Below are 72,089 nucleotides of genomic sequence, written 5' to 3'. Positions count from 1 at the left end.
GAGTGTGTAATTCTGTAGGTGAGTGTGTTATTATGTAGGTGAGTGTGTAATTCTGTGGGTGAGTGTGTAATTCTGTGGGCGAATGTGTAATTGTGTAAGTGAGTGTGTAATTATGTAGGTGAGTGTGTAATTATGTAGGTGAGTGTGTAAATTATGAAGATGAGTGTGTACTTATATAGGTATGCGCGTAATTATGTAGGTGAGTGTGAAATTCTGTAGATGAGTGTGTAATTCTTTAAGTGACTGTGTAATTATTTAGGTAAGTGTGTAATAATGTAGGTGAGTATTTAGTTATTTAGTTGAGTGTATAATTATGTAGGTGAGTGTTAAATTTCGTTGGTGAGTGTGTAATTATGTGTGGAAGTGTGTCATTATGTAGATTAGTGTGTAATAATGTAGGTGATTGTGTAATTCTGTAGGTGAGTGTGTAATTCTGTAGGTGAGTGTTTCATTCTGTGGTTGAGTGTGTTATTCTGTAAGTGAGTGTTTAATTATGTAGGTGAGTGTGTAATGATGTATGTTAGTGTTTAACTATGCAGGTGAGTGTGTAATTATGTAGGTGAATGTTTAACTGTGCAGGTGAGTGTGTAATGTTGGTCTGCGTGTAATTCTACTGATAATTGTGTAATTATGTATTGGAGTGTGTACTTATGTAGGTCAGTGTGTAATTATGTAGGTGAGTGTGTAATTATGCAGGTGAGTGTGTAATTATGTAGATAAGTGTGTAATTATGTAGGTGAGTGTGTAATTATTTAGGTGAGTGTGTAATTCTGTAGGAGAGTGTGTAATTATGTAGGTTGGTGTGTAATAATGTAGGTCAGTGTGCAATTATATAGGTGAGTGTTTAATTATTGAGGTAAATGTGTAATTCTGTAGGTGAGTGTGTAATTTTGTAGTTAAGTGTGTAACTATGTAGGTGAGTGTGTAATTTTGTAGGTGAGTGTGTAATTATGAAGGTGAGTGTGTAATTATATAGGTAAGTGTGTAATTTTGTAGATGAGTGTGTAATTATGAAGGTGAGTGTGTAATAATGTAGGTGAATGTGTAATTATGTAGGTGAGTGTGAAATTATGAAGGTGAGTGTTGAATTCTGTAGGTGAGTGTGTAATTATCTAAAGTTAGTGTGTAATAATAATGGTGAGTGTGTAATTATGTAGGGGAATGTGTTATTCTGTAGGTCATTGTGTAATTATATAGGTCAGTATGTAATTATGTAGGTCTGTGTGTAATTATATAGGTCGGTATGTATTTATGTAGACCAGTGTGTAATTATGTAGGTCAGTGTGTAATCATGTAGGTGAGTGTGTATTTCTGCAGGTTAATGTGTTATTATGTAGGTGAGTGTGTAATTATGTAGGTGAGTGTGGTATGATGTAGGTGAGTGTGGATTTATGTAGGTTAGTGTGTAATTCTGTAGGTGATTGTTAAATTCTATGGGTAATTATGTAGATGGAAGTTTAATTATGTAGGTGAGTTTGTAATTATGTTGGTGAGTGTTGAATTATGTAGGTGAGTGTTTCATTATTTAGGTGAGTGTGTAATTCTGGAGGTAAGTATGTAATAATGTTGGTGAGTATTTAGTTATTTAGTTGAGTGTGTATTATATAGGTGAGTGTGTAATTACATAGGTGAGTGTTAAATTCTGTTGGTGAGTGTGTAATGATGTAGGTTATTGTGTAATTATGTAGGTCAGTGTGTAATCATGTAGGTGAGTTAGCTATTATGTAGGTTAATGTGTTATTATGTAGGTGAATGTGTAATTATGTAGGTGAGTGTGGCATGATGTAGGTGAGTGTGTATTTATGTAGGTTATTGTGTAATTATGTAGGTCAGTTTTTAATTCTGGATGTGAGTGTGTAATTATGTAGGTGAGTATATTATTATGTAGGTCAGTGTGTAATTATGTAGGTGAGTGTGTAATTATGTAGGTCAGATTGTAATTATGCAGGTCAGTGTGTAATTATTGAGATAAGATTGTAATTATGCAGGTCAGTGTGTAATTATGTAGGTCAGTGTGTAATTCTGTATTTCAGTGTTTAATTCTGTAAATCAGTATGAATTATGTAGTGTGTAATTATGCAGGTGAGTTTGTAATTATGTAGGTCAGTGTGTAATTCTGTACTTCAGTGTTTAATTATGTAAATCAGTGTGTAATTATGTAGATTTGTGTGCAATTATATAGGTGAGCATATAATTCTGGAGGTGAGTGTGTAATTATGTAGCGGAATGTGTAATTATGTGAGTGTGTAATTCTGCCGGTGAGTGTGTAATTATGTAGCTGAGAGACTGTAATTCTGTCGGTGAGTGTGTAATTTTGTAGGGGAGTGTGTAATTATGTAGGTCTGTGTGTAATTCTTTAGGTCTATGTGTTATTATGTAGATGAGTGTGTAATTTTGTAGGTGAATGTGCCATTATGTAGGTGAGTGTGTAATAATGTAGGTGAGGCTTTAATTTTGTTAGTGAATGTTTAATTATGTAGGTGAGTGTGCTATTTTTTATATAGGTGTTTGTGTAATTATGTAGGTGAGTGCGTAATTCTGTAGGTGAGTGTTTAAATATGAAGATGAAAATGTAATTATGTAGGTGAGTGTGTAATTCTGTAGGTTAGTGTGTAATTATATAGACGGAAGTGTAATTATTTAGGTGAGTATGTAATTCTGTAGGTGAGAGAGAGAGATAGAGAGTTGAGAGAGAGTGTGTGTATGTGTGTGGGGGAGGTGTGTGTGGGGGGAGGGGTGTGTGTGTGTGAGTGTGTGTGTGAGTGTGTGTGGGGGGTGTGAGTGTGTGCATGTGTGTGGGTGTGTATGTGTGTGTGGGTGTGTGGGTGTGTGTGTGTGTGTGTGGTGTGTTTTGTGTGTTTGTAAGGGTGGTGTGTGGTGTGTTTTTTATGTGTGTGTGGTGTGTTTTGTGTGTGTGTGTGTGTTTGTGTGTGTATGGGTGCGTGCGTGCATGCGTGTGTGTGTGTGTGTATGTGTGTATGTGTGTGTGTTGTTGTTTCTGTAGATTGAGTAATTATATTTCTAATAATGTGCTTTTTTCTTTACATATGAGTGCGTTATTTGTGTCGATACATGAAATGTGACGTAGCTGAAAGCGTTTTTCTGTGCATATGTTTTTTTATGTGAGGGATTACTTTATATTGTCAGGAAATTTGGAAGGTGAGTGTATTATTCGTTCATGCATGATCCTGAAGTGTTTTGTTTTTGTTTGGTGTGTATATGTATATATGTCATAATGTAGATTAATTATTTATTTTCTGAAGTGTTATTCATCTATGTGGTGATTGTTTGATCCAGTACTGTTTGTAATTGTGTAGGTGTGTGATACAGTACTGTTTGTAATTGTGTAGGTGTGTGTGTTATAAGTACTGTGTGTGATTGTGTAAGTGTGTGATCCAGTACTGTGTGTAATTGTGTAGGTGTGTGATCCAGTACTGTTTGTAATTGTGTAGGTGTGTGATACAGTACTGTTTGTAATTGTGTAGGTGTGTGATCCAGTAATGTTTGTAATTGTGTAGGTGTGTCATCCGGTACTGTGTGTAATTGTGTAGGTGTGTCATCCAGTATTGTTTGTAATTGTGTATGTGTGTCATCAAGTACTGTTTGTAATTGTGTAGGTGTGTGATCCAGTATTGTTTGTAATTGTGTAGGTGTGTGATCCAGTACTGTTTGTTATGGTGTAGGTGTGTGATACTGTACTGTTTGTAATTGTGTAGGTTTGTGTGTGATACAGTACTGTTTGTAATTGTGTAGGTGTGATCCAGTATTGTTTGTAATTGTGTATGTGTGTGATCCAGTACTGTTTGTAATTGTGTAGGTGTGTGATACAGTACTGTTTGTAATTGTGTAGGTGTGTGTGTTATAAGTACTGTGTGTGATTGTGTATGTGTGTAGTAGTGTGTGTGTTGTGTGTAATCCAGTACTGTGTGTGATTGTGTAGGTGTGTGATCCAGTAGTGTTTGTAATTGTGCAGGTGTGTAATCCAGTACTGTGTGTGATTGTGTAGTTGTGTAATCCAGTACTGTTTGTAATTGTGTAGGTGTGTAATCCAGTACTGTTTGTAATTGTGTAGGTGTGTGATCCAGTATTGTTTGTAATTGTGTAGGTGTGTGATCCAGTACTGTTTGTTATTGTGTAGGTGTGTGATCCAGTACTGTTTGTTATTGTGTAGGTGTGTGATACTGTACTGTTTGTAATTGTGTAGGTTTGTGTGTGATACAGTACTGTTTGTAATTGTGTAGGTGTGTGATACGGTACTGTTTGTAATTGTGTATGTGTGTATTCCAGTACTATTTGTAATTGTGTATGTGTGTGATCCAGTATTGTGTGTAATTGTGTAGGTGTGATCCAGTACTGTTTGTAATTGTGTAGGTGTGTGATCCAGTATTATTTGTAATTGTGTAGGTATGTGATCCAGTACTGTTTGTTATTGTGTAGGTGTGTGATACTGTACTGTTTGTAATTGTGTAGGTTTGTGTGTGATACAGTACTGTTTGTAATTGTGTAGGTGTGATCCAGTACTGTTTGTAATTGTGTAGGTGTGATCCAGTATTGTTTGTAATTGTGTATGTGTGTGATCCAGTACTGTTTGTAATTATGTAGGTGTGTGATACAGTACTGTTTGTAATTGTGTAGGTGTGTGTGTTATAAGTACTGTGTGTGATTGTGTAGGTGTGTGATCCAGTAGTGTTTGTAATTGTGCAGGTGTGTAATCCAGTACTGTGTGTGATTGTGTAGGTGTGTAATCCAGTACTGTTTGTAATTGTGTAGGTGTGTAATCCAGTACTGTTTGTAATTGTGTAGGTGTGTGATCCAGTATTGTTTGTAATTGTGTAGGTGTGTGATCCAGTACTGTTTGTTATTGTGTAGGTGTGTGATACTGTACTGTTTGTAATTGTGTAGGTTTGTGTGTGATACAGTACTGTTTGTAATTGTGTAGGTGTGTGATACGGTACTGTTTGTAATTGTGTATGTGTGTATTCCAGTACTATTTGTAATTGTGTATGTGTGTGATCCAGTACTGTTTGTAATTGTGTAGGTGTGATCCAGTACTGTTTGTAATTGTGTAGGTGTGTGTGTTATAAGTACTGTGTGTGATTGTGTAAGTGTGTAATCCAGTACTGTTTGTAATTGTGTAGGTGTGATCCAGTACTGTTTGCAATTGTGTAGGTGTGTGATACAGTATTGTTTGTACTTGTGTAGGTGTGTGATACAGTACTGTTTGTAATTGTGTAGGTGTGTAATCCAGTACTGTTTGTAATTGTGTAGGTGTATAATCCAGTACTGTTTGTAATTATGTAGGTGTGTAATCCAGTACTGTTTGTAATTTTGTAGGTGTGTGATCCAATATTGTTTGTAATTGTGTAGGTGTGTGATACAGTACTGTTTGTAATTGTGTAAGTGTGTGATACAGTACTTTTTGTAATTGTGTAGGTGTGTGATCCAGTACTGTGTGTAATTGTGTAGGTGTGTGATCCAGTACTGTTTGTAATTGTGTAGGTGTGTGATACAGGACTGTTTGTAATTGTGTAGGTGTGTGATCCAGTAATGTTTGTAATTGTGTAGGTGTGTCATCCAGTACTGAGTGTAATTGTGTAGGTGTGTCATCCAGTATTGTTTGTAATTGTGTATGTGTGTGATCCAGTACTGTTTGTAATTGTGTAGGTGTGTGATACAGTACTGTTTGTAATTGTGTAGGTGTGTGTGTTATAAGTACTGTGTGTGATTGTGTAGGTGTGTGATCCAGTAGTGTTTGTAATTGTGCAGGTGTGTAATCCAGTACTGTGTGTGATTGTGTAGGTGTGTAATCCAGTACTGTTTGTAATTGTGTAGGTGTGTAATCCAGTACTGTTTGTAATTATGTAGGTGTGTAATCCAGTACTGTTTGTAATTTTGTATGTGTGTGATCCAGTATTGTTTGTAATTGTGTAGGTGTGTGATACAGTACTGTTTGTAATTGTGTAAGTGTGTGATACAGTACTGTTTGGAATTGTGTAGGTTTGTGTGTGATATAGTACTGTCTGTAATTGTGTAGGTGTGTGATACAGTACTGTTTGTAATTGTGTAGGTGTGTGATACAGTACTGTTTGTAATTGTGTAGGTGTGTGATACAGTACTGTTTGTAATTGTGTAAGTGTGTGATACAGTACTGTTTGGAATTGTGTAGGTTTGTGTGTGATATAGTACTGTCTGTAATTGTGTAGGTGTGTGATACAGTACTGTTTGTAATTGTGTAGGTGTGTGATACAGTACTTTTTGTAATTGTGTAAGTGTGTGATACAGTACTGTTTGTAATTGTGTAGGTGTGTGATACAGTACTTTTTGTAATTGTGTAAGTGTGTGATACAGTACTGTTTGGAATTGTGTAGGTTTGTGTGTGATATAGTACTGTCTGTAATTGTGTAGTTGTGTGATACAGTACTGTTTGTAATTGTGTAGGTGTGTGATACAGTACTGCTTTTAATTGTGTAGGTGTGTGATCCAGTACTGTGTGTAATTGTGTAGGTGTGTGATACAGTACTGTTTGTAATTGTGTAGGTGTGTGATACAGTACTTTTTGTGATTGTGTAGGTGTGTGATCCAGTATTTTTTGTCATTGTGTAGGTATGTGTGTGATACAGTACTGTTTGTAATTGTATAGGTGCGTGTGTGATACAGTACTTTTTGTAATTGTGTAGGTGTGTGTGTGATATAGTACTGTTTGTAATTGTCTAGGTGTGTGATACAGTACTATTTGTAATTGTGTAGGTGTGTGATACAGTACTGTTTGTGATTGTGTAGGTGTGTGATACAGTACTGTTTGTAATTGTGTAGGTGTGTGATACAGTACTGTTTGTGATTGTGTAGGTGTGTGATACAGTACTGTTTGTAATTGTGTAGGTGTGTGATACAGTACTGTTTGTGATTGTGTAGGTGTGTGATCCAGTACTGTTTGTAATTGTGTAGGTGTGTGATCCAGTACTGTTTGTAATTGTGTAGGTGTGTGATACAGTACTGTTTGTAATTGTGTAGGTGTGTGATACAGTACTGTTTGTAATTGTGTAGGTGTGTGATACAGTACTGTTTGTAATTGTGTAGGTGTGTGATCCAGTACAGTTTGTAATGGTGTAGGTGTGTGATACAGTACTGTTTGTGATTGTGTAAGTTTGTGATCCAGTACTGTTTGTGATTGTGTTGGTGTGTGATCCAGTACTGAGTGTGATTGGGTATGTGTGTGATCCAGTACTGTGTATGATTGTGTAGGTGTGTGATCCAGTACTGTTTGTAATTGTAGGTGTGATCCAGTACTGTTTGTAATTGTGTAGGTGTGTGATCCAGTACTGTTTGTAATTGTGTACGTGTGTAATCCAGTACTGTTTGTAATTGTGTAGGTGTGTTTGTGATCCAGTACTGTTTGTAATTGTGTAGGTGTCTTTGTGATCCAGTGATGTTTGTAATTGTGTAGGTGTGTGATCCAGTACTGAGTGTGATTGGGTATGTGTGTGATCCAGTACTGTTTGTAATTGTGTAGGTGTGTGTGTGATACAGTACTGTTTGTAATTGTGTAGGTGTGTGATACAGTACTGTTTGTAATTGTGTAGGTGTGTGTGTGATACAGTACTGTTTGTAATTGTGTAGGTGTGTGATACAGTACTGTTTGTGTAGGTGTGTGATCCAGTACTGTTTGTTATTGTGTAGGTGTGTGATACAGTACTGTTTTTAATTGTGTAGGTGTGTGATCCAGTACTGTTTGTAATTGTGTAGGTTTGTGATCCAGTACTGTTTGTAATTGTGTAGGTGTGTGATACAGTACTGTTTGTAATTGTGTAGGTTTGTGTGTGATACAGTACTGTTTGTAATTGTGTAGGTGTGTGTGTGATACAGTACTGTTTGTGATTGTGTAGGTGTGTGATACAGTACTGTTTGTAATTGTGTAGGTGTGTCATCCAGTATTGTTTGTAATTGTGTAGGCGTGATCCAGTACTGTTTGTAATTGTGTAGGTGTGTTTGTGATCCAGTGATGTGTTTAATTGTGTAGGTGTGTGATACAGTACTGTTTGTAATTGTGTAGGTGTGTGTGTGATACAGTACTGTTTGTAATTGTGTAGGTGTGTGATAGAGTACTGTTTGTAATTGTGTAGGTGTGTGATACAGTACTGTTTGTGATTGTGTAGGTGTGTGATCCAGTACTGTTTGTAATTGTGTAGGTGTGTGATCCAGTACTGTTTGTAATTGTGTAGGTGTGTGATACAGTACTGTTTGTAATTGTGTAGGTGTGTGATCCAGTACTGTTTGTAATTGTGTAGGTTTGTTTTCCAGTTTTGTTTGTAATTGTGTATGTGTGTGATCCAGTACTGTTTGTAATTGTGTAGGTGTGTGATCCAGTTCTGTTGTTAATTGTGTAGGTGTGTGATCCAGTACTGTTTGTAATTGTGTAGGCGTGTGATGCGGTATTGTTTGTAATTGTGTAGGTGTGTGATCTGTTTGTAATTGTGTAGGTGTGTGATCCAGTACTGTTGATGATTGTGTAGGTGTGTGATCCAGTACTGTTTGTAATTGTGTAGGTGTGTGATCTAGTACTGTTTGTAATTGTGTAGGTGTGTGATCCAGTGTAGGTGTGTGATCCAGTTCTGTTTGTAATTGTGTAGGTGTGTGATCCAGTACTGTTTGTAATTGTGTATGTGTGTAGGTGTGTGATACAGTACTGTTTGTAATTGTGTAGTGTGTGATCCAGTACTGTGTGTGTGTTTGTGTAGGTGTGTGTGATCCAGTACTGTTTGTAATTGTGTAGGTGTGTTTGTGATCCAGTGATGTGTTTAATTGTGTAGGTGTGTGATCCAGTACTGTTTGTAAATGAGCAGGTGTGTGATTCAGTACTGTTTGTAATTGTGTAAGTGTGTGATACAGTACTGAGTGTGATTGGGTATGTGTGTGATCCAGTACTGTGTGTGGTTGTGTCGGTGTGTGATCCAGTGCTGTTAGTAATTGTGTAGGTGTGTGTTCCAGTACTGTTTGTAATTGTGTAGGTGTGTGATCCAGTACTGTGTGTCCAGTTGTGTAGGTGTGTGATCCAGTGTAATTGTGTAGGTGTGTGATCCAGTACTGTGTGTGTGTGTGATCGAGTACTGATTGTACTTGTGTAGGTGTGAGATCCAGTACTGTTTGTAATTGTGTATGTGTGTGATCCAGTACTGTTTGTAATTGTGTAGGTGTGTGATCCAGTTCTGTTTGTAATTGTGTAGGTGTGTGATCCAGTACTGTTTGTAATTGTGTAGGTGTGTGATCCAGTACTGTTGATGATTGTGTAGGTGTGTGATCCAGTACTGTTTGTAATTGTGTAGGTGTGTGATCTAGTACTGTTTGTAATTGTGTAGGTGTGTGATCCAGTACTGTGTGTGTGTGATCCAGTACTGTGTGTGATTGGGTCGGTGTGTGTTCCAGTACTGTTTGTAATCGTATAGGTGTGTGATCCAGTACTCTTTGCAATTGTGTAGGTGTGTTCCAGTACTGTTTGTAATTGTGTAGGTGTGTTCCAGTACTGTTAGTAATTGTGTAGGTGTGTGTGTGTTCCAGTACTATTTGTAATCGTGTATGTGTGTGATCCAGTTCTATTTGTAATCGTGTAGGTGTGTGATCCAGTACTGTTTGTACTTGTGTAGGTATGTGTTGGTAATTCTGTAGATGTATGTATTATTCTGTACTGCAGATGTGTGCATTATTCTGTACTGTAGATGTATGTATTATTCTGTACTGTTGATGTGTGTATTATTCTGTACTGTGATGTGTGTATGTGTGTATTATTCTGTACTGTAGATTTGTGTATTATTCTGTACGGTAGATGTGTGTACTATTCGGTATGTAGATGTGTGTAGATGTGTGTATTATTCTGTACTGTAGATGTGTGTATTATTCTGTACTGTAGATGTATTATTCTGTACTGTAGATGTGTGTATTATTCTGTACTGTAGATGTATGTATTATTCTGTACTGTAGATGTATGTATTATTCTGTACCGTAGATGTATGTATTATTCTGTACTGTAGATGTATTATTCTGTATGTAGATGTATTATTCTGTACTGTAGATGTATGTATTATTCTGTACTGTAGATGTGTGTATTATTCTGTACTGTAGATGTGTGTATTATTCTGTACTGTAGATGTGTGTATTATTCTATACTGTAGATGTGTGTATTATTCTGTACTGTAGATGTATGTATTATTCTGTACTGTAGATGTATGTATTATTCTGTACTGTATGTATCATTCTGTACTGTAGTTGTATGTATTATTCTGTATGTAGATGTGTGTATTATTCTATACTGTAGATGTGTGTATTATTCTGTACTGTAGATGTATGCATTATTCTGTACTGTAGATGTATGTATTATTCTGTACTGTAGATGTATGCATTATTCTGTACTGTAGATGTGTGTATTATTCTGTACTGTAGATGTGTGTATTATTCTGTACTGTAGATGTATGCATTATTCTGTACTGTAGATGTGTGTATTATTCTGTACTGTAGATGTATGTATTATTCTGTACTGTAGATGTGTGTATTATTCTGTACTGTAGATGTGTGTATTATTCTGTACTGTAGATGTGTGTATTATTCTGTACTGTAGATGTGTGTATTATTCTGTACTGTAGATGTGTGTATTATTCTGTACTGTAGATGTGTGTATGATTCTGTACTGTAGATGTGTGTATTATGTGTGTATTATTCTGTACTGTAGATGTATTATTCTGTACTGTGTATTATTCTGTACTGTAGATGTATGTATTCTGATGTAATGTGTGTATTATTCTGTGTATGTATTCTGTACTGTAGATGTGTGTATTATTCTGTACTGTAGATGTATTATTCTGTACTGTAGATGTGTGTATGTGTATTCTGTACTGTAGATGTATGTATTATTCTTTACTGTAGATGTATGTATTATTCTGTACTGTAGATGTATGTATTATTCTGTACTGTAGATGTAGGTATTATTCTGTACTGTAGATGTATTATTCTGTACTGTAGATGTATTATTCTGTATGTAGATGCGGGTATTATTCTGTACTGTAGATGTGTGTATTATTCTGTACTGTAGATGTATTATTCTGTACTGTAGATGTATTATTCTGTACTGTAGATGTATTATTCTGTACTGTAGATGTACTATTCTGTATGTAGATGTATGTATTATTCTGTACTGTAGATGTATGTATTATTCTGTACTGTAGATGTATTATTCTGTACTGTAGATGTGTGTATTATTCTGTACTGTAGATGTGTGTATTATTCTGTACTGTAGATGTATTATTCTGTACTGTAGATGTATTATTCTGTACTGTAGATGTATGTATTATTCTGTACTGTCGATGTATTATTCTGTACTGTAGATGTGTGTATTATTCTGTACTGTAGATGTGTGTATTATTCTGTACTGTAGATGTAGATGTATTATTCTGTACTGTAGATGTATGTATTATTCTGTACTGTAGATGTGTGTATTATTCTGTACTGTAGATGTGTGTATTATTCTGTACTGTAGATGTATGTATTATTCTGTACTGTAGATGTATGTATTATTCTGTACTGTAGATGTGTGTATTATTCTGTACTGTAGATGTATGTATTTTTCTGTACTGTAGATGTACTATTCTGTATGTAGATGTATGTATTATTCTGTACTGTAGATGTATGTATTATTCTGTACTGTAGATGTATGTATTATTCTGTACTGTAGATGTATGTATTATTCTGTACTGTAGATGTATTATTCTGTACTGTAGATGTATGTATTATTCTGTACTGTAGATGTATGTATTATTCTGTACTGTAGATGTATTATTCTGTACTGTAGATGTATGTATTATTCTGTACTGTAGATGTGTGTATTATTCTGTACTGTAGATGTGTGTATTATTCTGTATGTAGTAGTATTATTCTGTATGTATGTATTATTATTGTACTGTAGATGTATGTATTATTATTCTGTAGATGTATTATGTATGTATTATTCTGTACTGTAGATGTAGGTATTATTCTGTACTGTAGATGTATTATTCTGTACTGTAGATGTGTGTATTATTCTGTACTGTAGATGTACTATTCTGTATGTAGATGCGGGTATTATTCTGTACTGTAGATTTGTGTATTATTCTGTACGGTAGATGTGTGTACTATTCGGTATGTAGATGTGTGTAGATGTGTGTATTATTCTGTACTGTAGATGTGTGTATTATTCTGTAATGTAGATGTGTGTATTATTCTTTACTGTAGATGTGTGTATTATTCTGTACTGTAGATGTGTGTATTATTCTGTACTGTAGATGTATTATTCTGTACTGTAGATGTATTATTCTGTATTGTAGATGTGTGTATTATTCTGTACTATAGATGTATTATTCTGTACCGTAGATGTATGTATTATTCTGTACTGTAGATGTATGTATTATTCTGTACTGTAGATTTATGTATTATTCTGTACGGTAGATGTATTATTCTGTACTGTAGATGTGTATTATTCTGTACTGTAGATGTGTGTATTATTCTGTACTGTAGATGTGTGTATTGTGTATTATTCTGTAGATGTGTTATTCTGTACTGTAGTGTGTGTATTATTCTGTATGTATGTATTATTCTGTACTGCAGATGTGTGCATTATTCTGTACTGTAGATGTATGTATTATTCTGTACTGTTGATGTGTGTATTATTCTGTACTATAGATATGTGTATTATTCTGTACTGTGTGTATTATTCTCTAATGTAGATGTTTGTATTATTATGTGTTATTTGCATAGTGAATTATTTTTCTATTAAGGTTAGTATCGTATTCTGAAGTAGAGTGTGCTATTCTGTAGATACGTTTGTGATTATGTGAGTATGTTAATTTGTTGTTCAATATGTTGTGATGTGAGTATGTTAATCTGTTATTCAATAGTTTTATGTGAGTATGTTAGTCTGTTGATCAATATGTTATTATGTGAGTATGTTAGTCTGTTGATCAATATGTTATTATGTGAGTATGTTAGTCTGTTGATCAATATGTTATTATGTTAGTCTGTTGATCAATATGTTATTATGTGAGTAGGTTAGTCTGTTGATCAATATGTTATTATGTGAGTATGTTAGTCTGTTGATCAATATGTTATTATGTGAGTATGTTAGTCTGTTGATCAATATGTTATTATGTGAGTATGTTAGTCTGTTGATCAATATGTTATTATGTGAGTATGTTAGTCTGTTGATCAATATGTTATTATGTGAGTATGTTAGTCTGTTGATCAATATGTTATTATGTGAGTATGTTAGTCTGTTGTTATTATGCAGGTGAATGTTCTATTTGTGCTTGGATTTGGAGTGTTCTGTTTACTATTCTGTAGATAACAGTACTATTGCGTAGATAAAGTTATCATATATAAAACTATGTGTAAAAGTTTATATGTCAAGGTGATAATATAAGTTGTGAGTGTATGTATTTTTGTAGAAATGAAAATAATTATATAAAATAAATACATGTATAACAAATAATGTGCAGTACTATTGTGTAAATGCAAATGTGTGTAAAACAGGTACGTGTTGGTGAAAGTGTAAAATGTGTAGTAAGTGTTCTCTGAGAAAGGTATATGCGTCTGATTTACATACCTGTGTGCTTTGTTTTTTTCACTCAATCATCTTTAGTTGCCCCCGTGATTTTTTTTTTTTTTTTTTTACATAATTCATTTAAATGAAATGTTGCAATGTAAAATCAAACGTTTCCTTCTCCAAACAACATAGCACTGACGTCATTAGGCGTACCGGAAGTCATCAAAAGTATTGAGATCTCGTCGTAGAGGAATGTTTATGTCCTTGAGCATGCGCTCTGACTCTACATTCCTGTAGCCTAATTGTAGATATAGTGGTTGACATACATCATCAATTGTATTGACCAACTCCAGTGGAGCATGTTTTCTCCAAGCTTCTGCCTGCGCAGTTGAATTAGAACTCCGTGTGCAAAGCTGTCCACAGTTTTTTGGAACATTTGCTGACGTCATAGAGTGTACATCTGTCTCTATTTTGGCTGTGTATGTCATATTTGTAAATTTGTATAAAATCTTAGCATAACGTTTCGGATCCTTAGCAACGTCCTCATAATATATACGCAAGATCCTTCCCGGAAATGACGTCAGAAAACGTTCCGCCGTGACAACATCCCTGTATACACGGTTGCAAAAGCCAGTCACGTGCTGTCGGAAGTGAGCTGTTGGGATGACGCCATAAGCATGTTGTGACAATGTAGTGGCTCGAGGATCGCGTATGAGATGAATGACACGCAAGTTCGACATCGAGGTCATCAAGGGTTCTAAGAGGTCCATCGGGATCCGGATTATCTTTAAGGCAGAATGACTGGAGTTCATGCAGACCATTTTGGTTACACTTATGCAGGAACGGCTCTCCTCGATTGTTTTTGATTTGCTTACACAATATCGCATGCCTTTTGCTTTTCTGCTTAAAGATAAGAACCCATTTAACCACATTTGTGTAGGAAGACTTTCCATGTCACAGGTGGCGAGACCACTAATAGTCAGTTTGGCGACATCCAGAAAATTTTCATACTTCCTACAAAAGTAAGAAAAAATATTGGTGATATTTTATCAAAATTTATTACTTCAAATTACATTTCAGAATAACCTCACAAAATATCACAACAAGTCAACTGTGTCAACAAAATCATAGTCCAAACTCAAATTTAAAAAAAAGGCTGGGGAAAATATTAACAAAGGAGAAATCTATACAGACTTTTTTAATAGGGGAGAATACTAAAACTTCATTCAAGTTTTCCTGTGTATTAAATTTAAATTAAAGTCAAATTTCCCGTTTTGTTGTGACCTATTTAGATATAGAAGACTGAGACTTGCCAAACTTTATACATGTTGAAATGTGCATTAAAGAGTTCCTTACAGAAGAACCGAAAATTGAAGAAAAAGGGTGTGTTCAGAATTATAGATTAATGTTGAAATCTTGTAGTGAACAGAACCTAGCCAGAATGCCCGTGATACTCACTTACCTTGACGTTCCGTTAAGAAAAGTAAACGTTTCCTGGCTCCTAACTGCCATCTGGATTGCGTGCAGGGGTTCAAACAGGTAATAAACATCCGGGTTAGTCTGAAGCACGCTTCCCAGGAATGAAGATCCACTGCGCATATACGTCAGCAGAATGACTGGTATTGGTTCTGTACGAATAAGAATAGATATAAATAAAACTTATGGCTTGCTGATAACATTTGGGTAATTCAGTCATGATGAAATGTAGTGCCTGTCTGTTATGTAAAACAATTTCTGTTTTTAACACCAAAGTAATTTAATTTGCGTTTAGGAATACGGCCTGTCATACGGTATCGTCTATCCTAAAATGCAGTCCTGTTACTCCTAGAATTAACTTCCGGCTGTTTATTTATCTATTTATTTATTTATTTATTTATTTATTTATTTTGTTGTTTCTTATTCATTTACAGTGACCACATGGATACGTCTGTATCAGACCACTCCCTCCAGTAAGCAAATATCATCATTTCTGCTGTGAAATTAGAATAAACACTATTTTCATCAATAACATATTCACGTTTTTTATCAAAAATTAGAAGCCAAGAATTTTATTTTTTACGGAAATATGAAACGGAACGTTATTTTATTGTTTATAATGTTCTTGTATCAAATTTTGGTTTTCCGTTTTAGGAAACTTTGGAAAATACAACCCCTCGAAAGTAAGATAATAAAATTATAAACAGCGTTACCAGAACACGATTTACCTCGGACTTGAGATACGTTGTTTCCATTGTGTGAAAACTGTTGTTCGTGGTAAGTTGATACGTCTTTCCGAAGATCCCTTACTTTCTGTGATAATGGTGGGCTACCTATAATAGAAGGTGACACTTAGACACATGCTTATTAATACTGTATTATCTTAGACGTTTGTGTCTTATTTGCTCTGTTATCTACAGTTGTATTTTATGAATTTGAATTTTCACGTGTGGACTATATTTTGTGGCGGAGTTGTTTTCCCGTTATTAAAGTACTTCTTGTTTGCATGTTTTCTCACAAATCACAGATTTGAAAAAAGGTTAATTCTGATTGTTCTTTCCTGGATTTTAAATTTCAACAGTAAATATTTCAGTGTGTTTCTTGAAAAATGAATTTTGCAAAATAAGCGATAATGATTATAACCACAGCTTAGCCATCCCATCTTGTTTGATCATCAGTAACATCCTTTAATGTTGCTATCAAATCAGAAACATATTTCTTTAATATTTTTTTTCTTCAAAATTTTCAGTTTGGAGCTCGTTTAATCATTAGATTAAACGATTTTAGCATTTCACATCACTTTTTCTTATAATCCCAATATCATTTTTAAGTTTTTATGAAAGAGGGGCAATTTAGGAGGAAAATGTGACCACCAAAATAACATAGAATGCCCTTTTATGAACGAAAAAATGAAAGTCAGTTACAATTAATATTTCCTATTCACAATGTTCTGACTCCTGTAGCCAAAATTAAAAAAACGAATGTAGCAACATCTTTTTCTTCTAAAAAAAATATCATTTCAAAAAAGTCACCAGAACGAAAACAATTGCCATCTTAACCTACATACATCTTAAACTGTAATTGATAAATCATATTCTTAAAGATGTTGTATTGTATTCAAATGCATTACTTTGTTGATTAAATCACTACAGACATTTATCCGTATAAAATTACGTACGTTCGCGTTCCATGATTTTGACCAGTAGAAACACTGAAATAGCAACAACACACAAGCACATGACCGGACTGCGGAATACCTTAGCAGCCATGTCAGTTATCTGACGTCACTTCCGTGAAAATATGTATTAGTTGTTTTTTTCTAATCTTTCTAACTTTAACTAAAGTGATCTTCTGTTCAACAAAACAGACGTAACAATCAGTGGTCTCCCGTATCTTTGTATCCTATTTAACAAATCTTTCTTTTTTCGATAACGTTCTCAGAAATATTTTGCAGAAACCATTTACACAGTAAACCTCACGTCTGCTTTCAAAATATGCTTAAATCCCAAACCACACGTTCATATTTCGTCAGGATTGTTTTCTTTCTGAAGTTTAGAATATCCGTGACTGTCTTGCTGTTTAAACAATTCTTTATAAAGTGATTATTTTCAAACAGTTCTGTCCACGGTATATTTCCAAACGTCCTGTGAGCGAATTATCATCATATCAATACGTCATAAATGTGGAAACATTAAAAATCACCGAGCGAAAATAATAATCCGAAGATTTTGTCAGCTAAAACACACGAGTGTATGTCGGTATATAAATTGGGTTTTTGTCCATTGATCAGAAGTGATATGATATTGAGGCACCATGTGATACGAATCAAACGAGATCCTGACGAAGATAATGGCGCGTCCACTTAAAATCGATGCTATATGGCTTATTTATGTCAAACGTGTCGCGTGATAAGCTTTATAATATATCCTGTTGGTAGGCTGTGTGCTATATATCCATATCGACTTAACACGGAGTCTACAGAAGAATTTTATAACCTAGAATGCACATCATATCTCATTTTATCATCTCCAATGTCATAATAGCATCGCACATTTCATTTCATCTTCAATTTTAATATTTCATATTTTCTACGGTAACTGGACAAAACGAACAGTCTATATAACACTGGTGCTGAAGGAGTAATATCGATAGGCAAATTTTACACAAGTAATATTGTTGTATGACACACCATTGTAATACAGTTTTACTATTGTTCACTTCCATTATCCTTGCCTTAACTTTTTAATAATTCTATTACGGAATAAATAATTATTTATGGGTATTTTAAATGAGAGTAGATATGCTATAGAAATATTAGAAAAGAAGTGTTTGTATCTATAAGCATGTTTGCTATATGCATGTGTTCTTGCAAGTGCGCTCTGTGCGATTTCAAAAGTTTAAATTCAAATATTAAAAAATAATATTATTGACCACATAAAAAAGTGTTTAAGCTGCAATCTGACTTCATTACGTAGGGGGGGGGGGGGGGGATTACAAAGATAGGACATTACATATAAGTTATGATAATATCAGTGAATCGTGACTCAGTTTTCTCCTGTGAGAAAAACAAACAAGTATCACATAAACAATACAAATTTAGTAGGAAAGATGGCTTATATACAATTTGTATGTCAAATGATAAAATTTATTGTATCATACAAGTTTTTCGTTCGTCTTGACAACATAACAGATATCAGGTTTCTATCGAACGATCAAAATAAACGTAAAAATACGATTAGAAAAGTGCACTAACGCTAACTCGACGATTCAATAAAAGTTAGAGAGGACGACAAGTACTTGTGTCTAATTGACATTTGAGCAACATGGAGGTAATCATCGTTCTCCCTCGATGTTGTAAATTATGATAAAATAACAGAAAATATTTTGAAAATAGGTTTGGAAAAAATAATTGGAAAACAACCATTTTTCAAAAACATGTATATACCGAATTTATCTATAATTAAGTTAGACATCACCGTTAAATGATCTTCCTCTAAAGTTTCTGTTACAGAATTTAACACTCCTAAGTCAGTACCACTGATGTGTACAATCTCATGTTACATTGGTACAAAAACATTGAAACGAAGAATAAAGTGTCTTTGTTCCGTGCAATATGTTGATCATTTAGAACAGTACTGTGATAAACATCAGCGAACTTGTATCTACTTTTCTGGTTCGTAATTAAGTTGTAATTTAACAGGTGATATAGATTTACGATATATTTAGTTCTAATTTGACGGAAAGATGGTGAGTTTGTCTTAAATATGGAGGCGTTTTTCGTTTTCCGCTACTGTAAAATAAGATATTTGCGAGATGCTAAAACAATATTCAGGGATATTTGATTTTATGAATAAATTTCGATAATAAATAAATAAATAAATCTATTTATACCATTTAACGATACCAGGCAATATCAATTCGTTGCTAGGTGTACATCCGATATCAACGAATATAAACTCCTAGAATATTGCTGATTTTTTGCCGAAGATTTACAATATTGATTAAAATTGCAGATATCGCATTAAGTACTGGCGTTATGGTCACTATAAACATCCCTAACAAGAAAATAGATTAAATACTTAATGCACATATGGGTTTCAATGTTCAGATAACAAAAGGAGAATATTATGGCGACAATCAAGAGCTCAAAAAGACAGTTTCAGAGGTAGCCTTTCTTTGAAGATAAATGTAAGGACAAAAAATGTTAATCAATAAAGCATTCATTCAAACGATAATTGGTCTCCACAGATTTCTGGGTAATAAAAACAGCGTTTTGTGGTAATAGGTATTTACAGCGGCAGTCATTTGTATGCACACAGTAATAAAGTGGTATTACCGAGGCGGCATATGTTCCCTCTCTACGTATCGCTCTCAACACATAAAATATTGTTATTTTCACTATACAACGTACTGAAACATTCCTAAGACTGAATCATGCGTTGATTCATAAAACAAAATAATGAGCCAAGTCTCAAAAAAAAAAAAAAAATGATAAAAAAACGTTTAAAGTATAATCGGATACGTACCGGAAGTGGGATCGAGTTAAGACGAACTTCAAAAATCATGAAATAAATAAATTATGTGACAAAAACAAATTTTGATTACTGTATTGTAGAGATTTGTAGCCCTTTGAACAAAATTATGATTGCTTGAATTTTTCTTACTAACAAATGGTATTTCATGAACACTTCCGATAGGTATCAACAAATTGACAATGCATCAAACTCAAGGCGTCATAATGTTTATCTTTTTTGTCTTAAAGAATTCTTGTGTCACTTCGCAGACGACAATGTTAAAATATCTTTCTTTTGTCCACGCAACTAAGCGTTATATACAATTCAAATTGATATCCAAATCATATGACAAAAATAGACAAACAATTGATACCTTGAGCAACTTCAGGGTCGCTATAACAGGAAAGAGAAGCCTCGAGGCTGTACACTGATAGGTTCAGATGAAAGATAGTGTGTACGAGGTGTAATTGATTTCTAGGACAACAATGTTATAGCAAGTAATTTATGAGTATAGAAATGGTATGATGTTATGAGAAGGATTCGATTTCTAGATAACCGTCTAACAGTACATGTTATTACATATGATTTCTCGATATAGGTGCGGTTTTCACCGGTGATTGATTTCATAGTTATCATCATAGTTTAAACCTTACAAGATATTGTCATCCCCCGAGGGCAGGTTTTTACCAAGCATTTTCTACATAATGTAACGGGACAATTTTAAATCTACCTATTTCTATGATTTGCGCTATTCATCATGATCTGTACAGACATGTTAGCGACGTCCTCCTTATTTATTTGATTGTATTTATCTATTTATTTTTATTGTATTTATCTATTTATCTATTTATTGCAGTGTGTTATTAGTTAAGGTAAAATCCAAAGTTAATGAATTCTCCTAATCTAGCGACTATAAACCTATTTTCAAATGATATCGTAAGTTATTTATGTTTGATGAAATTTTATTGTTACTAACATGGCTGTAAGCTAGATTCTCTATTTCAATTAGCGGTCGAGGAGATGTGATGTCATTCATATACGATGTTGTCATACTTCCAAACTTTACCCTCGCGGTAGTAAAGATATTTGCGATATTCTATTACTATTACTTAATTCTTTCCTAATTTCTAATGCATTGTATTAGCAAAGAAAATGAGATGAAAAGAACATTTAAAGTGTTTGTTTACGTTAAACGAGATGAACTCTTTTGTGAATCAATATCATATTAAAGATGTTTACATTTATACCATGATACAACAAACTACATCAATAGTGTAGACAGAAATAAATCATAAACTTTGTTTTATCGTATTTAAGAACTAAATGAAGACAATTAGATAAACTTGGATAACTGTGTTGATTTTTTGTGTCCGCTGTATCATTTTTCTTACTATTTTGTAAATTGCTTTTAAATTTTACGATATCATTTTGACTAATCGACAGAAAACTTTTTGACAAAATAAAGCATAATCCTTAAAAAATATATGATATATTCAAATAATATAAATAATACGCCAACATATCTATCTAATCAGATTTTATGAGTGGTGATATCTTATTTGTATTTACTTGTAATATATTAGATTCCTTGGTAAACAGATAAACGCTTGTACTTACTCTTTCAATCCAACTGACCTTGCAGCAGATCCCGAGTTCAACGGTAAAGGTCAAAGTTCAGTATGGACTGTTCTCGAAAATCTTGTGGCAGAAAGTAGATCGTCAAACTTCACTGGTGAAGGAAATTAACAGATTTATACAATCACGTGTTGAATTTGTTAACTTTCAATTCAATATATAAAGTAAATCATGGTATGAACTTTGTTCACATACAAACTATGACATACTGTACTTGATTTAAACATCAATCGTATTGACAATGTTGCATCTTTTTATTATTATGGAACAAAAGCTGTAATTTCATTTTCAAAGAATCATTTAGTATTTTGGCGAGAACGATAAATTGTAAAACCATTTATAGAAAGATATTTACTTATAAAAAATTTCATCGAATGATTGCATCTATTATATGGAAAATGCTGCTCATTATGTTGTAAAAATTCATAAAGTTCTCACTTTGTTAAAGTAAAGGGAAAACTAAGTAAAATTAAAAAGAAGATATTTGATATACATATATATATAATATCGTACATGATCTCTTGATTAAAAGAAATAAAAAAATAAACTTACCTGCTTTTCTCGCCAGCCAAGTACATGGATACCCAAATTTACTTGGCTGGCGAAAACCAGACGGTGTCCTGAATGTGATATTAGTTACTTGTACGTAAGGACGTCATAAAACCATTATTATACCCATCTTCCACGCAACTGTTCACTGATTGGTCACATACGTTTGAATTAAATGATGATATTTCCCCAGGGCGACATTCCTTTGATCTGTGCGAGATCACCTATAAGATAATGCTACTTCTTGCGGTAGGTGATAATAGTACTGTAAACTTTGATATATTTCTGTGATATTTCTGCTGAAGTAATTGAGACTAATCACTTTATAGATAAGAACTACATACAGCCATTACAATACACCGTTAATGGTCAAAGGTCATTTGTTTATCAGTCACGTGACCCTCTCTGTGGTCACAATACTTTAATGTCATCATATGTACCCTTATCATACAGATCAAAAGAAATTTAAATTGATACAGAAGAAAATATTTATTTGCAATTAAGTTTACTGAATCATGTTCCCGCAGGAGCTGAGTGTTTGCTAATGGTATATTATCGTATACAAACACAACAAAGAAATGACCGTACGTAAATAACATCTAGATTTAAACGTGTCGATGAAACGAAAGCATAGTGTAAATAAAAAAAGAAATATTTGCAGCAATGCCCCTGAATAGTACAGGGGAATAATACCAGATGTTCCGAAAGGATAAACTTCTTCTGCTTCATCGACGACAACCGCCATGAATCAGTCAATCCAAGTAATGTCACGTTCCGAAATGAGAACATGGTATACAACAACGCAACAACTATCAGACTCACAGACTAGCATCAAACACGTCCAGCTACTAGTATATATAGGAAATTGTACGTACACTTCACTTTGCAGTGGTATACACTAATCAACTTAGAATGATAATGATGACATGACATAGGCTATAAAAAAACATTAATCAAATGAAATCTGAAAAGTTGTTAAATTATACAGACAAATTTTCTAGATTGTACAAAAGACACACAAGTGAATATCAACTTTTGATACAAAACAATGATTTCAATTCATAGGGCTGTTTCTTCCCCAATGATAGGCCAATTTTTAAACCTAGGCGGCTGAGGAAGTGAAAAAAATGCCAAAATCTAAATGGGAAAGTTCATTAAACTCACATCTCAGTAAAGGGTGGGGTTTCGAGCAATGCTAATTTCCCATTGAGGTCGGCCTAAAGATTTCTCAACTTTCGAGACCACTCACCGATACATTGCTTTGTGCCATCAAAGTTGACTGCATTGGCTGTACATTTAATCTGAATTGATTAGATAAAAAATTAAATACAATATATTGAGGCATTTGTCAGAGAAGCATCGAGAATATTCCATAAATTGATTGAAAAAAAGGATAAATGATTTTTTTTTCAGAATATCTAATCCACAACGTGGTATCTGATAGTTATAAGGATTACGAAATGAAGACCAAGATGAAGGAAAGACGTTATTAAGATACTCTGGTACTTATTGATAATGCATCTTTTAAAAAGTAGAAAGTTTAAAGTTTTCTTCTAAATTTTAAAGTAACCAAACTAGTTTCATAGTAAAGTGCCTCACAAGAAGCAACAGATGGCCACTGTAACCTTGAAATTAGATCAAAGTCAACCATATTAACAAACCTAGCATATTACTTGTGAAATATCCGTAGTTTGGGCTTCTTGATAATTGAGAAGAAGTGTCTTGAAGTCTTAAACAAATTCAAATCCTTTTTCAACCGTAGCCGTGACCTTTAATGTGAGTCAAGGTCAACTATATTAACAAACTCTGTAGCCCTTCATACTAACATTGTCCAAGTATCAGTAGCCTAGGCCTTTTAGTTATTGGGAAGAAGTTTAAAATAAACTCAACCCATTTTTTTCAAAATGGCATACCATGTTAACGGTAAGTGTTACAAAAAAAAATAAAGACTTCATCAGAATGGAATACATTGTTGACTACAAAAAGATGTGTTTTTCAAAACCTTTGTAAAATAAAGCAATGGCCGACAGATACGAGTTATGTTCCCCGAACGAGACAAAATTTAAGTATTAAAAATAACCAAGGCCAATAAGAGAGTTATAATTCTTGTGCACTGCCCTCCTTCTCGTTGAGATATATCTTCCCATAAAGTTTCATGCGGATACCTCTTATAATTTTTGTGAAATCCTCCAAACAAAATTATGGCGGACGGACGAACGGATGGATAAAGCGGCGACTATATACTCCTCTCCCTTCGGGGAGCTTACAAAGTGAAGAATTGGTGACCTTTCACCCTATAGCGGGTTTTTTAACTTGACCTTCTAAGTATTAATTTGTCCATTGTGATATTAAACCCTGGACATTGTCTACCATAATATCATGTCAGAAATACTGTACAGTAAATACTTTTTGGGCTATGTCTGTTTTAAACATTTGACATATGACGTCATATCGGTCATATTGGATCTTTTTAAAAATAAGTTATCAGTGCACATCTAAAGAACATATCTTGAAAGACATTTCATACAATATAAACATATCACTTACCGATAAGGAAATTTAGACGCCACAAAATTTTGCAATAGCCATAGGTCATTTCACCAGTTGGTAAAAAGCCCCAATAAACCTATGATAGTGAATCTCCAAATGTTTTATGAAATCTTATGTTTGAAGTGATATTACACTCTCACCGGTAATGATTTGTTTTAGTGATAGTAACTTCCTTGCAATTTTATATATCTGATTATTATATGCTGTATTGTGTTTTATTGTGTATAAAGCATTTCACTTTTATGTCATACAAGAACAGTAATAGAATCATTGATTAATCTGAAATTAAGGGAAAAATATTCTATCATTACATTGGGTAAAAGAAGGGAATTTGAAAGTATAAGATGATTTTCATATCCGCAGTATTATGCTACTAAGTTGTAATTATATCGATCACTTTCAATGGAATTGAACATAGATAATAAATAGTTTCAATACTTTAATTTTCATGTCGCTCACTCTAAACGTACATATTTTACAAATGAACGTGGGCGAGGGATCTTGATGACTATGCCCTTGTTAGTATAGGAAGCAATCCCTATGTACTAGTAAAAGCAAGTGTAAACATTTTATTTCAGTTCACTTTACAATACATTGTACTTCAATCCAAAACAGATTTCCCCTTTGCTTGATTTCCTTTAAAAATACTCAGAAAATATTGTCAATCACTTTAAATTACTTCTTACACTTTGGGAAATTCAATTGATACAGTTTGAAGATTTTTAATCACATAATTACGCATGGACGCATTGGAAGTAATATTTTTGACCTTCAGGAAATTTCGCCTAATGTAAAAAGAGCTTGTTCTTTCTCAAAATCCCTCTCATTTTTATCTCCTGATCCCAAAATGTTCAAAACTCTGACTTCTGCTTTTGTTTATATGATATCTAACATGTTATTGTCAGCATGCTCATGTTAAGTTGCTTTAAAAGGAAAATGAGGAAATGATATTTGTAGCAATTTCCCCAAAAACCATACATTTTCCCTCATTTTTTGGCACAAAAAGGGCGCTATATTCTTGCGTATATACATTTTTGAACTTAATACCTATTTGTAAAGGTGCGACTACAGAGACTACCAATAGCACATACAAGCTGTTGTATTTGGATCTTAGGATATTTTGAAAACCCACCTTTCGCAAACTCCATATACCGGATAATTTTAGAAAAACGTCAAGTACACGATATATCCAGAACTATGCCACTATTTCAATGTATTAAAGTGTTGTTCAAAGGTTTAAGCTTACGGTATCCGAGGGGACTAACTTTTACCAACAGTGTTCACCATCTGCAATCTCGAAGTTTATACGGTACAAAATACACACAAGTGAATAACACCTTTTATACAAAACTCGAATAGATTAAAATGTGATACTACAGATAATTTTTATATCTGTAACACAATATAAAAAGACATGGTCGTATATATAGATTTATTAAAAAACAGTAAGAAATTTCAGAAATCAGTTGATTAGTTATTCGATGGGTTCCCGTCATCACGTTTCTGTTTACCAGTTGATTTTTGCAAAGTACATGTACAAACAGGTTCAATGTGAAAAGTTACACCTTCACAGTGTATAAGTGAACAGGCCTTATTTATTGATGGGGGAGGAATGGCATATTTGGCTAATATTCAGTTATCACCACATTTAAACATTTCTGGATCGGATATGAAATAGCGATCATTGTGAAGGAAGATATTTGATATAACGGAAAAACGTATATAGATATTGATGAAAATTATCTTGATTTCACCGTGCTTTTGTCGAAATATATGAAGTCTGTTGCATCATGACTTCGTTTCAGATATTTATGTACAATAATTTATGTGTTCGTTGTTTTAAAACGTTTAAAAGTTCTTTCTGAACTGACGATTGATATATATATATATCATATAATAGATACGTACGAGAGCAATCCGTGTTTCACTATCTCCAAGAATTTAACTTACGTCAATATATCTCCACTAATTTCTCCTCCGGTTCAAACGTTTTTGCCGTATCAAGCGTTTCCTGCCTTAGTAACACGCTTGTATCCTTTCCCTACATTATCGAAATGGGGTGGTCGTCCGATGATTTCCATCTTTTGGTGAATCAAGATGCTTTGTTAACATCTTTAACTGTTTTATTGCCATATTGTCGTTTATGTCTTGTAGTTCCACTGGTGGACTCGTAACTTCCTGTAGTTTACGATGAATGTCATAAGCCCAAATCCAAAATGACACAGCCGCAACTAGCATCAGAAAAAGTATTGAATACATTGGCTGACGGTTTAGAACCATTCTGCGTGAAATAACAAAAACACAGTATCATAACAATGAACAGGTATCAAATTCGTGGTAGTTGAAATTCTAGTTATTGTCATAGAAACCAGGTAAATCTTACGTAATCAAACACTTTAAATTATTTAAAATAAAAGCTTAAATACTGTATTTTGTGTTGAAGATGGAGAATTTACCATTCCTATAGAAACTGTATAACACCTGGTAGGAAGTCTGAAATGAAATATTATCACAATAGATTTATTCTACGGACACTTGACGCAATATACTAACTTGAATTAAAGATTAACATATTCGCTTTGATTTGAAGAAAACTATTGTAAATCTAACCAAGCCTGCTTGTTGATTCTCCGATTGGGTTCATGGAAATAAAGAAAAAACATGGAAAAATCTGAAAATCCAAAACACAATAATATTAAACGTAACTTTGATTTTTTATAACATGTCATTTTTTTCTTAAAATTATAAAAACGTCGACACTATTTGTGATTTCTGATGTTTTAGGTGTAGCTAAACAATGGAAAAAAATCAGATTTGAAATTTTAGAACGTTAAGTTTAACATGGACTAATATATACATCACAATGACTAAAAAAAACTTTCATCATATTTATTTGTAAAGTTAAAAGAACTTTGTTCTCATATTTTAATTCATAAATGAATAATAGACCCGAAGATATCTCAATTTAATCCATGTCATTTACCATTTACAGGGAATGTAGTATTATACAGCTATACTGTTCTGTTATCAAGTAACAGATGCCTAAAGTGCATGTATGGAAATTCAGATAATGAACATGGAAATTCAAAATCGAATGTCAAAATAAATGTATATCATATAATCCCGTATTATTCTTGTATTTGTCACAAGAGTAATACACCCTGGAGCGTTGTCCCTTGTCTCGCATGTCAAAAATCAATTTTGATGTCATGATATGGACATTGACGTTACATTATGAACTGAAAATAAAGCAATAAAATGGCTGTATTTTTATCACATTGTAACTTCAAAACCTGTAAAAGTTTAACTTTTCTGAGTTATGTGCGAAAACTATCTTCACTCTGTTTTCATTTTATATGAAATTCGATTTAACTCGTTTCGAAGTTTGAAGCTCGCCAAAAATCTACAATTCGTTTCAGAGAATTACATATAAAGTGAAAGCACTTTTAAGATCCTATATATGTGAAGGAAGAATAACATACAAAAAAAAATATTTTTCAATATTTGTCGGGCAAGTAATGTAAAGCTCGTTACCATTGACATGTTCTATTTTTTGTTATTTACCAAAAATGAAATAAAATTGCTTAAAATAGATATACAGGTAGTAAACACTTAACTATGGACTGAGAGAACAATGCAGTAATCATCGATAACCTTCTAAAACCACATTTCCACTGGGGAAATTGACATCGTAACCATTGTCAATCTATTGCAGTTTTCATAATTGACTATAAACTGATTGTTAGAGTCTTGACTAATTTATATTTGTATATTAAACCCATATGCAATGATTCCCATGCATTTGTCTTTTTCTTACAGAAATCACGAGATATTGTTAAACTATTTTGATTGTGATTAAACATTGTTTATTATTCTCGTTATTTCCTCCAAGATTGAAGATTACATAAATAGACTAAACACAATCAAAATTCAAACAATAGTCGTAAAAATGTACGTAGCAAAGAAACAGGCGAAAAGACATTAAGTAATTAATCATAACAGTGCAGTTCATAAGTTTTAAACAGTTGACACAGAAATAAAAAAATTTACTAGTCTGAAATATACCAAATCTTCTTTCGACATTTCATAGCTTTAAGTAACTCCCATCAAAGTATACGTTGTGTCAAAGCCTGGCAAATTATTCAACCATGCCATGAAATTTATGCCCAATTTATAACTTTAATGACACCTTAATTCATCTCGAATATCAGTATTTTTTTCACAGTGACAAATAATATGTGTTATAGAATCATTGTACAACACACCACAGTAGTGACACAATTCCTCATGGTTTAACATGCGAGAACTTACACATACTTTTAAAATACACTATATTAATATATATATGTATATAAATACCAATTTTCATAAGTCAAAAATCAGTATCATTTGACATATCCTGTAACCATGTATTTTCCGCTGTATTATACACACTTTTATAAACAAACTTTTTCCATAGTACTTCTCCTGGAAATGAACCTGACATCATAAAGTCAACACACGTATCATACAATGAGTACTTCCTCAAGATACATATAGTATCGGGTTTAAATCCCTGTTGTTTTTCAATGTTTATGTCAGACATATAAAATCTAGTGATAAATATTCTGTGTACTAGCATATTACAATCTATATTACAAATTCATCCTAGAAATGATAATGTCTTGATATAGTATTCAATGCTAGTCCAGCAAAGCAATGAAACACACATGTCAGTTCTAGTTCTTTTTTTCAAAACCTTGAATGGACTTTACTATAAAATTCTGACCAATGAACAACATACGGGACACCATTCACCGACATATGGATCAATTAGGGTGAAATCTCTTGCTCAAAAACGCAACTACGACAGTGCTGACCGGTCCGTTTCTAGGCATACTGAGAAACAAAAATTACCATCACGAGTATGGAGTGTCAAACCCCTTACTTGAATTTGAAATATTTTAGATGATGTTTTGATAGGTTAATATTTTGAATGTGAATTTTTTAACTTCGATATATTACAGAAAATTATTTTGACGGTGAAAAAAATTTAGGACGATTTGTCATGCCGTTTATAATTTGATTACCTAAAGCAATCTGATTTAGATATAGTTCTTAATTTACCTCTCCAATACTTTCTGTTTAGTAAGGGATAATATGGAGTGATAAATTAATATCTTTATTTTAATCAGATTGTTCTCAAAGGATACTATGTTTCATACAAATGACATAAAATTTCAATTAAAAATTATACAAATGAACTAAAACTTTGCATGCTAATTATATACTGATAAATATTCATATCAGAAGTTAAAAAATGTTGAAAGGATTTTTCGCTAATTGTCAAAATATACATTAAAAATTATTTTCATCTTTTTACAAGAAAATGACCTAAAGTAATGTTTGACTATTCTTTTACCTTGGTTTGAATTGTAAGACTTAAAATCTGACAATATTTTGCTTTAGTATCTAAACACAAGCGGTAAGTAGTAGTTTATCGATATAATGTTTAATACATAGGTTTAGTGCATATCATGTTAAATCACACTCGATGTGCATATAGTTAATATTCAGTATCCTGTTTTCCTTATAGAATGAGGTTTTGTTAGTACCGCATCTTATACATCGAAAAAGACGTCGTTGTTTATATTTTATTTAAATTGATCAATATTGTATCACAATTTCTGAAATGAAAAAAACTTTTTATGTCTAAAATATTTATTGTGTTTGAGGCAGATTGAATTAATTATCAGCGATGTGACGCTATCTCTTGTAGACATTGTACGTGTAAGTAAATTTCATTCCTAAAATATTATTAATTATCAAAACAAATTATCGAAAAAATGAATTTCTAGAATATATACAAAAATGTTGTCACCTACTCCAGATTTTGTCGAGTCTTCCAAAATCCCAAGTTGCTTGCTATACGTGACGTTGGTCTACGTTCAAGCTTGGACACATAATAAAAGTACCTCGGGCATTTTATTGTATACAGGTCAGTCGGTGAATTACATATATAAGTGTAAGAAGATATTGTTGGACGGCAAATTCGAAACAGGATTTTAAATGCAGACATGAAACGACATCGCGAATCTAGTCTTTACACGTTACCACTATCAAATTTAAGACCTGTACGAAAAAGTAGCCTTACGAAGATCACCCAATCTATAACAGATTCATTTGTGTCTGAGATCGATCAGTATATAGGTATATGGTTTTAGTGAATTCATTCCCAAAATTTCTTTGATTTGTTTAGGATAAATTTTAAGCTAGATCAATTCATTATCGGACTCATAATCTAAAGTACCAATAATGTAAAATCAATACGACTGTTAAAGAATTTCTCACTGGTAGTTTGATATAAGTTCTCCAATCCAATGTTGATACAATCTGTTTGAAAGTATTACCTTCTGGTGCTATATGTGTTGTTCCTGAGAGATTGTTCCTTGTTTTAGCTACATGTAAAAGGGAAACGCGTTCCTTGTAGCAACTTATCGTTGCTGTGGAAATTGCTGTTTCAGCGTCGTCTAGTTCCTGACCTCTGGGATACGCCTTCCCACGAGTTGATAACACCCAATGCCTTACTATCACGAATATCAGGCGCGAATCCATGATTTCCTATAGACGGGGCACACATGTTTACTTAATTATTTACGGATTTCTCATTTTTCCCAATGGCGTGACTGTCCGAGGTTTGTGGACAGGAACGAATGGTTAGCTGTCCATTTCGTCCTTTGTCCGAGACCCGGCAGCCACCTATTCCTAAAAAATCTCTTGTTATTGCTATTTCTAGGGAATTGCTTGGGAAATCTTTTTCAAATATGTAGTTTCGACCTTGTCCGTAGCCTTTCAAATTGTATATGTAGTTCCGACTTTGTCCGTAGCCTTTCAAATTGCATATGTAGTTCCGACTTTGTCCGTAGCCTTTCAAATTGTATATGTAGTTTCGACCTTGTCCGTAGCCTTTCAAATTTTGTTTGTAGTTTCGACCTTGTCCGTAGCCTTTCAAATTGTATATGTAGTTTCGACCTTGTCCGTAGTCTTTCAAATTGTATATGTAGTTCCGACTTTGTCCGTAGCCTTTCAAATTGTATATGTAGTTCCGACCTTGTCCGTAGCCTTTCAAATTGTATATGTAGTTTCGACCTTGTCCGTAGCCTTTCAAATTTTGTATGTAGTTTCGACCTTGTCCGTAGCCTTTCAAATTTTGTATATGTAGTTTCGACCTTGTCCGTAGCCTTTCAAATTGTATATGTAGTTCCGACTTTGTCCGTAGCCTTTCAAATTGTATATGTAGTTTCGACCTTGTCCGCAGCCTTTCAAATTTTGTATGTAGTTTCGACCTTGTCCGTAGCCTTTCAAATTGTATATGTAGTTTCGACCTTGTCCGTAGCCTTTCAAATTTTATTTGTAGTTCCGACTTTGTCCGTAGCTTTTCAAATTCAACATCAGGAGGGCATAACAAAAATAATAATAAAATTGATAAGCAAATAAATAAAATAAAAATCTCAATATTGGATTTTAACTGAAAATGCTCCATGACGCTATTTCTGGTGGATATGGAGGGACCATTTCTACGAACGATCAAACCAAATTTTACATGTATTTTTTTATGTTTTACTATCCATGATATGTTTTAAAAGAAAATTGACTAATTGTTCTTGGATATTATTTGGAGGTCCCAATTTGTCTTCTGCGTGTTGTTATAAAAGTGGTGATTACGGGACTATTCTGGAGTTGAACTCTAGAAGATATTTTATGAACATTTCTTCCGAAGCACTGAATAGCCAATTTTGACTTGTTTTCCTTATTTAATAACGTTACCATATAAACATACGATCAATTCACCTCAAAACAAAGTGACTACCACTGTGGAATATCTTAGACATAACTTCCCGACACCCACACACACACAACACCACCACCACCACACACACACACACACACACACACACACACACACACACACACACACACACAAACACCACCACCACACACACACACACAAACACCACCACCACCACACACACACCACCACCACCACCACAACACACACACACGCACAAACACACACTCTCTCTCTTCCTGCATCCCTCCCACCCTTTTTTTCTCCCTCTCTTTCTCTCTCTCTCCTTCCCCCCCCCCCCCCTCTCTCTCTCTCCTCAATCAATTTCAGATAATGAATCTAGATACAAGTAAATAAAGAGGATGTTTTCCTCCACTACATATTAATATGTCAATAATGAAATTTTTAACTGCAACAAGCATTTGGCGTTTTCCCACGTAGTGTCACCCCTTAAACATCAACACTTTTCATTATATCTTATTGATATATTAGAAATGTACATTTGTCTCCTTAAGGCAAATGTATTGCAGGTTGATAGAAATTACTTTCAAAATACTTAAAAATATTAAACCAATACTGAAATTAATACTCTAGATAATAACCCTGTAGATTGGGGATGAAATTATTGATTTAAGAGAAATGAAATCAACTTAGATTAGTAGTAGAATCAATTAATTTGTAATGAAATTATTTACGGATAATGTTAATTCTTATTAACTTTCAAATGTCACATTTGGGGTACAACTCTGAATTTGTCATCTATACTGTTTAATAATCAGACTAGACTGATACATAAATGTCGAAACTGTTAAATAAAGTCACTAGGGTGAAAACTAATAATGTCCCAGACTGTTAATTGATGTCTCTTAGACTGATACATGCATGTAACATTCAAACTGTTAAATAAAGTAACTAGGCTGATAGAGAAATGCTCAGATTGATAAACAATGTCCCTAGCCTGATAAATGATGTCCCCTGACTGTTAAATGAAATACATATTTGCATACTTTGTTGACTTTATAAAGGCGATTTGACCCAGAATAGAGGAAAGGACTTATGTTATTTATAATATCTAAATATAGTGTGGATGATAATTTCTACCAAATCATTAAAAATATATACAATAACAAAACATCCTCCATCAGAGTTAAAATCATTCACTCCCGACATCTTTAATATTCTCTGTGGTTATAAAAAGGGAGATAGTTGGGGTCCTGCTCTTCTCAGTTAATTACAGAGGGCCTACGCTTATGATATTAATCAAAATACAATCATCCATTCACCTGGATGAAATTAAATCCATGATGTATTAGTCACCAAAAATATCACTATTTACTCCAATCATTGCTCAAGCAAAAGGCAAATTTCAGAGAAAAAAAAGGAAAACAAAATGTTTCTTGGTTATCACTACATCATTGATTAATCATCATTTGAGCAACTACATTTGAAAATTTGTGAACAAACTTTGAAAGTTGAAAGAAAAGCAGTAAACTTTACATTAGGAGAGGAATGAGACTGATAGCTAAATGATGTGGTCATTAATGTACCAGCCTGTTTTCCCTTATCTATAATCTATCAAAACAACTTGTCATAAAGACACACTTACATACTTTATATAAGCACTTTAATTATGCCATAAAATTACTTTAAAAAACTTTATTTAACAACAATTGTGGAACAATATTTTTCAAACTTCTATTAATCATGCTTGTTGGCCCAGATGGAAGCATGCAAGGGTCTTACTGTCTGAGGAACCCAGGAGAACCCGGAGTCGGCGGATGACCCCATTCTTTTTAATGTCTGTCCCCGGAATCCGACCCTGAATGTCTAGGTTAAAGACGAGTGTGCTACCACTGCACCACCCGACCACATTATAAATGATAATTGCTAGAACTTGTGAAATATAATACCAGGAAAAAGACCATATACATGCTAATAACATAATAAAAGATAATACTTTTATGGATTCAACACTTCTAAAACCAAAACACTTATTTGTTGATGGAAGTTAATTCTCTTAATAAAAATTATTCATTATCTATGTATGAGAAATTCAAACAGGAATTTCACTTGAACCTTATTGTTGTATATTGCATTAGTGACGTCAATCTAGGACCACTATGTACTTATTTAGGCTCTTTGAGCATCACTTGGAACTATCATATGGCTGAAGGGTCTAGAAAATTTGTAAAGTTACTCAAAATGAAATTCAGATTTTTCTATGAATTTAATGTCCTCATATAATGTTTGAGAAATGTTCCTAGACAATGTGAAACTAAATACAAATTGTATATCAGAAAATGAAAATCTCACTACCATTTTGTGAACTAATGACTCTGACATTATACAAAGAACATGTCTACTCATAAAACCATCACTAGACCAGAGGAAAGTAGTCTTCCATCCTTCGAAATGTAACATCCTACTCATTATGCATGTTTACGTAGTATTGTCCTCAAATTACTTCCATAATTCGAACTGTGCAACAATTTTTTTAACTTTTCATCAATCACTTTAAAGAAAATGCATTAAGACAAAATGACTTACAAGATATGATTGGATATGAAAAGGTCAGAGGTCACCTGGTTTTCCCTGGGTAGTCAATTTTCTTCCACCATAAGAACACCCCCCATCCCTCTCGACCCCCATCCCCTTGCACAGTTCTTAATATAAGCTGATAGCTTGATCCACAATCATTGAAAAATTAATAAAATTTAAATATTTATATTTATATACGGTGGAAAGTATTACAAGATATCTGATCTACTAAACTGTCAAGTCCTCGATTGTCTACTCGTCAAAGAATTTGTCAAATAGAACTAATGCTGGAGCTAACTTACATTGCCTTTCGTAACTGAAAACAAAACAAGGACATGAAAACAAAATACAGAGACAGCCTCAGTTACCTGATGTATTGGTTAACAAACAGATTTTTTTTCATCATCTATCTTACTTTTTGACTGTTCTTACCCTGGTATCCATCCTCACAGAAGTCTCATTACTGTGAGACTGTAAATCTCCCATCAACACCTTTCAACAGATACCCAATGCCTTCAACATCAATAATATTGTATGATTATGAACACAGATAACAAAAATGTCTGCCTGTAAATAGTATTTTAATACTGCATTACATTTATAAATCATGAAATATTTATTTTCACACAAATTTAAGAGAAGGTACAAACATATCACGACATCATCATGTCTCAAAAACAGTTATGAAATAAATTATAGCTAACAGTACATGATACAATCAGGGAAGGAGAGAGTGTTGCAACAACCCTAAATTTCCAATTGGTAGCACTATCTATACCAGTATACAGTTACAGTTGAACAAGAGGCCCATGGGCCTTAACGGTCATCTGACATAAAATACAACATTTCAAGTTTTGAACTTGAGAAGAAGTTGAAAATGTTTTTTCAAGATGGCAGCCATGTTGGATTTCGGACCAACCCAAAATTAACAAATTTTGGTCAGGATCATGTCATGATCATTTCAGATAAGTTTCAGCTCAATGAGACATGTAGAACTTGAGAAGAAGTTGAAAATATTTACGACGGACGCCGCCGAACAAAAGGCAATCGCAATAGGTCATCAGACCCTTTGGTCAGATGACCTAAAAATTGTATTGACAGCAAAACTAGTAAAAATCTCCAAATACATTTCTTGTCTAATTCTTCAACAACAAGTCATTTTGTATGCAAGAATATAAAGGCTTCCTAGAAACGGTGTATCTCATGTCATAATTATTCAGAATGAATCACACACTTATATGCTTTGTTACAATAGCAAATTCTAACCACAGTTTTAGCTCTATTGTTTGAGCATAACACTAGTAAGCCAGAGGTCCCAGGTTCGATCCCTGGTAGAGGCACTGAAATAAATCATGATCACCTCTGTTACGATATCAAATCAGGAATATGAGGGTCACCTCAACACGTGTTTTCCATACATCTACACACAGAAGACTTCCAGTGTAATTACTGCACAGGATTCATAATGGGTATGAATGGTTTCTGCTTTCAAATATCATTGAGAATAAAAAACATTTAAAAAAGTAAATCATCAGCTGCACTCTTGGCTGTATTGGGATATCCCAACACGTTTCCTTGGTTTACCAGTAGGTGGCACCCCCGGTTTGGATTGTCCTGATGAAATATTTGTACTGCCCACAGTGGCACGGCGAAATATGGCATTAGACAGGGCAACAACAGGAGCAAATACCTTCAGAGGAAACGAACTGAAAAAAAGTGTTTTTATAAATTTTTCAATTGGAATAAAGCTTTAATGTAGAAAATGAAAAAAAAAATGAAAAATAGTTTGATAACAATAAGTTTTAATCTTGGATTTTCTTAAATAATACACATCTTCAAGTGCAGTTTAAAAACCTTGAACTGACTCTAATCTCTTCATATATTATGTTCTGTAGCACTCACCAAATCCTTTTTGGTTCACTGGCCTCGTTCGCACTAATGATGAACACAGGAAATAAAATGGAAAATATGCATCCACTGAAAAACAAACAGAAAAAGTATGTCCACTAAAAATGAGACTCTACATCCACTGAAATACTAACCAGGAAATGTAATATTCTTAAAAAAAAACCTGCAAAAGAATAACAATTCTATAATGTACATGAAACAAGAGGCCCAAGGGGCCTTAACGGTCACCTGAGGAATATATGTCAATAATCTGGGGATTTTAAAATGTTGCAAAAATGTAACAACACTTGTGCAGGACCATGTGTAAAACATCTGTACCAAGTTTGAACATGACCCACCCAATGGTTCTTGAGAGGAAGTCCATAATGTCATAGCCAAACAGAGGCCAGGGTGGCCATCTTGGATTTTGAATTGCCCCAAAAAAGTTAAAACACTTGCCAGGACCTTGTGTAGAACATTTGTATCAAGTTTCCCCTTTTCCCCCCTCCTGGGGCCCCTATTGGGGCCACACCCTTTTTTCTTCGCAAACTTGAAGCCACTTTTCATGGGGATGCTTTGTGCCAAGTTTGGTCAAAATCCATTAAGTGGTTCTTGAGAAGAAGTCGAATATGTGAAAAATTAACGACACAAGACGATAGACATATCATGATGGCAATAGGTCACCACGAGCCTTCGGCTCAGGCGACCTAATAAAATGGAGACAGGAAACTAATAGACGAAATTGAAAACTGAATCTGAACTGAAACTGAGATAAAAAAAAAACATTGTTGACAAAAAAAATAAATTTGAAGCCATACTTGATTGAAAACAACATACCTGATGACAACCGAGGGATGAAGAGAAGTCAACACTGCCATAGGAAGACCAAAGCCAAAGAAATACGGCCAGCAGTTCTCAATGTGGCTCAACCGTTTGTGTACCTCCCAACCTAAATAAGAAACGCATAAAAAATCCTATGTATATATATATATTTGAAGTTGTTTTTAGCCGGTGTTTCTGTAGTGATATTTGATGTATTCCTCAATTTAAGATCTTTTATCAACAGAAAGGTCATTCTAAATTACTCTCATTTTTCCGAAGATATACACTGAATTACTTTCTGATCACCTTTCATTTTTAAGTACACCCGCTATCTGTCTACATTTCTTATCTCAATCATTAAGCAATCCAGAATCAAGATCTGAAGTCAAAAATATCTTAAGTTTTGACTTTGCCAATCACAGAAACATCATGGAATGTGATGTTTATGTGATTGGTAAAGTAAAAATTTCACTTTGATCTCCAGATCTTTCAAATGTGTGATACATCATGTGTCAGAACTCTTCAAAATATCAATGCTGTATGAATAGTGTGCAGACATAGTATTTCATGTGCAATGTTTTACCTCTGACCTTCAATAATCCAACCTTTGACCTTATCTAATATTACATATGACATTCTCTAATTTCACCTTTCACATTTTCTAATTTTACATCTCACATTTACTAATTTTACCTTTCACATTCACTAATTTTACCTTTCACATTCACTAATTTTACCTTTCACATTCACTAATTTTACCTTTCACATTCACTAATTTTACCTTTCACATTCACTAATTTTACCTTTCACATTCTCTTAGTCCTGTAGTTCTTCTACACTTTACATTGAACATACAAATTTCCTTTAACCTTCGTTCATTACACCTTCGAACTTGAATAAGTTGATCTAAGTCTTTCTATTATTTTAGCTCTAAAATCTGTCCTTCCATAATTTCACCTACACATTTTATAATTTTACTTTCACCTTCAGTAATTAACAAATGACATCACAATACATACCCATATTTAGCCACTTGTACTCGAAAGCGTATAGTGAGTAGAGAAGAGCCATATGAATGTGTCCAATAATTTGTCCTACAGCAGGAATTGGCAGGAACATGAACAGTGTACCCTGAGTGTAAAAAATATAAGCTTTCTTTATTTTGCAAAAACTGCAAATCATGTCATATATTAAGTTAATAAACCTCTCTGATTGGACTGGACAGAATAAAAATTGGATCTCAATGCAGGTGAAAACCAAAATATTGACAGAAAACCCACCATGGTTGAGCAGGTACCATATACTTTTTAATTTCCAATTGGAGAATTAAACCCTTGGTATTTAGGTTAAAGGAGTTTTACCATTGTACCCCCTTGCTACCTCATAGGAAATGTGATGAAAATAAAAAAATATCTAGTGTCTTTGAAAATCACTATTTTTTGTTTCTTTGTTTAGATGTACAGGGGTCCCTCAATAACCTGAACACCAACATTCTGGGTAAAAGTCGTTTAGAATGCAAATTTCCCCGACTGCTGAATTTATCCAAATTGCCACAATGAATTGAGTTACCTCCCTTGGTACAATAACGTACAGGACACTGCAACTAATTCCCAAGAGCATTTATGTTCTACACACAACATTTATTGCATAAATGAGTGTCCATTCATGAGTTATTAATGTGTATTTTTAACTACAATACACATATTATGTAAAATTGAAGAAATAAAAGTTGTCAATTCATTGAAGTCCACTTTCACAGACGATTCTTAAACACCTGCTTAAGAACATTAGTGATTATTTACTCAAAATATTTGACAAAGTATACTTTCTGAAAATGATATGCACAAATTAATACGATATTGTCATACTATTTTCCTGATCGTCTCTGTGATCAATACAAGGCAAATGTCTTCTTTTTTTTTTTACATATCTTTTTTTCTCTCCATTCAAAATCAAGGAATATTACTGACAGCACAGGAATTGCTAATGCGGTGTTAACTATGTTTAAGAATCATAAGTGTGATAGACCATGTACCAGACGTGATAATCAAATTTCCTTAAAAGTAACCTTTATTTCCTGACTACTTTTATCATTATAGTTTGCGAAAAACAGACAAAAAATGTTTACATCCAAAAAAAAAACAAAAAACAAAAAAAAAAAAATAGATAATTAAAATTAAAGATGTTATGGATCAATATTGTATTAACTCTCCAAATCTACAAAACAAGACTACTCCTTACCATGTATTATTCTGGCAATTCATACTGTGGTTACAAACCTATCGCTATAACAAAAGTATATTGCATAAAACTGACACAACATAAACAGGTGAATGCATGAGCTGATTAGATAGCAGCAGTCATTATGACTGTGCAAAGCAATCAACAGGGAGTACACCCGTGACATGACTGTCTGAGCACAACAAAACTCTCCATGTGATGCAAACCTTTCAAGACTATCTGGGGAATATTACTAAGAAAAGGACTGTTTGATTCCTAAAACGTATATCCAGAACCAAAATTCAAATTTCCAGACTGAGGAGTATGATTAATGTTACAGAAATCCATTCTCAAGCATTGCTGTCCGGATTGTTAGTTTTCTGGACTATTGGCACCTATACTATCCACGGTCTACTGAACCATTATAGGTATAACAAAAAAAAACAAAAGTTAGACAACATAAATATCAAGTTTGACGAAATTAAACATTTTGATATTAGCAACAGTGCCTTATTGGTGTGTTGAATGGACACACCATATTTGTCTGTCCTATGGGAAATCATATTGAATTTCGAACTAACTTTTCTCATATTCATTCATATTTGATGTGCTGTGATATCTCAGTCAAGAGTGTTGGATTTTGCATGTTGAGGTCCAAGATGTGAGGTCCAACTATTCATAATTAGGAGGTGGTGTGGTATTACTCAGGAAGCTGTGAAACTAACTGACCTCTGCTCTGTTGGTTGCATTCTTGGACAAGACATTATTTTTCAGTTGTTTTTGATGGCATGTACTGGACTATAATATTTAAAAGTAGACAAATCAACATAAATTACCGAAGCTTCTTGACAAACCTGTATGAGGAATAAAGCCTGAAGCAGCACACTGAAACTGATGTCTGCTATAAGACTGCTGATGTTGAACTGCTTAGGTTTTCCTCTGTATTGAAAGTAGGCAGCATCAGCAATATCCTGTAAAATTGAACCACAAGTTTCCATGACCATCAATGCTACCCACAAAATTATCAGTCTTTCTCTGAACTGTAAAGATAAATGCTAAGAGTAATTTTGAGGAGAGAATTCCAACTGATCATAATGGTTTACCTTTAATAAAGTTGACCAGGTCAGAAGCATGCAGTGATTTTTATCACAAGAAAGGAATGAGAGTTTCCACACCGTTTAGCAGATGATACCATACATTTACATTTACCTATTGACCATTAGGAAAAAACATTCTGTGAGGACCTATATATATATCTTACTTACCTGATACCAAAGACTATTGACGACCTTGCTGAGGACAAATATAGGCAAGATCCAGAGGGCACTGAAGGTCCATGAGAGAATTGGTCCAATCCAATTCCATACACTATTGCTCCCCGACCCTCCTGCAGACCAACATTGTACAGTGTATTATACTTAAAACAACTGTTATTTAACCTTATGAAGTCCTCAACCAAATAGGCAAAAGTCTAGTATCAAACTTATGGTGACACTTGAAATTGATTCTACCTACCAGTATTTATATATATTTATCATTTAGTTACTTGCTCTGAAAACTTTTGAATATCAAAGCTCAAGTGAAGTACCCAACTGAACTTTTAAGATATTATTTGAATAAGTGACTAAATCTCTATTGATTTCAAATTATTTTCGTTTTTAATTGTGTTTTTTATAGGGTGATTATCTCAAGATAATCTAGCAACTTCCATGATCAGGGCATGTACAGCGAGAAAACTGACCAAAAAATACAATTATTATCAATCATCTACCACTGTATCTATTGCTTATTTCATTGATGAAGTGCATATATTTTATACTCTTTGAGAACAATTACTACATATTGTTACCATATTTATATGTCAATAAGCCAAAACCTGATTATAAGCCCATTAAACTTAATATATTGCAGATACCACTGTCCTGTAATAAACCTAGCCACTGACTTTGAGTAAGAAGAACTCATCAACTGTGCTGGGCTTATTACAAAATCAATTGGGTGTAAGAGTCTTACCGAAGATACCAGCAATGATCAACTGAACAACTGGCAACAACAAGTGGTTGAACAACAGGATGCTCATCTGCAAAATTGAAACAACAAAATTATTTTCTGTATCTTCAAGCCTTATATTCCTCAGTGTTACATGATAAAAAGTTATCAAAATTGTATGAGTTTTTTTCTTGTCTTCCTAATTCTGTTAACATCTTCATGAAATTTTCAAACCACTAAATTTTTACAAAGGCTTCATAAACAATTACCAGTAAACGATATAAGTGTTAAATATAAGCTATTAAGTCTTTTTCATGAAATTGTTTTCTTAACAGTATGTATTTTTGTCCTTTTCACCAACTAGAATGATCTGTTTAAGCTACATTACTGTCAATAGCTCTGACAAGTATCAAACCCTGTTCTCCAGTATATAATTACATGGTTCTACTAAATAAATAGAAAAACATTCCATTTAATGGTCTTTCTTTCATAACATTTTTTCTTTAACATTTATATCACATGCATCACTGTACACAGTAGTAGAAAATGAAACAACTGATATGTGACATACCAAAGAGATACCACCATTCCATGCACAACACAAAACAATCCTTTGTATGATCTTTGGCTCCCTGAAACAAATAACCATAGATGAAGTGAAGACAAATAATAGCTTTGATGAAATAATGTAGAAAAGCAATTTTTTGAAATAATACAAATTGTGATCTGTTATGATAAAAATAGAATAGTGTTTTACATGTAGTTACATACTGGTATGCATGACAATATGAAGGAATGTTAAAAAGTTCAGAGCTCTAGGTCAATCCTGTACCATGTACCGAGTTAATACCGATATACTTAATTACAGAAAGAACTTTTTATGTCAATAAAAGAAAATAATCAGGAATAAAGAAATCAATAGAAAGTTATCTTATTATACATGAAACTAACAATGACTTTTCTTACAACATCTGTTTTCTTGATTACTAGGGCATCTATTAGGAAAAGGGTTTTCAATACTACACAAGTACTTCAATATCTCATATAATTATAATAAGAATGCTTGTTTGACAATCTTAGAGGATATTTCCTACCACAGTTTATTGATATTGTTATTGATATCTGTTGTAATATAGCAATATAAACATAAACATACTTCTTTTTGTGCTGCACTTCATCTTTTTTGCGCTCTGCTCTCCTCCTTGCCAATGTTGTCATGGGCTCTGGATCCTTCCTCAAAGTCTCTTCACTCTCTGCTTTTCCAAGTTTTTGAATCTTCAGAGTTCCTAATATTCCATCTTGTAAACCATTTATAATTTCATAAAGGATGTCATGAAAGTTGTCCGCCATTTTTCGACTTTTTTGTTATTATTACTTATACAACTTCTTCAATATCAATGTGGCAATTTAGCTCCCTGACATACTTCTTATCATGTATAGGTTTAACATTAATTCCAATCAGCCACAGCCATTTTCTTATGATATTATATCACCTGAGTGCCTTTGTAAGTTTTCAGATCAGTGTGATTCTGAAAATAAAAAAGTTAGAAATTAGAAACATATATATAAACCATATACATTGAAAATTGAAACCCATAATACCCAAAACTTGATCGTGAAAGTATATTTCAACCAATCAGGATCAATGTATATTTGTTTTCCTGTTCATCTAACATGCAGTTTAAGTGGTGAGGGAAATACAAAAACACAGAACAGTAAGATACAGTAAGTATTATAGAGCAGTTGTATAAAGGCAAGTAGATAATCCCATCCATGTATAGAGCTACCATAGTACCTTTGAGCATTACTGAGCATGTCTTATATTCAATTTGCACAAATGTGGTGTTTCAACAAATATCTAGAGAAAATAAGAAAAATATGTAACAGTTTATTAAGACACCAGGACCTAACTAAATGCTGATGATATTGCGCTCGATCTTAGGCATTGTCTGTTAATGATAAATGACAAAGCACTGAAAACGCTTTGCTAACAAAATTTCTAGTCATTTAGTTATGAAATGAACATCGCACATTAAAAAATCAGTACGATACAACAAAGTGAAAGAACAAGCGAAAGGCACTCATCAATAATAAGTAAACAAAGATAGCAAATACAATAACTTGTGAAGTCGTCATAAGTCGATGTGTTCCGGGAATACCGACTATAAAATACGTGTGTATGCCATCAGTCCATATAGCAAAAGTGAAAATAGATGTATAACAATAATGCAAGCCTCGATCAAATGACATTGAGAAAAAGACACATTATCATAGAAATCAGTGGTTGTGAAATTCTGTGATATTTCAGATTTTCAGCGTCAGTCTTACAGAAATAGGCGTAGTAAGTAGTGAAAGCATTTGAAACTTACGTCATTTTTTTCTGTGAAATGGCATTTACTGCGCATTGCTACTGCGCATATCGCTTACCACCTTATAAAATATAGTTTAAATTTCAATTGTTTCGCCGCTATTTTGAACTAAAATATTCGCATTTAATTCAAATATAAGTTTCCTATATCTCATTGTAAGTAATACATGCTGCATTTGTTATACAAAAGTAATTGGTCATTGTTAATGATTTAAACGATAACGGAAGTACAGTGATTTGCATTGTGGGTAAGGCCTCTTTCTCACATGTGCTTTCAGTAAAATGGTTGGTAAAACTAAGAGGGGTGATTTTACACAAAATTCACACCTAACAACCCATCTTGTAGCGTTTCCATTTGCAGTTATACTGCTTGCATTACACTTTATTTCACTATAGATTTGTATTTGTGTTCCTGCTTCATATCCGAATGAAATATTACAATTTGCCACACGTGTTGTCCACATATCCAGTTTTAGATCTGGGAGTATGGCCGGTTGGGTCTGTGAAACAGATTTTCTTTATAGTTTTGCAATATGACGAGCATTGATCAAGATTGTCATGCAATGTCGACAACGCAAATGATTTGGACAGGTCACCTTGATATTTGATATATATCATGACCTGCTCAAATGTGGCAAATGCTCTAAAATGGCATATTTCTTGCTTTTTAATCGGCTTTTACAGGTCTAAAATTCTATTTCCTGTTCAATAATATGAAATATACTCAACGGTAAAATGTAACACGGAACATTTCAATGAAAGTGGTATAAAGAATTGTCACCTTTACAATATCCTTGAATATAAGGTCTTCTGACAAAATGATTATTCAAAACTTCATGTATCCAATATTTGACTAGAGGTATTTGAAAATGTTGAGATATATAAAGATTTAAACCTGAATGTTGCATGTGAACAATGGATGAACAGGCAACAGAATCGCATGAAAACAATTGTAGGTTCTTTTCCTCATTAGTGTGAATTATGAATTGAAATACAGTTCTGTACCTAGGATTTGTGGAAATCCTGATAAATGATGATAAAAAAAAGTTTAATACTTTATACATTAACATGGTCATCAAGGTTCAAAAGAGTCAAAGGTCCAATTGGTGATTGAACTCTTCCATATTTCATTCTTCAACTTGAGTTTTTTTTATTTTTTTGTATCAGTCTTAGAAAATGGTCTGAACTGTAGAGTACTATTTTCCACTTTCTTAAACATCACAACAAAACAAAGATATTTCTTGAAGAATTTTTTGCTTAACTTCATTTACATAATTACAGAAAAGTGCATTACAGCTTGTTAAATGCTTTAATTTATTACCTATGATTTAGAAAAAAGGTGTAGAAACAAAATGTACCTGCCATACTGAGCAACTATATCTAACCAACACTTTGGCCTTGTTCATGCATGAAATATGTTGTCCTCGGCAATGAGAAATTCAATTTTTACACTCCTGGTTGCAAAATAACTTCAATCTATTTTTTTTACATTTTGACAGGGAGCAAAAAAGCCAGATCCAAAGGGAGGTGCTAAGGGCAAAGCCCCAGCCAAGAAAAAGGAAGGTGGAGGTGGTGGCAAAGCTAAGAAGAAGGTTTGTTTTGCATCTGCAATTGATGATGCCACTAATTAGTTACATTTTAATGCATGTGGTATATCATTGCTTCGGGACAGAACTGAATTTATTCTGTTCCTCAATTCAGCAGATGTCTGATCAGTTAGCAAATTTGATAAAAAATATTTTGGCAGAGTAAGGCAAAACAAGCATTGAACCTTAGGTTTTTAAGATGGTTGAGTTTTACTTTCTATGTAAGCAAGCATATTTTTTGGCGGGTGGGGGGGGGGGGGGTGGGGAGGTAAACAAACAAACAAACAGGACTAGCAGGTGCTCAGAACCAAAATAAGACGGCTTTCCCTTGAGTTGTAAAATGTAAACAACACTGTCATTAAATTTGAATGAAAAGAAGAATTCCTGTGTAAGTAAAATAGAAACAGTTATTATCAAATTCTTGTTTTAATGATTGAGAAAAATTATCAGTGGAAGAAAGCTTACATTCCAGAACAATCGAGTGAACCAATCATTTATGTTTTATTAATAGCAAATTCTAGTGGAAATTCAACTAAAAGTGGTACTGTTGAAAGAAAATCTCATTAAAATGAAATATATAGCATGATCAAAACTGAAGACTTGATCATTACAAAGTTTTGTTTTGCTTCTGTATTACAGAAGTGGTCCAAGGGAAAAGTTAGGGACAAGTTGAACAATCTGATCCTCTTTGACAAGGCAACATATGACAAGTTCAAGACAGAAGTACCCAACTACAAACTTATAACTCCTTCTGTTGTATCTGAGAGGATGAAGATCCGTGGTTCCCTGGCCAAAGCCGCCCTTCGTGAGCTCCACAAAGATGGTAGGTATCAGGGCTACATACTTGTTACGTATGCCTGGATATTTTATTAAGAAATTGTTTATCAATCAAAAGATCCAACTATCACTATTCTGACTCTTGGATTACCTCAATGCAATCTTGCTATGTATTATACTTGAAAGTATTCTGATTAGTTCTGGAGTGGTAGAGGCTCTTTATTTTTGCCACTGTATGCTCAATTCTTACTTCTAGACAGAAATGTATCGAAGTTCTGATTTTTATTTTTACCCTTAAAAGTCGATGTTGTAAATGTTGCAAACTGTTAGAGCACAAATAAAATAACTGATCGTTAAATCATAAAATTGTAAACATTAGCATGAGTAACTATTTTTTGAGGGCCAAATGTTTAAAACAACAATTACTGTGTGTCCCAGAAAGTATATGACCACTTAATACATTGTTTGAAGTGTACTTAAACGAGAGCAGGGTAGAATTTCCGTTAAGAAATGTACTGTATGATTAAATAATTTCACTCGCCGATCTGACCTTTCGTGATGATTGTGATTTTATGACAGTACTGCAATTATATGATGGTCGATGCTTTGCTTAGTATTCCAGGAATCTAAAAAAAGAAAATAAAGTGAAAAAAATATCAGTAATTTCAATGACTAATGATTCATTTCATATATATTACTAAAGGGGTGGATTTTTTGTTATCCTAAGTCAGAATATTTTGGAGCAAGTAAAAATTCTTTTTAAAAAAAATGAAGTAAAAATACTTTTCAAATCTTATGGAATTAGTCCTAGCTTAGAATGAGATTCGCCCTTCATGTATATATATTGTGATGTATGTTATGTATATTCTACAAAGATTTGTGTTGGTTTTGATTTTGAATTTTATGTTTATTTATGAAACACCAGAAGAAACCTTTATAGTATTTACAAAGACAAATTGTTTCCCAACATCACAAGTGACAGAAATTTTGTGATCAGTTTGTGCTGTATGATTAAATAATTTCACTCGCCGATCTGATAGTTAATGGTGATTGTGATTATATGACAGTACTCTTCACTCTTTCATGTATTATGATTGCTTATGATTAAATGTATTTACATCTCCTGGCTTTTAATCTAAGATCATCTTTAGAGGGCAGACTGAATGGTTAGGTCCTGTGATGAAACTATATTGCAGTACTTCCGCTTCTATTGGAGACTGAGATTACCATTTACCTATTCATATAGAAAGTCTAGAGCCCTTTAAAACATGGCAAAGAAGTAAACAAATGTTTCTTTGGCGGTGGGAAGGAAGTGTGTTCAGGGGTAGTGTGGAAAATTGTGTTTTTTTTTTTTTTTTTTTAATATCATCTAGTTTACACATCGATTATCTGTTCTGGTTTCAAGAACTTAACATTGTTGTTAATTTTATGAAATAGTTCAATAGTTTATTACATAGCTAGTTTATGTAATGGTGCTGTATGATTAAATAATTTCACTCGCCGATCTGATACTTTATGGTGATTGTGATTATATGACAGTACTCTTCACTCTTTCATGTATTATGATTGCTTATGATTAAATGTATTTACATCTCCTGGCTTTTAAACCTGGGTCATTAGACTGGCAGACTGAATGGTTAGGTCCTGTGATGATGTATTGCAGTACTTCCGCTTCTATTGGAGACCGAGATTACCATTTACCTATTCATATAGAAAGTCTAGAGCCCTTTAAAACATTGCAAAGAAGTAAACAAATATTTCTTTGGCGAGAGGAAGGGAGTTGCATTCAAGGGATTGTGGAAAATTGGTATTGTCCCCATTTTTAATATCATCTAGTTGACACATCAATTATGTCTTCGGTTAAAACAATTTTCAGTGTTGTAAATTTTATGAAACAGTTTATTACATAACTAGTTTATGTAATGGTGCTGTATGATTAAATGATTTCACTCGCCGATCTGATGCGCTGTGATGATTGTGATTATATGACAGTATCAATAATCTATTTATCTGCCCTTTTGACCTCATCACACAATTTCTTGTGGAATTTTTTTCACAACACTTGTACAAGTTTGTTATATGATCTGATTTTCATGGTTTTGAAGACTTTTTATGCTAATTACTGAATGATTAAATAGTTTCACTCGCCGATCTGACCCACATGGTGATTGTGACTGAATGACAGTACTTAATTAAGTACCACTCTTAAACAGAGCTTGACACAATCTTGCAATCTGTAGAAGATCTCTTTCTCTTAGAAACCTGTGTTTTCTCTGTGTTTGTAAAATAATTCTAGAACACAAAATCTAAGTGTTGTAATGGAATCCAGGATTATTGAAAATTTGTAAAAAGTAATTTACAAAACACAGTGTATTTCATACAGCAAAGATCTGTCTTATTGAAAGATAAGGTAAAAGAAAACTTTGAAATGATTAAGAAAAAATATGTATATGACATTAAATTTGGTGGTTATTTCACAAAGTTATTTGACATAATTTTTTCATTTGCTTCAAGATCACATGAATTTACCTGTCGCATACTTCAATGTTCAATATCTTTAATAAAATGAAAATTTGTATTTTATGTGAACCAGTGCTGTATGATTAAATAATTTCACTCGCCGATCTGATACTTAATGGTGATTGTGATTATATGACAGTACTCTTAAATCTTTCATGTATTAGGATTGCTTATAATTTAACGTATTTACATCTCCTGGCTTTTAAACCTCGATCATTAGATTGGCAGACTGAATAGTTAGGTCCTGTGATGAAATGCTATTGCACTGCTTCCTCTTCTATTTTAAAGTGAGATTACTATTTACCTCTTCATATAAAAAGTCTAGAGCCCTTTAAAACATGACAAAAAAGTACACAAATATTTCTTTGGTGGGATGGAAGGGAGTTGCATTCAGGGGTAGTGTGGAAAATTGATGTTGTTCCCATTTTTAATATCATCTAGTTGACATCGATTATCTGTCTTTGGTTGGAAAATTTTTCAGTGTTGTAAATTTTATGAAACAGTTTATTACATAGCTAGTTTATGTAATGGTGCTGTATGATTAAATGATTTCACTCGCCGATCTGATGCGCTGTGATGATTGTGATTATATGACAGTATCAATAATCTAATTATCTGCACTTCTGACATCATCACAATATCTTTAATATAAAATAAATAGTAAAATGATAACCTGTATTTTATTTGAGCAAGTGCTGTATGATTAAATAATTTCACTCGCCGATCTGACATTTAATGGTGATTGTGATTATATGACAGTACAATATTCATGTTAAGATCTAGGTGTCACACATTCATAATCATTCTATAGGAAATTTTCCATATTAGCTTGTTTTAAAGCCGATTAATTTGGTAAACATTTCTTTATTTCATGATGATTTGGTCAATGTTCTTTGCCTGCATGTTCCTCGATTACCTTGTAACCTGGATAACTTGTTGCTTGAGTTCCTGTAATCTGAGGGGACTGTAATCCAGTTTCATTTCCTGATCTCGTCTGTATTTATACAAGGAGATAGCTTGGCTATATTCTATACCTGTCTGTTGTAAATTCTAATACCTGTCACTGGGAAAATGTAAAAAAGTTTAACAAAGCAGTGAATTTTATCTGTTTTAGTACTACAGTAACAAAAACTTTAATTATAGTTGTGTTTTCTATTCCCAATTCATGCAAAGGAGTTGACATTTCCAGTAAAGAAAAAACTCTGTATTACAATTATCTGCCATTACTATGACGACAGCATTATGTTCATCCTTTTAAATCAGAATCTGAAGGTACTGCATGATTAAATTATTTCACTCGCCGATCTGACATGCATTGTGGTGATTGTGATCAAATGACAGTACTGAACATTTTGATGGAGACTTTCCGTTAAAATAACGTGTTGTAGGCAGTGTAGAAACCATAACTTATTCGACTTGAGAGTTCAAATGATTTCTATTTCTGTCCAGCCGTTTCTGAACCAGGGGCATATAGTGGTACTTTGGTTGTTGTAATTTTGTTTCTTCTCTATAAATATTAACAGATAGAAGTGGTTTTTTTATATTTGCCATATTTTACGGGGTATAAACCACACCAGTATAAAAACTGCAGTGCAAATTGTCAACAATTTTTTTCAATTTGATGCACATATTGCCTGCATTGAAATATAAGCTGCACCCTATCTTACAATGTGGTAACATTTATGTTGACCAATAGAATTGATAGGTTATTTCATCATTTCAAGGAGAATGTTTGACAAGTTGAAATGTGTATTAAGAGAAAATACACAAATTTGCCAATGAAATACATACTCATATTTGATAGTGAAAGGATTAAATCCCATTTTTTCATTCTTTGTGGAAGCATGACATGTTACAGCAACCAAAATACATCATAGTCACGAAATAATGTCCAGACAATATGATTACCTAGATTAATGATTTCAAACTGAGGAGATTAAAATTCAATAGTTCAAGAATAAGAAAGGTAGTCCTTCAAATTAAGAAATATTAGAAGTATTCTTTGTGAGAAATAGAATCTAACCCATCTCTAAATATGTACTGTATGATTAAATAATTTCACTCGCCGATCTTACACATCATGGTGATTGTGATTAAATGACAGTACTTCATTGCACTAGGAATTATAATTGATGAAATTCCCTTGACTAAAAGTACTAAAAAGAAAGTATTTTTCCACATAACTTAAAATTAGCCTAACCATTTCATTATCAAAACGTAATAAAAAGGACCTTCACTTTTTTAGGGTGTTCATAATTTTGCTTTGAAAATGTCCAAGTCAACTTAGTTATCTTGTCAAATGTTTGACAATACATGGACCAGTGTTGCTGTATGATTAAATGATTTCACTCGCCGATCTGACACTTGATGGTGATTGTGACTATATGACAGTACTATAGGGTACTAACCTTTTCCCAGTAAATTATTGCTTGTGATCAAGATACCTTTGTCATAATAACTGGGCTTGTGAGTGCATTATAACTATAAAACAGAGAAATATTTACAAACTTTACCTGGAACAAAAAATAGGTAGATCAGTATGTTGAAAGTTAACTTATAATCTAAATGTTGAGTTGGTGTACAGCACAGAATTGATGTAGATCATTGTATACAGGTAGAACTTATAATCTAAATGTTGAGTTGGTGTACAGCACAGAATTGATGTAGGTCATTGTATACAGGTAGAACTTATAATCTAAATGTTGAGTTGGTGTACAGCACAGAATTGATGTAGGTCATTGTATACAGGTAGAACTTATAATCTAAATGTTGAGTTGGTGTACAGCACAGAATTGATGTAGATCATTGTATACAGGTAGAACTTATAATCTAAATGTTGAGTTGGTGTACAGCACAGAATTGATGTAGGTCATTATATACAGGTAGAACTTATAATCTAAATGTTGAGTTGGTGTACAGCACAGAATTGATGTAGGTCATTGTATACAGGTAGAACTTATAATCTAAATGTTGAGTTGGTGTACAGCACAGAATTGATGTAGGTCATTGTATACAGGTAGAACTTATAATCTAAATGTTGAGTTGGTGTACAGCACAGAATTGATGTAGATCATTGTATACAGGTAGAACTTATAATCTAAATGTTGAGTTGGTGTACAGCACAGAATTGATGTAGATCATTGTATACAGGTAGAACTTATAATCTAAATGTTGAGTTGGTGTACAGCACAGAATTGATGTAGGTCATTGTATACAGGTAGAACTTATAATCTAAATGTTGAGTTGGTGTACAGCACAGAATTGATGTAGGTCATTGTATACAGGTAGAACTTATAATCTAAATGTTGAGTTGGTGTACAGCACAGAATTGATGTAGGTCATTATATACAGGTAGAACTTATAATCTAAATGTTGAGTTGGTGTACAGCACAGAATTGATATAGGTCATTGTATACAGGTAGAACTTATAATCTAAATGTTGAGTTGGTGTACAGCACAGAATTGATGTAGGTCATTGTATACAGGTAGAACTTATAATCTAAATGTTGAGTTGGTGTACAGCACAGAATTGATGTAGGTCATTGTATACAGGTAGAACTTATAATCTAAATGTTGAGTTGGTGTACAGCACAGAATTGATGTAGGTCATTGTATACAGGTAGAACTTATAATCTAAATGTTGAGTTGGTGTACAGCACAGAATTGATGTAGATCATTGTATACAGGTAGAACTTATAATCTAAATGTTGAGTTGGTGTACAGCACAGAATTGATGTAGGTCATTGTATACAGGTAGAACTTATAATCTAAATGTTGAGTTGGTGTACAGCACAGAATTGATGTAGGTCATTGTATACAGGTAGAACTTATAATCTAAATGTTGAGTTGGTGTACAGCACAGAATTGATGTAGGTCATTGTATACAGGTAGAACTTATAATCTAAATGTTGAGTTGGTGTACAGCACAGAATTGATGTAGGTCATTGTATACAGGTAGAACTTATAATCTAAATGTTGAGTTGGTGTACAGCACAGAATTGATGTAGGTCATTGTATACAGGTAGAACTTATAATCTAAATGTTGAGTTGGTGTACAGCACAGAATTGATGTAGGTCATTGTATACAGGTAGAACTTATAATCTAAATGTTGAGTTGGTGTACAGCACAGAATTGATGTAGGTCATTGTATACAGGTAGAACTTATAATCTAAATGTTGAGTTGGTGTACTGCACAGAATTGATGTAGGTCATTGTATACAGGTAGAACTTATAATCTAAATGTTGAGTTGGTGTACAGCACAGAATTGATGTAGGTCATTGTATACAGGTAGAACTTATAATCTAAATGTTGAGTTGGTGTACAGCACAGAATTGATGTAGGTCATTGTATACAGGTAGAACTTATAATCTAAATGTTGAGTTGGTGTACAGCACAGAATTGATGTAGGTCATTGTATACAGGTAGAACTTATAATCTAAATGCTGAGTTGGTGTACAGCACAGAATTGATGTAGGTCATTGTATACAGGTAGAACTTATAATCTAAATGCTGAGTTGGTGTACAGCACAGAATTGATGTAGGTCATTGTATACAGGTAGAACTTATAATCTAAATGTTGAGTTGGTGTACAGCACAGAATTGATGTAGGTCATTGTATACAGGTAGAACTTATAATCTAAATGCTGAGTTGGTGTACAGCACAGAATTGATGTAGGTCATTATATACAGGTAGAACTTATAATCTAAATGTTGAGTTGGTGTACAGCACAGAATTGATGTAGGTCATTGTATACAGGTAGAACTTATAATCTAAATGCTGAGTTGGTGTACAGCACAGAATTGATGTAGGTCATTGTATACAGGTAGAACTTATAATCTAAATGTTGAGTTGGTGTACAGCACAGAATTGATGTAGGTCATTGTATACAGGTAGAACTTATAATCTAAATGTTGAGTTTTACAGCACAGAATTGATGTAGATCATTGTATACAGGTAGAACTTATAATCTAAATGTTGAGTTGGTGTACAGCACAGAATTGATATAGGTCATTGTATACAGGTAGAACTTATAATCTAAATGTTGAGTTGGTGTACAGCACAGAATTGATATAGGTCATTGTATACAGGTAGAACTTATAATCTAAATGTTGTTGGTGTACAGCACAGAATTGATGTAGGTCATTGTATACAGGTAGAACTTATAATCTAAATGTTGAGTTGGTGTACAGCACAGAATTGATATAGGTCATCATAGTATACAGGTAGTCACTTCTTAATGTGTTTTGCCTGGGATGATCCACCTATGTCAGTCATTGTTTGATAGTGAAAATGTTTTATTCTGTATTTGCAGGGATGATTCGCCTGATTTCCAAGCATCATTCACAGCTCATCTACACAAGAAATACAACTGATGAATAATGCGGGATCTGTACAAAATAAATAAACGATGATAACATCTCTCTTTCTCCTTTTATTTTTTGTAAAGACTTAAAATTGTTATGTGTTTGTGAAGGGAAAGTTTTCATCACCATAAGCATATTTCTCATCAATTTTTTTCTCCATGGTAATAATGATATAGAAATAGTAAAAATTCATTGTCTATACGATACATGATCATGACAACTATACCTAGGGTATAAAGAAATTTCATAGCAACCCAAACACCAGTACCTTGGACTGGAACAACTGTTTTTACTCTGATAAAAAATTTTAACATTCCTTTGCAAAAATAGCAATGATATTCTTTTCCTGCCTAATCCAAAATGGAAACTGTTTTATTTCTGCTATTAAGTCCCAAAATCAAGCGGTCACAAGTAGAGACCAATGGGAATGCATGTATGACATTTGAGAGATCCAGTCAGCACTTCTTAGGAAATAGGGATAACAGTCTTTACTATGCGAAATCCAAGATATCTATCTAACAGTCATTTCATTTTTCTTGTCACTCCCAAACTCAAACAAGCACAACTAGTGACCAAGAGAAACCTATACGTAAAATTTTAGAAAGACCTATGCAGTATTTCTCAAGAAATGGTAATGAAACCAGCAGTATGAGGGATCAAGGGAAACGTACATATGAAATCTGAGAAAGATCTATGCTGAAGTTCTCAAAAATTGACAATTAACTCTCGAAGTCAAAATCCATTGTTTTTCTTATCAATCCCAAAATTAGATGGACGCAACAAGGGACCAAGGGAAACCTACATGTGAAATTTGAGAAAGATCAATTCAGTGCTTCTCAAAAAATAGCAATGAACTTGCAAAATCAAAATGTGAGATAGCCATCTGTTAGCCATTTCCTTTTTCAGGATAGTCCCAAAATCAAATGGGCAAAAAAAAGGCAAAGGGGAATCAACATGTGATATTTGAGAGAGATCCATCTAGTACTTTTCAAAAAAATACTGATAACAATCTTCATTGAAAAGTCCAAAATGGCCACCTGTGTTTCTGATCAGTCCCACAATCAAACAACTATCAAATTAGAGAGAGATCTGTCAAGAACTTCACAAGAAATGGCAATAATTTTTTCACTAGTGAATCACAGAAGTAGGGTGATTTGAACAGCCCATTGTCATCAGAGGGTGGGCTAAAACAAGGGACCATGCGGAAACTCCATGTGAAATTTGAAAAATATACATGAGTATTTCTCCAGCAAAAGTGGTTATCAACGAGTATGTTTGGTCAAAATCCAAGATGAATGCCTGTCAGTTGTTTTGCTTTGCAGATTGGTCCCAAAATGGGACAATGCAGTAGTAAGAACCAAGTAGAAGTGATAGATGAATTTTAAAATGATCCATGCAGGAGTACTTCTTAAGAAATAGAAATAAAAAAAAATTGTTCAATGACCAACACATTAAGGACAATTGGAACTGTCCACCAAAAAGCTTAAAAAAGGGCAATAACTCCCAGGACACCTTATGTCAACTCCTTAGTCTGGTTCCTTTCCCATCTCTGCATTCTTTAATGCGACAGGGTGGTACCCAGTGGGAAACCTGAGGATGTTTATGACTGGATGGATGAATAACATGGTTTAAAGGGGGAGGGGATGGGGGTTGGGAGGACAAGAAACAGGCAAGGCATTAATATAATAATAAGGAGGCCAGTAAATAAAGTTATGAAAAACTATTCACCACTGACACCAACTACAATTAACGCATGTTTTCAGATGCACAGTCCATATATATCCATTACGATATATTATTGGCATTATAGAAAATGCACCTTTACACTGAATTAACTTTAGTGTTGGATCAAAAGAGATTTGAAATACAAAACTACTCCGGATTCACACAGGGAAATCATGACCTTTAACCTCTTGATGATCAAGTTGTTTCAAGGGAAAAGTTGACACTGCACCATAAGGTTGCTTGTCCCTATGGGCAAGATGATCTATAAAACAACAGAATTAGAAAAAGGCATTCTGATGTCAATCAATCTGCCAGGTCACTTCTACCAAATACTGTAGGGAAGCTGCATCACAGAAATGTTCTATAAACAATATACTATACATCCATTAGTTATGAACTAATTTAATGATTAACACAATATACTACAAAGCATTTTTGGTCTTAAGTTTACTAAAAAAATATGTTTGTGAAAATAATTCCTGTTTCTGTTTAAAAGTTTCCCCAGCTGCCAGGAGACAAAAAAAGTACAACAATGTTGAGATTGAACACAAAATTTATTCTTTAAATTGAACATCCTCTTGAAAATCCTTTTGTTATTTTCAGTAAAATACAACACATATTCAACATGAGTTTATTATGTTGTAACACTCGCATACCTATACCTCAATCTCAGTACTTAGACCTACACAAGGATCCTGGTAGGAAAACGGGTACAAAAGCATTCTTAAATATTGAAAAGAGGGTTAAAAATTACACTCTCTCTTTCACTCCACCAACAAAATTATTAATATACATCAACATTTATTCCTTCAAGTCTTGCATTTCAAACCAGAAGATCAGTATTTTACAGCTTCAAATTGTAAAAGTGATGAAAGAGCATTAAATGTTGTTCCTCAATGATGAACTGCCATTGCCCGTTAATGATACTTGAAATTCATCTATACTTCAGTTACCCTCGGCCAGGTTTCCTTTGTTAACATACCTTAATATTCTATTCTAATAAGAAGCTAACTTCAAACTTCTTAAAATTTGAAAATGAACTTGAATCAATGTTTTCTTTCATTTCGTATCAGTTTAAGTCGGTATGACTTTACATGACATCCACAACACTACCAATTAAGCTGAAGAAACATGCTACATCAGCTGAGTGACCATGACTATTTAACACTATACAAACCACACCAACCACTTGCCAGGAAAATTTGTTGATTTTATCATTTAAATTTTTTTTCTTTTGTATAATTAAACTTGGGGAGGTAAAAGGCAGACAGTAATTATCACAGAGTAAATAACTTAATTGTAACTTTCCAATGAAAAATATCTGACACCAAAATAAAAGATGAACTGTCATAGTGATATGTAAATATCAAAGCCAATTCCAGTTTGATGTTACAATAAATGCAACTGATGAATATTTCATTTTACTATCAACAGAAAATGTCCTCGTAAATAATTCTACAAACTTTGATGACAGAATTAATGAAACACTATCATACCGAACTTTTTTATGAGCTGTTGTATGACTGATGTTATCAAATTAGGATATGAAGCACGAGGATGATGGCCATGGGCAATAACCAACCCTTTTCCGCATAAAATGGCATAAAGATTTTAACCCAAGCAGGACTGCCGCATCACAGGGAAAATAAAAGTCTTGGTAATGCTTTCATTCGCTTTGCATAAAAATAATTCCATATAGAACTTGCACGCTAATAGCACTTTCACATTTTATTACTCTCTCTCTCTGAAACAAATTCTAACAAGTGAAAAATGAAGATTGAGAATTACCAGTACACCATGTTTAGTACCACACTGATTGTGTACATGTAGCAAGGGAGAAATTGTTGCTATATATCATTGAAACATGTGAATTACTAAACCAGATGGGATATCGGGCAGTTTATCAGCAAGGCTTATCAGCTTTAAGTTGGCCACAACTCAAATACCACATCCGAAGTTTTCAAACATTCCATTCATTTTTGGGATTCAAAAACAATTTACAATTTACCTTTTGCAAAATTCTGATGCTAGTGATAAGAAATATATTACATTTGCAGTATTTATTGAAAATAAGTATGACAATTTTCGTTTACTATCTAAAATCGAATGTTGCACATAAGAACACATTTACATGAAAATATTTAGTCAACATTCCTACTTTCCATATTTTTGTGTTATGTCCATTTGTTCTTTGGCTTTTCTAGGACTTGAAAATTGTGCTTGATTTCTACTGAAATACTCAAGTTTAACATCCAATATGTCTGGTACTTTCCTGGAACATACCTGTGAAATATCTTGTGAACGTCATAATAAATACTTAACAGACTCTTCGGAGATATGCTATACAAAATCACTTTTTTGTATGTTCGCCCGATGCTAGCTTTGGACATCACTTTGCCTACATCCATCTGTCTGTTATACCACTCAATCAGCACTAGTCACTGTCTACCATCTCACACATTCATGTCTAGGAATCTTTTGCCACCAGAACTCCTCCAGATTTTACCTCCTGGTCTTGCTTCTCTGGCTCTTTGGACTCCTCTCCTTTTATCTTAAGATTGTGCTGTTCTCTGTACTTGTTGATTTCTGTTCCCTTTTCTTCTAGCTTTGTTGTCAAAGTTTCAGTTATTTTACCCATCTAGTGAATAAAAAAAGAAAAGTGAAAAAAACTGCAGTGCATATCACAATGGATCATGCTGATAATGTCTTGCTCTCCAGGCAAAATACTAAAGGGAACTTTGCATAGGAGTTCACACAAATGTACAAACTTGCTTCATACTTGTTGAAAACCTGGGAAGAGATAGGATTGAAGTCGTCACTATATTACCATTCAAAGAAATAAAAAACCAAATCAATTCCGCCAACTTTCACCTGGACAGAATGACAAACTTGATTGGGTTGTGTGTTACCTGTTCTCTGTTGGTGACGAGGGCAGGTAAAACATCTTTAACAGTCCTTTCCACCAAAACACCACCAACCATCCGGAAACATTTCCTGTCATCCTCAACTTCCTTCAGTGTTTCTATCACCAACCTAGAGAGTGTAAGACAACTATAATCAGTTATACAATATAAAGTGTATAAACAGAGAATCGATTGTGAAGACAATTTAACATCATGAACAAGGTTTATTGTTGCGTAATTATCTATGCCCACTAGTGCAGACACAGCTAGACAGGAGATCATTTACTCTGATGCTTTGTCATTTTTTTCTGGAAAATTATTTCTAATACTGATATACTGAAACTGATGTTTGTGCAAAGTCCCTTGAAAATTGTAGTACCAATACAATGGAACATCCTTTTAGTTTGGGACTAATAAGTTGTTTAAAATACTGTGAGTGTAAGCTACAGTGCCATCCAAATCTTATGACAAACATTTCAACACTCTTTAGTAGACAAACACCCATATAAATTGGAGACTTAATAATGTTACCAACATATTCCAAAAATGTTAAAGGTTTAATACGGCCGAAACATCTACGTGTGTTTCTGTTTCAGATTGACCGTGCAATTGAGTAACTATCTGATTACTCAAAACAGTAATTATCCTCAAATGAAGGACTATTATCCATATAAGGGATTGTGCTCAACCTGGTAAATGAAGCAAGGAGAACACACAAACACACTTTTGGAGAATGGGTCCTTCAGGCTATAAAGTTTATCAGATATTCAAATTATCACATATTCGAAACGCTGGACCATCATAATATTAATACGGCGGTCATTTCTGACACTTGTGTATCATGGAAACAGAAACACGTGTTTACAACCACGAGTATGCGAGAATCAAGTGAAGTAACTGTCCTTGTTTCACAAACCCACAATACAGTTGATTACAACTTACTCGTGTTCCTTCATATCCATCTCTAATTCTGATATTTTGGTCGCAAATGCCCTTTGTTGCTGCCTAAGTTCCTGAAAACCGGCTACGATTTGTTCAGCGCTCTGCTTGCTTTTCGTCGCCATCTTGAATAGTTTGGATTAAATTTTCAGACTTCGTGTTTTGTTCGAAATCATAATAAATTATTCAAAATCTTATTTTCAGATATTGTATGATCAAAAATTGATTTTTATATGCTTTCTTGTGCAAAGAAAATGATTAATATTTTCAAAAGTGTTTCTTTTTGTTGATCTAAAATTTAAATTAGCGTTTCGTTCAAATGCGTGTGATTTGTAAAATCTACAAATCTCCTCAAATGAGGCACTTGTTTACATGATGGCGCTCACACTTGAAATTAGGTGGTAATGGTGATATGAAATGGCATCCTTTACATGATGCTCAAGAAGCAGAATGGTTTCAAAGATCCCCAAGTATCAACGATTCAGGTGATTATAACCAAGAGTAATTGATTTACCTGATTTGACAAGGCCACAATGCCTAGCAATTACGAACCTAAAAGAATGAAAACATGCTCAAACTTGAGTAAAACCTCAGATCGCCTATAGGGTATTAATTCAAATCTGTTGTAAAATAGTTTGTTTGCTGTGTTTAAGTGTTAACAAGTTTGCAAGATACGAAATATCCGTCACTGCATATAATTCAAATGCAGATAATGTCAAATAATGTTACTGTACATTTGATTTTTTTTTTATTCTACATTTAATCCTACTCGAAATAAGACTCTTATCAAATGCTGCTTCAAATGGTAAACCTGAGAATCTCAAATAAGATGCAAGACCTACAAGAAACACAACAAAATAAAATATACACACCTGGCTATTCCTAACTCAAAGAAATGTGAATTCATTTTATCATATTTAACAAAATCATACAGTATCATATAGCAGTTACGATCCTGGGTATCAAAGGGAAATAAAAAGATTTGATTTATCATATTTACTTAATTAAAATGTCAATTCAAATAATTTTGTTTTCAAAGTTCTTAGTTAAAGCAGTTAAAGTGGTGAAAAAAAGCAATTGATACATTACAGGTCATATTTATGAAAGGAGGGAAGAATGTATAGTTACAAAAACTGCATGCTTCATTAGACTGACTTTTGACTAGAGTATGATGAGAAGTTCTGGGTTCAGATATTGACAGGAGGTCATGATAACTCCGTAGGTAGACTGCCAGACCAGTGCAATTATTTTCCAGACAGGCTAAATTATAAGATCCTTATGAATTTTGAAGCTGAGCATGAGATCACTGTGCATGTCTTGGTGGAATATTTGGGCAAGACACTTTAAATTCACCCCTACTGAATACCATGTCATGTGATAGGCTTTCCACATGATATACATCACTAAGAAGTAATTATGCAAAGTTCTGTGAAGCAGTAACACCGTAATAAAAAATTACATGGTTTTCACTGTCAGATGAGAATATGAGTGAAACTGGGTTGGAGAGCACTTATTATTTATATTTCTTCAGCTTATATGCCTTATTAATATATACAAGATATGTGACCGACATACACATTTCATGCCTATTGGTATAAGATATACACCAAGAAAAAATGTGCATTCTTTTTTCAAATTGTGTGTTATAACTATTGACCCTCAAAGCAGACCAGGACTTGGATGATGGTAAACACCTTCAGCAACATAAGGATATATGTATTTTATATTGTTCAGATGTTTAAGCAATTAAACTCAATTGGTCTTTGGCTAACTTGTGGAAAATCAAGCATATTTATGTTACAAATTACGTAAAAGACTTATGTTATCTTACTTTCATGTTTAATATTTCTAGGGATCCATTTGCTGAAGATCCTGTGCCAAAGGCATTTTACCATCCCACTCAGCAAAGGGACCTGTCACCATCACAAAAACGGGTAGGATTATGAACTTAGTAATATATTTATGAACAGAATGAAGTATATATGTGATATGGACGTTTTGAGATCAAGTCCCCAATGTGTTAGCTAGGAAATTCATGGATAGAAGGCTATCAAAATAAATAATTTCTCAAGGCCTAATCATCACTGGAAAAAATAAAAATTGAAGTGAAAAATACAGCTCTTTGAGGCAAGAATGAAATCAATAGGGAGAATGAATATACAGTATGATTAATAATATTTATATATGTACAATAAAATATGCATGGAGTTAAAATAAGATTTTCTGGGCTTCTGCAATAAACATCTATCATATGTCTGATATCTTGTGTTTTCTCGGTGGTAAGCCTGGTTGTTCCTTTTATGAGTGAACTTTTTAAGGTTTGTTTGTATATAGATATGATTAGAAATGAAAAATAAGAAATTCTATTGTGTTCACTGAAAGACATTGCATTTGGTAGCAGTACCACAATTCCGCCAACCTACAAATAATTGATATAAGATGTAGCGAGTGTTAATTGATGATATTGACTTTAGGATGAATCACTGATAACCTGTTGTTTTTCTGATGTTGAGTGAAAAGAATCTTTCACCCCCTTTAAGGTGAGATAGATGCATATCAGTCATGTGGTAAACCTGATGATTAAATTAGCTAGCATGAGGCTTGCGGAGTGTTTGGAACTTAAACATCTCAGGTCACACAATCTCAGCAACAAGAGAATGAATGGTTATTTTTCTCTTAAAGCCCCAATATACGTATATATCACTATAAAAAAAACAAACTTTATCCTATTTTCCCCGTAATATATGTAACAAATTTATTTTTTTTTAAATAAAATTTTTAATTCATTTTTTTTTTAAATAAAAATTTTAAAAATCGGAAAATAAACAATGTGGGACCCACAATAATTCATACATTACCGCTCGTAGCGATGACATTGCGCATGCGCATATTCCGCGTGTAAACATGGCAGACACAGTACAGACGTCCACCAGTCGCTTCCTGTCTTTCCAATCATAATTATGTGTAATTCTATACTAAAGTTTTGGTGAATGTTACGTATATTGGGGCTTTAACCTGCTGGCTCTATTAGATTCTTGTATGTGTTTTTTCTTGTCTCAATGCCTTGCATTGTTGACATAGTGTAATTGTTGATGTGATATCAGTGAACGTTTTGCTGGGATATTATATCATTATCCTGACGGGGAATCCCCCTTGTCTGAAAGCTAGTGTGAAATCTCACAACAGTAAAAAAGCATGGACTTATCTGTCCTGAGTAAGAGAAAATTCCATCCATATGTTTTATTCGAAATATTTGTTAAAATTTAATGTCTAAAAATTCAATTCCAATTACCTTTGTAAAATTTTACCCTCAACTTACCAGGTGTCTCTTTTTGCAATTTGCATGGTATAAAGATATGAAGTGTTTGTTTTAGACTGCGCTGAGTCCAGTCCGTGGTCCAAACAAGGGAGATAGTGATAGGGCAAAGCTGACAGTTCCAGACAAACAGTTTTTAAAAGGGGCAAATACTCTGTCCAGTGAGACGCCTCCAAGACTAGGTCAAGATGTTTCACCAAAATTTGATGAGTCCTGGCCTAGCAGTGAACATCAGTCCACTGTAAGGTAAATGTATGCCCTTCTGTGGAGTTTATGAAACAGTACCACTTTTTCTGGTGATAAATAGTTTCAAAGAAGGATATCAATTTTTAAAAGATTTTTTTCTTTGGAGGCCAGAGCACCAATCCCAAACTTTTGTAATTCCAGTTACAAAGAGATATAGTTGGTTCTCAAAATTTGAATGAGTCCCACAGGAAAAACAAGAGTCTAGGGCTACGGAAAATCATTGTAACGATACTGTTTCATGTTAAAAAAATTGATCTGGTGTCAGAGTAATCATTTCTGTTTTGTTTTCAGCTTGCTTGGTGTGGATAATCAGAGTCCAGAAACAACAGATTTATCCGGGAAGTATTCCTCCTACATCGACCGATTCTCTGACCTGAAGCAGACATTGCAGTTTTCAGAAAATGATAGCACATTGGTCAGCAGAAAGCATAAAGCCATGGACACACAACATACCACAAAAGAGAGTGACCCATCAGCTCCAACATCAGTGCTTAGCAGGTAAAATATCTTTTGAACACAGGCTTGACTGAAATACTTTATAAACAATTCATTTGTTGAGTAGATCTTATGTCTATTTTACTTGCCCTTCAGACCAAGATATTTCTAACACTTGGGAATGTTATCTATCCTAGATCATTTTTCTTACATCATGATTCCAGTAAGTTAGATAAGTATTTAAATCCTATTGCCATGGGAAACAAACACCTAATATCAGGATATTTTAGCACTGTGCAATTTTGGCAGAAATATCAAAGATGTAACTTTTGCGATTTTTGCTTATACAATAGTTATATATCTTTTGGTTATTTTATCACCTTAGAAATTTGAAAGGCCTCTTTTGAAAACATCAGAATGTACAAAGCTTACATATATACCAGAGCAGATTCTAACATGAACTGGAGATCTAACTGACTGGTCATATTAGATAAGAGGTTTATATAGCAACAAGTATATATTTATTTCAGATGTATTGACAACTAGACAGTGTTTAGGTGCATTTAACTACCTCAACTCTATAAATGCATTACTCATGTGTTTACATTAACAAGAACACAAACAAATTTTGCAATTTTAATTGGTTTTATTTCGAAAGTGTCACTTAATTTGTAAAAATCAAATACATACAAAAAATTCCTGATATGCTGTTCATTTTATTGACAGGTACATTGAAAGATTTCGACAGGGCCATCCAATGAGTCGGGAAGAACGTAAGAAATCGTCCAAACCTGGGGACTTTTGGTGGCTGGATCAGGAAGGCAAGGGGAAGTCACCCTCAGACAGCTCTACTCCTAGAGAAGTTTATGACACACACAGAGCGAAGACACAACGACTTACGGAAGAGTCACTGGCCAGTCTGTCTCAGTCCAGAAAAAACAAATATGTGGTATGTACCTGGCAGCCTGGTAACCCCTACCATTGAATTGAACTTTAAAATTTCTTATCATTAAATTTGAAATCACAAGATTTGCATGTTGATGGCACTATAAAGGTGTTTTTGAGTCTCCATCCTTAACATCTGTCCCATTTGTCCTGTTGTTAGGAGCAATTGGAAATAAACACTTTTTTTACTATATGATTTTATGGATCTTTCAGGACCCAAGTAAATCTCGACATGTTCCACCATCACCCTCTGAAGAACGCATCAGGAAACTCCAAGAGAAAGCTGACAGATTTCTGGAAAAAAGGTTAGAACTTGTATTATATAGTTAAATTGAATCGCAAATGAATGAAAGAAAGGGACGTGTTCACTGTAGGGGACAAGTTGCTTTCACCAGGATTATTCCTGTTCGTGTATACATGTTTGTGTGGTTCCAACAGCCTTAAGTGTTTATTTCTCATTTGATCTGAATTCATGCAATATTAATATCACTAAAGATGAACACACTGGGGGGACTACATAATTGAATGCCAAGCTGAAATATTTAAAAGCTCATTGCCACAGCATGGTAATTCTTATGTCTTAGTGAAGAAAGTTAGATAGTTATTTGTTGAAAGTCAAATCAGACATAAAATGTAGTATATATATACACATGTATATCTATACACATCATCATTCCCAGTGTGAGTAGTCTGGCAACCACAGATCAAGACTTCGAGGTCAGCACAGAGGGACTTGGAAGCTCTGTAGGAGAGACAACACAAATCAGCTTAGAAGAACTGCCATATCGACCGAAATTTGTTAAAGATTTAAGTAAGTATATAGTATTGCTGTTTCCTTTTTAAACCTTACTCATTATTACTTTTTATATGCCACCAGAGGCGGTCGTATATTGGCATCATCTTCTCTGTCTGTCCGTACGTCCGTCCATACATCCATTTCTTGTGAACACAACTCCTCAACAACTTATCATCAGATTTTCATAAAACTTGCTCAATGTCACTACTACAGTGGGTAGATGTGCATGAATGGGCAATTTTGTTGTTCGTTGATTTTTGTAAGATTTATGCCATTTTCGACTTTGTATCTATAGCTTGCTCATAGTGGAGCCTTGCGAACGCAACTCCTCCTAAAATACAGATTTTCATGAAACTTGCTCAATGTCACTACTACAGTATGTAGATGTGCGTGAAAGGGCGATTTTTGGTTCTTTGTAAGATTTATGCCATTTTCAAGTTTGTATCTGTAGCTTGCTCTTAGTGGAGCTTTGTGAATGCAACTCCTCCTAAACTTATAATAAGATTTTCATGAAACTTGCTCAGTGTCACTAATACAATGGTTCAATGTCATGAAGGGTCGATTTTACTGGTCTCACAGACTTCATTTTGAGCTTATGTATACAGACATGTTAAAAGCGATAATTAAAAGGACCAATCTTGATCTTTATATTTTGTGGCGGCGTATATTATGTCCACGGCACTCTTGTTAGTGAAATAGTTCACAGGTTTAGACATTAATCACATTTAAAAAGAGTGAGTACTTTCAAGACATGATAATACCAACCAGAAATAGTAAACCATTTTTCGAAGAATTTCACCTTCGAACTCTTGTCATCCAATGATACCTGGTGCATCATTCTCTGACAGAGACATAACCATCACTGTAAAAACTGGTACCGCAGTAAACGTTAAGATAGAAACACGACCATCACTGTAAAAACTGGTACCGCAGTAAACGTTAAGACAGAAACATAACCATCACTGTAAAAACTGGTACCGCAGTAAACGTTAAGATAGAAACACGACCATCACTGTAAAAACTGGTACCGCAGTAAACGTTAAGACAGAAACTTAACCATCACTGTAAAAACTGGTACCGCAGTAAACGTTAAGACAGAAACATAACCATCACTGTAAAAACTGGTACCGCAGTAAACGTTAAGACAGAAACTTAACCATCACTGTAAAAACTGGTACCGCAGTAAACGTTAAGATAGAAACATAACCATCACTGTAAAAACTGGTACCGCAGTAAACGTTAAGATAGAAACACGACCATCACTGTAAAAACTGGTACCGCAGTAAACGTTAAGACAGAAACATAACCATCACTGTAAAAACTGGTACCGCAGTAAACGTTAAGATAGAAACATAACCATCACTGTAAAAACTAGTACCGCAGTAAACGTTAAGACAGAAACATAACCATCACTGTAAAAACTGGTACCGCAGTAAACGTTAAGACAGAAACATAACCACCACTGTAAAAACTGGTACCGCAGTAAACGTTAAGACAGAAACATAACCATCACTGTAAAAACTGGTACCGCAGTAAGACAGAAACATAACCATCACTGTAAAAACTGGTACCGCAGTAAACGTTAAGACAGAAACATAACCATCACTGTAAAAACTGGTACCGCAGTAAACGTTAAGACAGAAACATAACCATCACTGTAAAAACTAGTACCGCAGTAAACGTTAAGACAGAAACATAACCATCACTGTAAAAACTGGTACCGCAGTAAACGTTAAGACAGAAACATAACCATCACTGTAAAAACTGGTACCGCAGTAAACGTTAAGACAGAAACATAACCATCACTGTAAAAACTAGTACCGCAGTAAACGTTAAGACAGAAACATAACCATCACTGTAAAAACTAGTACCGCAGTAAACGTTAAGACAGAAACATAACCATCACTGTAAAAACTGGTACCGCAGTAAACGTTAAGATCAGGAACATTTTGGTTCCAGGCAAAGAAAATGTTGCTCCACGGCTAAATCTCGGAGTTCCAATTTCCATGGTTACTAAGCCAACATGTCCAGAGCAAGACATCCTTTATCAATGGCGATTGAAGCGTAAAATGGAACAGGCAAGGGAGAGAACTGCTAATGTTAAAGACACCTCTGCTCCGAGTACATTTGTGCCAAAATCACAGACAATGGTATGTACAAGTGCCATGGCTTAACAAAGGTTGTGACTGCAACAAAAGACCAGTGATATTGATAACACAAATTTATGTCTTCCTTCCATATAAATTGTAACCATGGCAATGAGTATCTGTAACAAGACTCACTGGAAAACAAGTTGTGCAAGTCTCTGTCTGAATTTTTTTGACTGATAAACCATTTCGAAAAATCATGATATCTGCTTTTATAAATTCATGTTTTTTCTTAAAATTTCATTTCATAGTTTTAAGTTGTTAAATTTGAATATTTGTACCAAAAAGTTTATGTATATGTTCATTAATTCTGTTGTTAGGGCGATGTGGAAAAAAAGTTGGAAGAATTTAAGCAGAGATTGTCAGAAGGGAAACTTGGAGTACCTGTAACCCCTCAAATGACAAATGGTATAGTCAGCTTCACTCCAGCGCCAAGCCTTCCTCACCATTCTGATGGAAAGGTAAGGGGTGCCAGGTCCAAGAACCATATAGAAAAGTGATTAAACAGACACTTTTTATCCTGAATTAACCTGGTAGAATTTTAAAACATATTTCAAGATTGTTTAGATTTTTGATTTTTTTTCAGAGTGGATTTGTACATATACATTGATCCCCGGGAAGGTTTACATTTCTGTCCAGTATTGATGTCAGTATATATGTATATACATATTGATAGCTGCAATTATATACAGTTTATCAATGTTATGAATTTCTTCATTTTACATGCTGATGGGGTACCAATAGAAATAATATCAATACGTAAGTGATGTACTACATAACTTGTAAACTGTCGATTATCTAGTTTTTACAATTTTTCAGGAAGATACAAGTGCACCTAGAAACTTTCAAGGGAGACCTGATGTGGGATTAACCAAGGGCGATTCCAGCAATTCTGGGACGTATCCCCCCATTGCAAGTCCCACCCTCAAAAGGAAAGTCAAAAAGGGGGAGGATGTTGAGCCTCATCTTCATCTTATGTGTGATTTACTACCTTGTCCCCACCAATCAGAATTCTCTAAACGGTACGGAGAAGTTCCAGTTAATGTTGCCTCTGCAGAAAATGTGAAAGAATCGGAAAGTGAGACTTATAAATATCTGGAGGCAGAGAGACCGGATATAGAAGAGTCGATTTCTGATCACAAGTATGATCAGAGTGATGATTCAGGTCACATGGGCACCAGCTCTGAGGTCAGAGGTCAGAGCAGAGAGGTTAAGCGGAGAATAAAATATGATGGTGATATCAATACTGAAAATGAAATAGCTGATCAGGGTCCAAAAAGGAAGGACAAAGCACCTGATGAAGCTACGAGTTTCTCACAAAGGGATGATGATTCATTATCAGATCACAACAATGTGCCTTATCAGCAAAAGAAGCATACCTTTAGAGAAGCGTCCGTCAGAAATAAAGAGGATTTATTGTCAAAAGAAGAACATCAGGAAATGAAGGAGAGAAAAGAAGAAAAGAAAAAGGGCAGAGAAGTCCGAGAGAGATCTCGACAGAAAGGAAGAAAGGAAAAAGAGGATGTAAAGAGTGTTCCTGTTCTCCGACAGTCACAAAGTCCGAGGCCACAGGCAGGACGGAAGAAAGTCCCACATGTAGAATCCACTATCGGGCAGGTTAGTTGTACTGATCTAGTATACATAACAAGGTTTTATGGAAATATTTCATAGTGTTAGTTAAAAAAAATGGAAATCATTCAAAGATTATATTTTTCACTCCTGTTGTCTGACATGGAAGTGGACAGGAGCTGATGATGTGAAAGGAAGTAGGAGCATCTAGTCGCCCTGAATACCCCATTGTCATGGTGTGGTATAATATACCGTTAATTTTCTGAATCAAGTCCACACCACCAGAAAGTATATAGATTAGGGAATCATTGATATGTTTGCAGTTTCACTGAAAGATAATTTAGATATAACAATGATCTCACATTTACATACTTTGGAGTTCAATGCTGTAGTGTTAATGCACTCATCAACCCAGGCAATATAAGTGTGATTCCATATTAGGACAGAAAAAAAGGTAAAGAACCACTTGTCTGACCACATGAATTTTTCTCTGGATACTCTGCTTTTCTCCCACTTTAAGATTAAGATTTCTCAATTAAAAGAAAAAGAATTAAATTTTGATTAGAAAGAAAACAATTTAAAAGAGTGTTGGTGTAAAAAAAGTAATTCAAAGCTTTTGAGTTGATAAAATCAATATTTCATTCCTATGTGTTTTTGAGAGGGTCATCATCACTTAATTTTATGTTTTTGTCTTTATTTAGGTGATAAAAGACCGATTGTTTGATCTGTCCACAAGCTCTGTCATCTCCAGTGTTGACAGCATGCCCACCTTCATGTCTCCTTCAACGTCATTGGACCAGACCATGTTGGAGGCGCAACCTCCCCAGGGCAGGCTTCCACAGACTCAGGTGTCTACCCCAGAAACCACAGAGTCTCAGCCACACCCTCGAGTCAGCCAGAATGAAGGTATTTACACATGTAGTCATGTAACTGGATATTCCTGCAATTTCGCATATGACCACAAAATTATAGCCAGAAAAATAGGTGTCCCAAAAATGATGCAAAAAATTTTTTTTTTTTGAGATGTTCAAACTCTGTTAAATACACACACTCACAAAAATTACTTATTTCTTGGGAGTAAATTGCAAAAAATTGCATCTGCAAAAATAGCAAGCTCTTAATATAACATGTATCAGCAGAATGGTTGAAGTTGTAAACATAATATACTAGGTGGTCTGTAATGATTGTAAGCTAGAAAACAACATCTGTGATACATTTGTCAGTACAACATATATGTACATGTACATTTTTTTAATCAGATAATAGTCTATTGCTTAATTCTTCTACTCGTCCTATGAACAAGTATATCGTGCAACACATTTTAAAATGTAACAGAGAAATTCACATGCAGAATTAGATAATATAGGCTTTGCTCTTTAACTAGAAATATATGTGATGTATTCATCTTTGTTACTTACAAACCAAACTTTTAAGGTAAGGGATAAACACTTAAAGATTCTGTTAGACATGTTGTGTTCCTTTTTCTTTTTCTTTTTTTTTAGGAATCACCAGAAAATGGAACATGATTTGAAACATGGTGTAATAATATATATTTTACTTTCTCAAGCTGAAGTGAAATTCAGAAAAGATTTGATGTTGACTTCAAAACATATCAGATAATAAAACTTTTTGGAAAGGGTTGATTCGAAGACGGATGTTGTATGAGTACAATTTGTGCATCATTTTTTATAAGATTAATCTCTCCAACACGATATAAATCTGTTTTATAAATAAAAGGACAAGTTATGGACATTTATATAAAATTTGACAAGATCAATTTGTCCTTTGTTTTCAGATGAAGAATCTGATGGTGAATTCCCTGACGACCAGCTGCTGACCATGTTACGTCGTCAGAGGACACAATATGAGGAACAATTACGGTTAGTACATATATGACTTGGTCTTGACAGAATGACTTGTAATATTCAACTTACTTTTTAAGCATTAAACTGTCTTATGGCATTAATGGTCGTTATAAATGCCAGAGTTTTGAAGGTACCAGGTAATAACATAAAACCATGTTTATTCAAGGAAAAGTCATGTCATGAAGGGAGCAGTCATTGTTTCAGCATTGAAATATCGTACATAGGAGTGTACATTGAAAAGTCTTGTTAGCAAAGACAAGATGGAAATGCGCAGATATAGAAATTACTACAAATAACAATTATGAATGTTCTGACTGCAACAGAATCTGTTAATTGTTTGTGGCTACTTGCAGGGTTATTGATGAGAAACTAAACACTATAGCAAGGAATGGAAATGGAGACTCAGGCAGATGACAGGAACCAATACTGTCGGAGGACACTACTAAATTGGAGACTCAGACAGATGACAGGAACCAACACTGACAGAGCACACTACACTCTATACATTATATGAATATTGAATGAATGCTTCTGTTTGTCTTGACGATGAATCACCTAAATTCTTGTACTGTCAGAAAAAGAAATTTTATTAAATGCCTTCTGTATTACACTCATTTTTCTATCGTTCAGTAAAGAGAAAACAATATATTCGGGTCAATTTCAAGTGTTGTGTTTGTTACACCAGTGACGTAGACGATTTGGATCTGACATCTGCGGGCATATATATTTTTTTTTTCCAGAATATACCACAGTCACTCTCTTAGTTTTGAAACTGTACACTAGAGGGACTTGTTAGTGCTGGGTGTGGTAGTATTTGGATAACATTCAAATTAAAAAATGACCTGTATAATGACCAATTAACATATGGTCTATGTTAGCTATTTAGTCATAACTACACAAGTTTTCAATTTAGTTTTCAAATAGTAATATAAATCAATAATTTTTGCCAAACCAAAAAAATGTGTGACCCTATTGTGTGTGTGTGGAGGAGGTACGCAGCAAGTCTTTGGTGCGTTGTGA

At 33.8% G+C, this 72,089-nt stretch overlaps 5 protein-coding genes across 5 annotated transcripts; 2 read left to right on the top strand and 3 right to left on the bottom strand.

The window, feature by feature from the left end:
* Positions 1-13,761: 13,761 nt before the first annotated feature.
* On the bottom strand, positions 13,762-16,803 carry LOC132547937 (carbohydrate sulfotransferase 5-like). The gene is made up of 4 exons (XM_060211748.1): positions 16,713-16,803; positions 15,763-15,867; positions 15,021-15,186; positions 13,762-14,572 (listed from the first exon to the last, which is right to left on the bottom strand). Exons 1-4 carry the CDS (start codon positions 16,801-16,803, stop codon positions 13,762-13,764), a joined length of 1,173 nt encoding a protein of 390 aa, XP_060067731.1.
* Positions 16,804-35,212: 18,409 nt separating this feature from the next.
* Positions 35,213-43,963, bottom strand: LOC132547640 (etoposide-induced protein 2.4 homolog). Its single transcript, XM_060211428.1, has 10 exons — positions 43,936-43,963; positions 42,723-43,095; positions 42,138-42,198; positions 41,591-41,657; positions 40,843-40,964; positions 40,432-40,548; positions 38,377-38,488; positions 37,373-37,484; positions 36,551-36,625; positions 35,213-36,354 (listed from the first exon to the last, which is right to left on the bottom strand). The coding sequence occupies exons 2-10, from the start codon at positions 42,914-42,916 to the stop codon at positions 36,180-36,182; spliced, it is 1,035 nt and encodes a 344-aa protein (XP_060067411.1). The 5' UTR covers positions 42,917-43,095; positions 43,936-43,963; the 3' UTR covers positions 35,213-36,179.
* Positions 43,964-44,200: 237 nt separating this feature from the next.
* Positions 44,201-54,238, top strand: LOC132547733 (small ribosomal subunit protein eS25-like). Its single transcript, XM_060211537.1, has 4 exons — positions 44,201-44,219; positions 45,434-45,526; positions 46,160-46,343; positions 54,132-54,238. The coding sequence occupies exons 1-4, from the start codon at positions 44,217-44,219 to the stop codon at positions 54,197-54,199; spliced, it is 348 nt and encodes a 115-aa protein (XP_060067520.1). The 5' UTR covers positions 44,201-44,216; the 3' UTR covers positions 54,200-54,238.
* Positions 54,239-56,443: 2,205 nt separating this feature from the next.
* Positions 56,444-59,875, bottom strand: LOC132547589 (prefoldin subunit 2-like). Its single transcript, XM_060211371.1, has 3 exons — positions 59,754-59,875; positions 58,818-58,941; positions 56,444-58,546 (listed from the first exon to the last, which is right to left on the bottom strand). The coding sequence occupies exons 1-3, from the start codon at positions 59,873-59,875 to the stop codon at positions 58,376-58,378; spliced, it is 417 nt and encodes a 138-aa protein (XP_060067354.1). The 3' UTR covers positions 56,444-58,375.
* A 324-nt stretch (positions 59,876-60,199) lies between these two features.
* On the top strand, positions 60,200-71,780 carry LOC132547926 (uncharacterized). Its single transcript, XM_060211735.1, has 13 exons — positions 60,200-60,235; positions 61,603-61,684; positions 63,125-63,312; positions 63,604-63,810; positions 64,474-64,696; positions 64,906-64,997; positions 65,373-65,503; positions 67,448-67,638; positions 67,956-68,096; positions 68,455-69,252; positions 69,906-70,110; positions 71,000-71,084; positions 71,423-71,780. The coding sequence occupies exons 1-13, from the start codon at positions 60,201-60,203 to the stop codon at positions 71,481-71,483; spliced, it is 2,439 nt and encodes an 812-aa protein (XP_060067718.1). The 5' UTR covers position 60,200; the 3' UTR covers positions 71,484-71,780.
* Positions 71,781-72,089: the final 309 nt, after the last annotated feature.

This window comes from Ylistrum balloti, unplaced genomic scaffold (assembly GCF_031769215.1).
Source record: "Ylistrum balloti isolate Yb309-2 unplaced genomic scaffold, AGI_CSIRO_Ybal_v1 Utg369614, whole genome shotgun sequence".
Lineage (NCBI taxonomy): Eukaryota > Metazoa > Mollusca > Bivalvia > Pectinida > Pectinidae > Ylistrum > Ylistrum balloti.
Note: the sequence above shows the minus strand (reverse complement) of the source record. Positions and strands in the feature narration are given on the sequence as shown.

Coding starts and splice junctions, on each gene's coding strand:
- LOC132547937 (XM_060211748.1), bottom strand. CDS start 16,803: ATGGCTGCTAAGGTATTCCGCAGTCCGGTCATGTGCTTGTGTGTTGTT. Junction 15,868..16,712: donor CAAAATCATGGAACGCGAAC/GTACGTAATTTT, acceptor CTTCTATTATAG/GTAGCCCACCATTATCACAG. Junction 14,573..15,020: donor TTTCTTAACGGAACGTCAAG/GTAAGTGAGTAT, acceptor TTACTTTTGTAG/GAAGTATGAAAATTTTCTGG.
- LOC132547640 (XM_060211428.1), bottom strand. CDS start 42,916: ATGGCGGACAACTTTCATGACATCCTTTATGAAATTATAAATGGTTTA. Junction 41,658..42,137: donor GGAATGGTGGTATCTCTTTG/GTATGTCACATA, acceptor TCAATTTTGCAG/ATGAGCATCCTGTTGTTCAA. Junction 36,626..37,372: donor CATCCCTCGGTTGTCATCAG/GTATGTTGTTTT, acceptor TTTGTTTTTCAG/TGGATGCATATTTTCCATTT.
- LOC132547733 (XM_060211537.1), top strand. Junction 45,527..46,159: donor GTGGCAAAGCTAAGAAGAAG/GTTTGTTTTGCA, acceptor TCTGTATTACAG/AAGTGGTCCAAGGGAAAAGT. Junction 46,344..54,131: donor TCGTGAGCTCCACAAAGATG/GTAGGTATCAGG, acceptor CTGTATTTGCAG/GGATGATTCGCCTGATTTCC.
- LOC132547589 (XM_060211371.1), bottom strand. CDS start 59,875: ATGGCGACGAAAAGCAAGCAGAGCGCTGAACAAATCGTAGCCGGTTTT. Junction 58,942..59,753: donor ATGGATATGAAGGAACACGA/GTAAGTTGTAAT, acceptor TACACTCTCTAG/GTTGGTGATAGAAACACTGA. Junction 58,547..58,817: donor TCGTCACCAACAGAGAACAG/GTAACACACAAC, acceptor TTTATTCACTAG/ATGGGTAAAATAACTGAAAC.
- LOC132547926 (XM_060211735.1), top strand. CDS start 60,201: ATGGTTTCAAAGATCCCCAAGTATCAACGATTCAG. Junction 67,639..67,955: donor TGCCAAAATCACAGACAATG/GTATGTACAAGT, acceptor TTCTGTTGTTAG/GGCGATGTGGAAAAAAAGTT. Junction 71,085..71,422: donor CAATATGAGGAACAATTACG/GTTAGTACATAT, acceptor GGCTACTTGCAG/GGTTATTGATGAGAAACTAA.